The 72,089-nt window shown below is 36.9% G+C and overlaps 1 pseudogene; it reads right to left on the bottom strand.

The window, feature by feature from the left end:
* Positions 1-19,531: 19,531 nt before the first annotated feature.
* LOC132273890 (DNA mismatch repair protein MLH1-like) lies at positions 19,532-58,156 on the bottom strand (annotated as a pseudogene).
* Positions 58,157-72,089: the final 13,933 nt, after the last annotated feature.

Below are 72,089 nucleotides of genomic sequence, written 5' to 3'. Positions count from 1 at the left end.
TTAATCAATTAAATAAATTAAAAATGCAAATAAAATAATTAAATAAATGCTGAGACTATCCTTTTAAAATTAGGGGTATTACATTCTGCCTCCTAACAAAAGGAATTTCATCCTCGAAATTCGCCCTTACCTTCTTCCATTGTTTCTGGAAACTGTGAACGAATGATATCCATTCGTTCCTATGTAGACTCAGCCTCATTACGATGACTCCACTAGACACGTACTAATGGTATGACTTTATGGCGAAAAATTTGATCCCGACAATCTACAATCCGACACGGTGGCTCCGCATATGTTGCATCTGGCTTTAACTCAATCTTACCAACATTGATATGCTGATAACGATCCATATCTCGCAGAAATTTCCGTAACATGGAAACATGAAACACATTATGGACACGATCCAAATTGTCTGGAAGTGTTAAGCGATAAGTTACCACTCCAATTTGATCTGTAATCATAAAAGGACTGATAAAACATGGTGACAACTTCCCTTTCTTCCCAAAGCGCATTACTCCTTTCATAAGAGACACTTTAAGTAAAACCTGATCTCCCACCTAAAATTCCAAAGTACGAGTACGACGATCTGCATAACTCTTCTGCCTACTCTGGGTAGTGCGCATGCGATCCCTAATAAGAGCAATCTTTTCTGAGGTATCCTTAATGAATTCAGAACCCAAAAGTCTACTTTCTCCAACCTCCATCCAACAAATAGGAGATCTACACGGTTGGCCATATAATGCGTCAAATGGTGCCATACCAATAGTCTTCTGAAAATTATTGTTATATGCAAACTCCACAAGTGGCAAATAGTCCTCCCAATGACCCTTAAAGTTAAGGACACAAGAATGGAGCATATCTTCCACAAAATCCATAGAAATACTCTCCCATTTCCACTCCAATATAGGTAGTGGCTGTAGAGATCCTGGTGGCCTCTAATGATCAATCTTGACCATCTGACAAGTATTACACTGAGAGACAAAATAGCAATGTCTTTCTTCATACCTACCCACCAAAACTGCCATTTCATATCTTGATACATTTTGTCTCCTCCTAGATAAATAGAAAACTCAGAATAGTGAGTCTCAGTCATCACATCTTTCCTTAAATCGTCAGCAAAAGGTACTATTATACACCCTTTATACCTCAAACCTCCATCAGTCCCAATATAGTAAAATGGAACCTCCCTAGAAGCTATTTCTGCAACTTTGTCAATGCACTACTGATCCGTGAGTCGTGCCTTCAGGAACTTATGAATGATAATATGAATAATAAAAAGTGTAACTACCATGCAAACCATAAAAACATCAGACAACTCATCAACGCTCTTCAAAACATCCCACTCAGTGGCGAATAATGCAGAAAAACTAGCATAGAGTCGATGACTGAGTGCATCTGCCACCACATTCGCTTTCCCTTGATGGTGCTGTATAGAGAAATGATAGTCTTTCACAAACTCTAACCATCTGCGCTGTTTAATATTCAACTCCCGCTGAGTGAACAAATACTGAGACTCTTGTGATCACTAAATAATCTGAAGAACTCTGCCAACTGATAATGCCTCCAAATGCGTAAGGCAAAGACCACAGCTACCAACTTCAAATCATGTGTTAGATAATTAAGCTCATGAGGCTTAAGTTTATGAGATCCATACGAAATTGGTCGTTCTTCCTGCATCAAAACACACCCAAGACCTTGTAAAGAAGCATTTGTGTAGACCAGATATTCTATCCCGCTCTATGGAATAGACAGAGCCGGTGTAGAAGTCAACTTATTCTTTAGCTCATGAAAAGCTTTCTGACAGTGTTCATCCCATACGAACCGTACACCCTTTTTAGTCAAATGAGTGAGTGGTCCCGCTATTTTCGAAAACCCTTAAATGAACCTATGATAGTATCTTGCCAATCCGAGGAAATTCTAAATCTCTATAGGTGATGCAGGTTGTCCCCACTCTATCATTGCTGAAACCTTGGCTGGATCTACCGTTATCTCCCTTTCTGACACTATATGACCCAAAAACTTCACTTCTCGCTGCCAAAATTCACACTTCTCGAATTTGGCATATAACTGGTGTTCACGAAGCGTCTGTAATACTATGCAAAGATGTCTAGCATGATCGTCCTCTATTTTTGAATAGTTTAAAATATCATTAATGAAGACGATGACAAACTGATCTAAGTAAGTCCTGAAGACTCTATTCATTAAATCCATGAAGATTGCTGGTGCATTAGTTAATCCGAAAAGCATGACAAGAAACTCATAAGAACCATATCTAGTGAGAAACGCTATCTTAAGAACATCTTGCTCCCTAACCCAAAGTTAATGATATCCAGAACGTAAATCAATCTTAGAGAAATAAGTAGCTCCCTCCAACTGATCGAAAAGATCATCAATTCTAAGTAAAGGATACTTGTTACGAATATTAACCTTGTTCAACCCCCTGTAATCTATATACAAGCGAAGTGAACCATCCTTCTTTTTTATAAACAAAACCGGTGCTCCCCAAGGTGAAGTACTCTTACGAATAAAACCTTGACTGACCAATTGCTGAATCTGATCCCTCAGCTCTCGCATCTCTACTAGTGTCATCCTATATGGTGCCCTAGCAATAGGCGTAGTGCTTGGTGCTAAGTCAATAATAAAGTCTATCTTTCGACTCGGTGGTAACCCTAGAATCTCTTAAAAATTATCCAAGAATTCCTGTATAACTAGTATGCTATCTAGTGACACAGTAATCTCTTCCTCAGTCTCCTCCTCCACATAGAACAAATAGGTACTAGATACCCCGTTAGAACGTGGCATAGCGACGACGTACATATCTTGACTAGGTATCATAAAAACAATAAACCTATCATAACAATTAACTTGGGCATGGTAGGGAGATAACCAGTCCATCCCGAGTAACACATCATAAGAATGCATGTCCAAGATCAATAGATTGGCTAGAAATCTAAGTCTACCAATATCTAGTGTCACAGGCTCATCACTCTCATGAAAAATGGCAGTGTCGCCTATCAGTGTAGAAATATCATGTGGTCGATCACATACTTGTTTCACCAACTAAACTATAAAAACTATAATTTCTGAATACTTCGTGGAGCAAAACACGGATAGTATACAAAATACTTCGAAATTTACTCACATTTAGAATATTGCTCTTTCGTGGGAATTCTTCCTTTGAAATCAAACTTACAGTATTGATTTACATAAGTTCTTTTATATACTCATTGGTAATCGTCTCGTACCCACACAACGTAGTTATAAGCAAAAATTTGTTTACCTACCTAAATACCAATCACTCCACTGTGATATTCCTTTATTATCGCATCTTATACTTTCCAATATAGTTTAATAAAACCATTTATGTAAATATCACTAAAAATGCTATCATGAAACACAATAGAGATACCAAAACCACCAGTTCACTTTATTAAGAGCTTTATTAAACCATAAACTTCCAAAAGAATAATCGTCATATATTATTTAAAATAATACTAGTGTGCATGATTTAAACAGGACTACACTTCTAATAATACCTCCACTACTACTAGTAATAAAAATTACTCTTAAAAGAGCCTTCCTCCTTGTGATTCGGTACCCTCCTGCTTGGACGGCCCGATATGTCCTCGTTTAGGACACTGCTTGGACGTATGACCAAACTCTCCACAAGTATAGCAACTACCCTGGAAAGTACCAAATTTCCTCCTCTAATGGTTAGCCTGTGGCTGACCATGTCCTGCATGTAGTCCCCTATTCTGCTGTCTCTGAGCTAACCCAGGGCATTGTTTGGCTATATGCCCATAATCTCTACAGGTAAAACAATGACCTTTAAACATATTCTGCACCACTGGTACTGCTTACTAGTGTCTGCTGAATGTGTGGCTAATTCTAAAGTGCAGTTGCTACGCCTGCTGCTATAGCTTGAGCAATGATGTAAACTAACTGCAGAGAATACTCTGGATTCCTGCCCTGATTGTAGCCTCGATCCTGAGACTTATGAGTCTGCTAAACTTCCTCATGCTCTATATGCAACTGACCATATTCCTCTTGCTCCTCTTAAAACCTAGGCAGTTGTTGCTTTTCCACAACTTGCTGACGTTGTAGGAGATATTGCTACCTACGTGCCGCTTTCCTTTACCGCCTGTTTCCTTGCATGTTCTGTCATCTTCTAGTGTTAACTATTCTATTAACACAGAAAGATAGAAATCAATACGATCTAAGCGGACCGCAAAAGAATACAATGAATCCTAAACTTAGGCTCTAAACAAAAGAAGACGCTACTCGGAAGTCTTATAACGAAAGAATAGTAGAGACACTTGAATCTGGAGTGCTCTGATACCAACTATGATATCCCTCGATTCTAGAGCCACAGGTGATCAAGTTCGAGCACAGATCCGAGAGATACCAAACAATTAAGTATATAAACAAGCATTAGGTACGAAATTAAATAAGAATAAACAATAAGCGGAAAGAAATCTAAATAATAATCCTTGAAATACTAATTAAATAATCCTTGAAATACTAATTAAATAATCCTCCAATAAAAATTTCCAAAACCTCCAATAAAATTACAACTCGAGAATCTATCTAGTGGACCCCTAATAATATCCCAACTGGAAATAAATAACTGAACTGAAAGAAAATCCAAAACTAAAACATGAAGAAGACTCATACGTAGTCGAAAGAGTGAATGACTGTCTCTTTTCAGCACGAACAAGCTCTAAGACTATAACTGTCGAATACCTGAAAAATAATAGTGGGTCAGGCCCACGAACAAGTTTTGCTCTACTACAGTCCAAACAGAGACCCGATACACAAATACATCCTAGTCAACTCAACAATAGAGAAATAGTCCATATATATATATACACATACTATAGGACGCTCACTGGATTATAGGTCTGTCTCAACCTGAATAGAAGGCAACATACAAATTGCACATAAAGTGGGCATGAGTACCTAGACCTACCAGGGCACCCAGAGGTCTACTAAATCCAATTATCCATCCTAGGCAATATACGCACCCTAACCATGATCCTGAGACTCAAGCTCATATCATGGCTTATAACTATATATATATATATATATAATGCATCCTAATCCAGAACATAAAATAAACATCCATTATGTCATTCAACTGTTTCAGTTGACCTGACATGAATATATGTAGGAATTAACATTTTAGTTAATCCATTCCGTTATACATGAATAGGTAGGAATTAATATTTTTAGTTAATCCGTCCCTAATATGCCACCATCCTATATTGGAACATATAATGGATATGATCCATAAATGATGCAACAATTATAATATCAACATCAAATACATCCAGAAATAAGTATAATAAAAATCAGATATATACATGATCATATTATGCAGCCAATATATGATTAAAATCATATAACCTCCGTTTAAATTGCTAGAATAGTATTAAGCAATTAAAATTTCCATACAATCCAATAATTGATGAAATAAGCAAAATAAAACAGTAATTAAATCCAGAACCAAGCATAATAAAATCAGACAATAAACTGAATATATTATACTACTAATGCACGATAAAAATCATACAACATCCATTTAACTTGCTAAATTAACATTAAGCAATTAAATCATCTTTTTACAATATGCGAATTATTCAAATTTCATATTGTTCAAGACCATGGCATATTATTATAAATTATGCATCCTGAGTATTTAACATGTCCATCATAGTCATTTTCAACTCTTAAATTGACCTACACAGCCCTGAAATACCCCAAAACCAAATACAGTAGCCAAAACCCACGCACAGGTGATGTCTCAAGAGTAGAGTGACCTCTACTCCTGCTATCCTCCGTCTTCTTCGTCTTCTGCGATTTTCGGACATTCCGATCGCTCCGTTAAGGTCCCTAAAGGTCCCAACGAAGTCTCATGCAGTTCAAAATAATTATTTGAATATATTATGCATCTTAAACACCAATTAAAACAAGTTCTCATTTAATAAAATTCAAGATTTAGTAAGAACACAAAATAATACAAAACTCAGTTTTAATCTAATTCTAGCATTCATATAAGATCAATTTATTGTCTATTTAAATCCTAGAATTAACCTAGGCATGCATAAAAATACGAAGTCCAAGGGAAGGAGTAAGTGAAGAACTTGCCTATAAGGTTTTTGGTTCAAAACCTCAAAATTCTTCTTCTCTAATTTTCCAGTGATCTCTGATTGCCGTCAAGCCTCTTATTGGTCTGGTTTTAATCCACAAGCAGACCTCTTCCTTCCTCCTTGGTCCAGCCCTTTCTTGGCCGAAACTCTCTCTCTTCTCTCACACAGTTTCTCTCTATCTGTATCTCTTTATTCTCACGTCCCTCTCTTTGCTCCTATAAGGGTTTACAAACCCTATTGCAGACCATCTTATGTATATTTATAGGTTAAACATAATCCAACCCTAGTCCTAATTTCAATCCAAGTCTAACAACGAGGGAATGAAAATAAAATAAAATAAAATAAAAATAACACATAATACATATATATCTAATATACTATACGTGACTACATAAATATATATTTATAAAATATAATTTATACTTATATATATACATCTTACCATCCTAGTATAATAATAATTACTTATTATTAAATAAATTACTATATATATATATATAACTATTATATATATACATCCCTCCATGGGTCAATATCCGTACCCATTAAAAATCATATCCAAGTAGTCCATGCAACCCATTAGTGTGGTCTATTACTACTATCCACAGCCCAACTCCTTTATATAAAAATAAAATAGTTAAATCCTAACAATTAAGCTATACATAATGCACATCAGCAGATACAAATAATTAAATTAAAGCATTTAAATTCAAATAAGCTAACAAATTACATTTAACCACTTAATTAAATTAAACACATAAACAAATCATCAATTAATCAATTAAATAAATTAAAAATGCAAATAAAATAATTAAATAAATTCCGAGACTATCCTTTTAAAATTAGGGGTATTACAGTTTTGTTTATAACTAATCCAATTCTTTTTGGTTTAAAGGTAACAGATTTGATCTGATTGATTGGTTGTCACAAGCATAAAGTAAAATTAAACTAAAATTAAATTAAAGAGATTAGAAGGAGAAGGTTTTAGGTCTTGACTTCAGCATAAACCTTTGTACTATGGTTAACTATTCAACCTTGGGATTTTTAACAATTTATATATTCAATGAATTAACCTACTTCTAACTACTTGAACTAATTTTGCAGTATAATCCATTTTTCCTAAGCATAGACTATGAAAACATTCATTTATAAAAAACATTAAAACACCATTGCATGATCTCCATTCTTAAGTCTGAGAAGCTATTAGCCACCAATCTCGTACACTAAGAATGGGTTGAGAATAATTAATGAATACCTAAATCTAAGACAAGATATTAAATATTCAAAAACTATTTAAACAGCAAAATCCAATTTATGTGACTCAATTGCTCAGAATCATGCAATCCAAATATATAATTCATTAAAGTACCCAAAGTTGAAACAATCAAACCATAGTACTTACATTAGGTTACATCAGTGCCCTAATGGAGGAATTAGCTACTCATGACAACGCAGGATATCATCTGTGCTATTATGGTCTTCATCGTCACGGACGACACTTCTCTTCTCAAGATCTTCACCTTCTATGGTTATGAAAACCCTAAAAGCCGCCACTACAATATAAGATTTTTAAAATAATACGAGAGAAAAAGAACAATTTTTCTAAGGCCTTGTGCCTTCTTTTATAGAAGAATTAAGATTCTAATGGGCTTTTAGGTCTTCTAGCCCATCTTGGATGAAATAAGACTTAAAAAGGAAGCTTATAATTCCAACCTGTCATGGAGGGCTCGAGCTTTAGAAGTAGAGCTCGAGCTATTTGGCAAGAGCTCGAGCCTTGGAAGCAGAGCTTGAGCTTTCTTGAACATGGCTCGAGCTTCATTGAATAGTGCTCGATCTTCACTTTTGTACTTAGCCAAATTTCTTCAATTATTTTTCGAAGCGTCTTTTCCATCAACACTTAGAATATTTTTGGATTTTCTTCCTTTTAACAGTGCTCGATCTTCTCTTCAAGTTGCTCGAGCTTTAGGTGTAAAGCTCGAGCTTTTGGCTCAGGGCTCGAGCTCTGAGTGACAGTGCTCGATCCCTTAAGGTCTGGCACGAGGTCCTGGAAGCATGGCTTTCTCTGAAATCAACTCTTCAAATTCCGATGACTCAGGCTGAGCTTTTAGGCAAAGGCTCGAGCACCCTGAGGTAAGGCTCGAACACTCTGAGGTAAGGCTCGAACACTCTTAGGTAAAGCTCGAGCTCTAAGATGGTGGAAGGCGTCAGTAGTGTAAGTGATCATGGTGAAAGGCAGTGCTGTGGTGGCGGTGAAAAACGACAATGGTGTAGGTGGGGTGGTGGTGGTGGAACACAATAAAGGTGTCGGTGGTGAAAAGCAGTGTTGTAGGTGGAATATGGTGACAGTGGTAGTGGTACTAAAGGTGACAGTGGTGGTGGAAGGCAATGGAAACGGCAGCAAAGTGGTGGTGGTGGAAGGCAACGACAGTGGTGGTAATGGTAGCAATGGTGGCAACGACGGTGGTGGAAGGCAGTGGTCGGTGGTGGCAGTGGTGGAACTTGCGATTATCATTGCTCCAATAGGCTACGAGAGAGTACTTTCGAGATCATATAACAAATTTGAAGGACATGGTAGCAATGATAGGAAGATAGTGTGTGAGATATGCAAGGATGATATATCAGTTATGCTCTGTACGAGGGAAAGTGATTGTGTAAAAAATATAACTAGTAGAGTGAGGAGATAGATTCGTTCTTGCATAGGAGTTTCCCCTTCTCTTAGGTGATCTCTCTGCGTGTCAGAGTCGTTTGATCCGTGTCCGGAGGATCTCTTTGGTTTCTTGCCTTCCTTTATTTTTTTGTTCTTCCTCTTACTCTTTTGTAGGGTTAGGTCGGGGTTGTGAACAGTTGGTCCTTGCTGTCTGTTTTCTCTTGGTACTCTATAAATTTGTGTTCAGTTGTTCGCGATTTGGGTGTGACGGTTGGAGATTGAGATCACCTCTCTTCGATATGTCTTCCTTTGGGTGTTATTCTAGATTTTAGCTTGTTATTAGCAAAATTCTAGTTCTTTGGAAAATATGGTGGTGCTATATTTTGTTGTTTTGTCTTTTATCATCTGATCTGTTCCATCTCTTGGCTGGTCATAATGGTGGGTTGATTTAGGGTAGTTTCTTGCTTTTCTGGGTGTTGGTGGTGGTTTTAACTGAGATTTGGAGAGACTTTCGCTTGGAATGTGATCGACGATGGGTGTTGTTTTCTTTGGGTCAGATTCTTGGCATCTATGATCTCCATTGGAAATGGATCTAGATTGGGGACCCATTTGGGAGCTGTTATATCGTTGGCTTTGGTGTTGCAATTGGCGATGGCTTCGTCCATGTTTTCTTTGGTTTGTTTGTTGCAAACTGATCGTCGGTGGGATGACTGGTTTGACAGTCGCTTGGTCGGCTTGTCGGCTTTGTGGGTCGGTTCATCCTTAGTGGGCCGGGTTCCTAATGATGTCATGGCTGACGATGGTACAGTATCTTAGGCATGATTTATGCTACCTTGTGGTGGGCCAGAGGCGTGGGATCGTTTCAGCTTTCTGTTTGGCGGTCCTAAAGTACTTGGTTGGTACTTTTTCCTATAACGGCATATGTATTTTATTCAAATCTTGTGTGCTTAGGGTTAAGGAGCATACTCTTTATGCCTTTTCATCTGCTAACATTTATTGTTTATCTCTTTAGGGTTCATGTGACTGGCTCTTTCAACTGTGCTTGGCTAACTTTGGGGATCCTCTTATGATTACACTTACTTTTTTTATGCATACTTCACTGTATATATCTAGTGTGATCACCCAGTGATGTATGCGTGATATTTTGTTTTTATGGTATATTCTGATCCTGTGGTGCGCTTTTGTTTTCATTATCTTTCCTCCTCTGGTTCTGTCTAAGGTGGTGATGGAGTAAGGCATTATTGAGCAATTCTGGGGGATAATGTTAATTGCGGTGGAGAAGGAACCAATCATTTTATCTGAAGAGGATACAGTTCAGAGTGATCAACTGTGCCAAGCTAGTCTGTTTGCTATAATTAGAGAGTCAGTCTAATTCGGGTGTTCCGGTGTGTAATCCTTCGGCTTCTTCTAGAAGGTCAGGGGCACAAGTTGGGGAGTCAGTTACCTCGAATTCCTCTCAATCTCAATCTTTTGCAGCTCAGCTTGTGCTGTTGATGGGGATGGGTTGTCTAAAAACACACGAATGCCTTCGAATTTACTTTGTGATCAACCATAATCAATACAAAATAAATATAAGTAGCAATGATACAAATATTGAAAATATAACCCTCTAACTATAAATTACATAATTACCCAAAGTGCCGGTCTAAGGATTCCGAAGATTCCGCCGAACAAATCAAAGTAACTACTAATTAATAAAAGAGTCTATACTTCTCTCATGCTTAAGAGTCAAATCCATGACAGTGATAGGGAGCAATTGCATACGACGGCTCTCGCAATATATCTCAACCTAACGCAGATCCAGTTTAAGTCTTAATTAATTAAGAGTCCATCCATAATTACCGACTATGAATAATTTATTATTACTATTTATATTCATGTATTGATCGTCATCACATACATATATAAATATCTCTTGTAATCAAGTGGATACTATCAATTTCATAATGAATCGAAACTTAATACATTGAATTCACTAATTGTATAAAGTATAAATATTTCAGATACGTCAGGAACATATGTCACTTTAATCCAAATATGAATTCGCTATGCCAGGGCATATAAATCCCAACACTTTCAACAACAACAATAATAAATAACAAAATACGAAGGAAGATGACAATAGCTAAGTCAAAGATTGGCTCAATAACCTCAAACGAATGACAGAGACAATGCATACGGGTTTTCGCATAAGATTCATTATTAACAAGAGACTACTCAGTTTAGCATTTGCTACATGGAACGCTTGAACAGTGGTTTATAACGTTAGTCCAATTTTTATTTCTCACATTACTTCACTAAAAACAGACATTTATGTGGAGAGAGCTATTGCGACCCTCCTTCAGCAAATGAGTTAGGCACAGCTCATACACATCTATTTTTCTTTTCCTATAAGAAATTTGCATAAAGCTTGGAAAGATGGTGCATTAATTTTTTGCATCAGCACCCAGTTCAATTTTCTTTCTTTCTTTCTTTCTTTTTTCCCTTTATTTCTCCATAAAACACAAAACACTTTTGGAAAAGTAATGTTTGTAACACAACCCTCCAACACTCTAAAAAATGTGATGACATGGGAGTGAAGGGAGATGCTCACATGCATGTCTAAATTTTATATATTATTCTATATAAATTAGTCAAAAGTGTGACTATAACAAGTATACAATGATCAATGTAGCTAAGTGATTCCCTAATGCTCCATGAGGCCCAACCAGGTGACATTGAAATTGTGAAAATCCATACAACCATTACACATGGATATCCTCTCTTATGATACCCCTTATATCCATAACACCTTTGGGGAACCCTTCAAGAATCCTCATTTTTGGATCTCAACAAATTTTGACTTAGTTCATGTATTGGATTCTTAATTATCCCTTAAAATAGCCCACCATTACCTAGCTGTTAATAAGCTAGAGTCTCAACTGTTAGTTGGTGAGATTATTGGTCCTATTTGACTTTTATTTTTATTTTTATTTTTTTTCGCATTGGTAAGAAAGACACCACACCCACAACCCTCTTTTTTTTTTTTTTTAGTGTGATGATTTAAAGAACAGGAATGTCACTTAGGATAATTGAGACTCATTTTTCTACCATTCATGATCAAAAGGACGAGAAGAACCTAAATTCCTCTTCCATTTAAAAGGTGAACATAAATTAGTACGAGAAGTGTGTGTGGAGGACATGTAAGGTTGTGGGCATATACATTTAAAAGGTTTTCAAAGTATTTATTTTCATAAATTGCATTAACTGGTTGTGTATAAATGGAACAGGTTGCGCATTGAAATTTTTTTAATACGTTCTCTAACCATTACTTTCTGGCATAGCGAAACTGGTTGCGATTCTGTGGAGCAGGTTGCGCTATTTCTACCAAAATAGAAAGTTGAATCCTTTTTAGTTTTGGTTTCTCTTTTTGACGAGATTTTTAAAGAAATTACATGCACGAAATTGATTTGGTTTCCAAGTATTTGTATTTTTTTATTCAAAAAATCAATTTGATTTTTCCGATTTTATTTTTGAGAGCACACACATTAACACAAGAGTGATTTAGAGTGATGTTCTCTATTTGATCAGAATTAGAGTATAATTGAATATTCAACTATTCCGAGAAGCAAGATTTTGTTTGTCTTCGCATAAATTCATATTTGAAGAAAAAGGGTGTTTCGATCACACTTTGATGGGGTCAGAGCATTCATAGAGTGTTCATGATCTACTAGCAATCCTTCTACAAGGTTCAAGGGGTAAGTCTGAAGTCCTCTGTTGGATAGGAGGTCGTAAAGCCGACGGCGTTCAGCGAGTTGATTTTTGATAGAGTGGAGGGGTTTGTACTTGAGTCAAAGTGAGATGTACTTTACTTCATACATAGTGGATTGATTCAACTGAGATAGTTGAAAGTCCTCGAGGTTTTTCCAATTGGTTTTCCTCACTAAAAATTCTGATGTCATCTCTCAAACTTTACTTTACTTGGTTTATTTCATAGTATTTATTTTTGCGGTTGTTGATGTTTAATTGATCTTATTTTTAGGTGAATTAATCAATCACAAAAATTGAGCAAGTTGACTTATTCACCCTCCTCTAGGTCATTTAGAGAGTTAATCACAACTTAATCAACTTCCGCACCACGTAACTCACACTTATATGTATTTGTATATTTCAGATTCTAGCAAACTAAACAATTTGTCAATTGAAAGAAGAGGTGGAAACAAACAATTAACGCCGGAGCGTCCCTTGCCAAAGCCTAACAAACTCAAGGTTACTTAAACTATGATTTTCTCAAAATGCAGAATTGGTTTTTAGCCCAATTTTGAAGCCCAACCGAGAACACTCCAGAAAGAATTGGGTGAGGAGACACCTATGGATGGAAAGATCTAGAAGTCTAACATGAGTGACCAAAAATTGAATGTAATAAAAAAATTAATCAAAATTTAATTTTTGACTATTTATTACATGTAATCAAATATTAATTAGTTTACATGTAATCAACTATTAATCATAAAAATTGTGATTAACTATCTAAATGACCTAGAGGAGGGTGAATAGGTCAACTTGCTTTTACCTATAAAAAAAAAAAAACTATTAATCATAAAAATTAATTAATTTCCAGGACTTCCCACCAAAAGAATGTTCTAGAGATTCATCCATCAATTTGAATCGAATTGACTTAAGTATTTTGTATAGAAATGAGTTTGCGGTTAACTTCTTCTTGAATACCCTACGGTTTCGTTCTGCACAAATGTTGTAAACAAGAGATGTTAATGCCAAACGAGAAATGTGTGCTCTGTAGTTAGTTGCCTTGCCTTTCCAATGGTGAGCAGCCCGTGCCACCAAGTTGTTCCACGAGGAGGGTAGAATGTGGAAGGCACAACGTGCTTGAATAAATGTCAAAATGGGAGCATGGAAAAAGCATTGAAAAAAAAAAAATGGTAATGTGATTCATATTGCACAGCTGACAGAGGTTTGGAGCATTCAAAAATGATGTGATTGTTTAGTTTACTACATCCTTTCATATAGTTTTCCTTAATGGATCCAACCCATAAATTTACTGTCATATTTTGCATGAAACTATTGTGCACACTCGTAACATTTGTGCATGGTTGTTAGTTACTTGAGCCTCTGTTTGGTTAGCATATTTAGTGAGGGGAAGGAAAGGGTAAAAAAGAAAAAGGAAAATGATTTCTCATGTTAATTTCATGTTCAAATGAGAATAGAGGTTAGATTTTGTTAATGGTTTGTAATACAATAAAAAGGAGAAATATTATGCAAAATTGAAATATTAAGTGAAAAATGATATTTCATGGTCTTCTAATTCTCTTAGTAAATCCATGAACCAAATGGTCATCCCCGGACCGGAGGAATCAGCAGATGAAAATCATCCAGTATTGATGCTCTTTCCTATTATTGAATATTTTACCATTACTAGAGGAATCAGTGGAGAATAATCCTCTAGTAATTATATTATTTCCTATTCTCTATCTATTTCCATTATCATCGTTTATTCTCCTGTATAGAGAAGCCTCCACCATTGTATTGAGTATGAAAAAGAGAGTTTATAATAAAAGTGATGTAGCCCTTAGGGTTTGTGCGTCGTGGTTCAACCTTAGTAGCTGAACCACGTATATTCTTGCTTTGTGTTCTTCATTACTTTGTTTCTCTATTCATTTTTAACAGTAAGTGACATGATTATGCAGAATGTGTACACTACTATTTTGAACTATAGGTTTTGGAGTTAGGATCTCAAAGTAGCATTAGTTAATTACACTCTTTGACTGGAATTGCCCATTTCATTTTCTGAGAAATCATATGCTTCAGCACTTGAAGTGTTCAACATTGTTGCTTGAGAACTTAATTGAATTGCATGAGAAAATTTATTATTGTATTTCGATCAAATAGTTTAATCAATCCATACAGGCTTGAATTGGGGAACAAATGGAAAAATGAAATTACTGACTCATAATGGTTTAGTCTTTGGTTGTGTTATGTACCAAGAAATATGTGCCACCTTTTTACTTTGAACTATATGATGTGTTTGGCATGCAGAAATGAACTGGAATGCAAGTGGGAACGGAATGAGAATGAAATAATCATTCTCATTATTGTTTGGTTGCATATGTAAAATGTGTAAGAATGGAATAACAATAACCATTCTAGGGTTTGGTTAGACCAATTAAAAATTTTAAATAAAATGATTTTCAAATTGAATTCTCCAAAATATCCCTCTTAGTGAAAATTAAATTAAATAAAATTCTTCTATATATATTTTTAAAAGAAATGGTGGCGGTGGTGGATGATGCGTGGCGGTATTAGATGGTGGAGGTGGAAGGCGGTAGTGGTGTTGAAAGGCGACAGCGGCGGTAGTAGTGATGGAAGGCACCAGTTGTGTAAGTGATGATGGTGGAAGGCAATGGTGTGGTGGTGGTGGAAGGCGACAATGGTGTAGGTGGGGTGATAGGTGTCGGTGGTGAAAGGCGGTGCTGTAGGTGGAATGCGGTGATAGTGGTAGCGGTAAAGGTGACAGTGGTGGTGGAAGGCAATGAAAACGGCAACAAAGTGGTGGTGGTGGAAGGCGACGACAGTGGTGGTAGTGGTGGTAATGGTAGCAACGTCGGTGGTGGAAGGCAGTGGTCGGCGGTGGCACTGATGGACTTGCGATTATCATTGCTCCAATGGGCTACAAGAGAGTACTTTCGAGATCCTATAACAAATTTGAAGGACATGGTAGCAATGATAAAAAGAAAGTGTGTGAGATATGCAAGGATGATATGTCAGTTATGCTCGCTATGATACGAAAGTCACATGCTTATAATAATTTTAATTTTTTTTTAAGCTCTGTTTGTTTGGACGTAAAATATTTTTTTATTTTTTTGTATTTGGTTGTCGTAAAATATTTACAAAGAAAAAAAATATTAAAAGTTAACAAAAATAACTTATCCATCAATTTTCGACAAGTTATTTTACATGCCGTGCCCGATGGACTCGACCAAAATTAACCTCGACATAGACCTTTGCCAAACACCGTCAAACTAAAAATAAAAGAAAATTTTACCTGAAAAAGAATATTTTACGTCGAAACAAACGGAGCCTAAGGAAGGGGTTTCATATTTAAACTGTATTTGTATTGTTTTGAAGATTCATATATATATATATATATATCTGAGAGTGTAGGATGTGTAAGCCTTTGAAGCGTCCATAGAGTATTACGCACATGACACCTACCATACGACCAAACTTAATGCACGAGCCTCTGCTCATTGTGGCATTACTTTCACATATCATGAGAGGTTGTTTTCTCTTTTTAAACATGTAACCTTGATTTTCTTAGCTGAAAATCAGTTAACCAGACATGCGGTGGTGCATGTGAGATACGTGTTTTTGTATAGGATAATATCGATGTCAAAACAAGTCCAATAAAATCACATTTTTATTTTATTTTGAGTCTCGATATTAGATGAGATACCTCAATTAAATATGAGTATAGAATTTCGCTTAGAACATGTATGGGAGTGAGGACACAAGTTAAGTTGTTAGGACTTAAGAAAATATATATTGTAAATAAAATTTTAATTTTCAAAAATGTCAGACCGGTCCCACTTTTCTTAACCAGTTGCACTTCTTTTGTCTAGTTCCATCTAAAGACTAGAAAAGTCCGATTGGTACCTTTATTTGTGATCGACCGCACTTGTTAGAATTTTCATTTTTTGACCGCTGGAAAAATCCAACCGGTTCCATTCTTCCCGACCCATTGCAATTTTTTTCATTCGTGCGGAATTTCATTTTTGTGGTAACTTTTAGGTTTTCTTTTTTAACCAAATTTGTGGGAGATGGACCGTTTTTTTACCTAATTTTCAACCTATATAAATACTTCCTTTTTTTTTTTTTTTTCCTTCTTATCTCATAAAAAATATAGAGTTCCGAGAATATTATTTTTACAAATAAAAGAGCTTTTTGAGAGAAGATCATCTTTGATTGTTTTGTGTATTTTTTTTTTAGAGCACGTGTTATTACACATGATTAGAGCTTCTCTCTTTGGGCCTGCTTCTTTTTGTTGTTTTTACTGTTTTGGGAGTTAGATTAATCTTTCGTTTTTACCCTTCTCTTCTCTCTTTCAAATTAATGTGTGCGTACTTGCCTCTATATATTTTTTTATAACTAACATGTCACGATATAATTGGATGATTAATTAATTTTAGATCAAATTTGACCTTAGTGTAAGTAGATTAATCAATTTTTATTATTTTTTCTTTTTAATTTTTTCTTTGTAAAGGATACATGTCACTTTTCAATATAACCATATCAGCAATAAGAAAGAGTTTTCTCCTTTCATGTTTGAATGCAAGTATTCATTGCCACTATTTTTGTAAATGGCATGTAAAGCTCCAGAAAACTAACATAAGCCTGTATTTTAAATTTCTTCTTAATTAAGGGCCTAATTTAGAACCACAATTATTTTGTACTTTTGCTATGATAAAAAATATAAGTAATGTTTCAACTTTAGAGTGTGTTTAATACTATTCGGAAGCTTGTTTACTAACGTATATTTGTTGCACGATTTTTGGAAGCAAAAACATTAAAGTATGTTTGATAAAATATATATATATATATATATATTGCAAGTTTGAAAAATAAAATGGCTAATTAAAAAGGTCATTTTAAAATTTGTTTTTTTATTTTTTTTCAATGGTACTATCCATCGATACAGTATTTCTGCTACAATGCGGCTTGGTGTTCCGATTTTGGCTTCTTTTTCGAAAGTGATTTAGTACTATTCAAATTATAACAAACGTTACCGGATACGATTTTTTTTTATTTATTTTTTGCTAAACTATAGTACATTATACGAAGCAAAAAACACAAAATGTAAGCGGATGTCAAACAGAATAAGTGTTTATTTACAAGTGTTTGCTTTATTATAATTTTGAGGTTTAATCTACATACGATTGGGCCTAGACTATAAGATCGGGCCCTAGACTATTTAAATAGAGGTCGACATATATTGGATGGACAGGGAATGAGCTAGCATAGTCCTATATACTACTCTAAATGTGTTAGTCGGTCAAACCCAGCCCGTTTGGCCCATCATGGTCACCCCATTTGTTAATTGATTTTTTTGGTTGTTGTTTCTATTAGAAAATTATTATTCACAGGACTTGTACAGTCACAATATCTACTTTAACCTCCGACATCAATTACTTGCTCTTAGTAAAGTTTATTTAACCTCCAAATTAAGGGTAAAACAAATGGAATTATTATTATTATTTTTTTATTTTATTTTTTTTTATAACTTTCCAAATCCAAGTCGCACTCCTAACAGAGTTAGGATTCTTCAGAAGCCTTTAGTACATGCATGCTCTGTTTATTACCAAAGTGTTTCCTAATCCAAATCCAATGTTTATCCTATTCCTATTCCAATACTGTTCTTGTAATTTTGTATATATACAACACACTCTTCTGCCGCAAGTTTGAACCATCGCCGATTCACCATCTTTCTTTTTCTTAGTTTTCTAAGTAGGTAGTATCGATCATCATACACCACCTGTTCCTCTTTGTTATCCCCTAATGGCTGCAACAAAGCTGCAGGTTAAGAGCCGAGGTCTTATTAGCGGAAGTAATAATCAATTACTGCCTTCCATTCAACTCTCCCTAGATTTTAAGGTGGAAAAAAACTATCTCTCTTCAGATGGATCCTTCAAAACCAACACCAGACGAGACCTTATCGCACAAATCTCGAAACAACTTCCATGCGAAACCTTAACACCCGATATCATATCCGGAATGTTTTCTGGAATGAACGTACCATTCCCATTAGAGGGATTTGAATACAGACCATATTATGACCACGAAACAGTGTATGAGCTTGACAAGCTAGATGATTTAGTCAATACTGTCATGGCTGATGCTCGTTGGACCGTCGCTAAATTCTCAAACTGTGGCCGAAAAATACTGGTTTTGAACATCAACATTGAGAAAATAGTGATTTTGTCTAGTCAGGAGATCCAAGCAATGGACCGTGCAAAGGAGATGGAAAAACGTGTGCTCGAACTTCACCAATTCGTTTCCTGGATCGTAAGGGTGCGGCCTGGTATGGATTTTGATGGCATATGGAAAGAAATAGCAATGAGAGTGAGGAACACAGCACCAAAGAAAGCTCAGTTGGACGAAAGATATGAAAGAAACTTGCTCTTGTCATTGATGGATCGGACCATGAGAGAGTACTTGGGATATGATAGATTAGTGCCTGCAAGTACATCATCTATCGAGGGATTAGAGACAATCAAATTTGAAGAGAATAATGATAGAGGGAAAGTGTGTGCGATATGCAGGGATGATATGTTTATTGGGTCGGAAGTGAGTCGCATGCCATGTTCTCATACATACCATCAAGTTTGCATTTTGGAGTGGCTCAAAAGGAGTCACATGTGCCCCTTGTGTCGCTTCGAGTTGCCAAGCCAACCACATGGAGCAATTTAAATATTTTTTCCCTACCCTTTTTCTTGTTTTCTGTTATATATATGTAGACAAACTACTGAATTTTAATTTTGCATGATTATAGAATGTTTTCTGCAGTAGGATGTAATTGACTTGAAAGTCCAAATCTGGAAAATATGTTATAAAAAAGTAGTTGTTGATATTTTTGTAAGTACTGTCATAAGTAGAATTTATATATTTTCCCTGATGTGATTGATATATCTATAAAACTATACATGTCCAACAAAGACGAATACTTAGGCAACACTCCAAGAAATTTATCACAAGCCAACGGAAGCACCACTTTCAATTACCACCTATATTACCCAGCAAGAACAGTCAAACAGAGGCAGAATGTTAAACCACCCCAAAAGACAGCAAGAGAGAAAAAGAAACATTTACAAACACCCACTGTGTTGTTTACAGATGATGGATATATATTCCTAACTAAACCCCATGACCGGTAGGAATTACAGTAGTATTTCCCCGAAAGAGTCTTTTGGCACGTACACATGGCGGCAGCATATGGAAACAAGACATGTCAGCAACTTAATTTCTGTGTCAATACGTCTGACTGAACTGTTCTTGTTAGCATCTTTCGAAAGTCTTGTAAAGTTTCTCCAGTGAAGCTACCTACAGAAAATAAATAAATAAATAAAATTACTCTAATAATCAAAAAAGAGAAGATACAGTGCACAAGCGTAGAAGGAAAGTATAGAGAAAATAAAAGGAGATATTAAGTGCATTAATGGATGGAACTTGTCGAATGGAAACTTCCAAACTAGGGCATATAGCTATCTTATCGAAGTTCCCACAGGTATATCCAGAATGCAATAGATATGAGGCCTAGGATGCTCGAGAAATGAAACATTTCAATTGGAATATAAAGAATTACCTTGACAAATGTTCCGTTTGTTGCCATCGAATTTGGGGGCTTGAGAAAGAGTCTCATGGAGGGAAACAAGACATGCTGGATTGACCATTCCCGCTGGGCCCAAGCATTCTCTGCCTCCGACAGTAGTTCATGCTCAATTTCATCGCCCATTACATCATCCTCTGTATAACAACAGCATTCTTTCAACAAAAACAATAATAAATAACAAAATACGAGGGAAGATGACACTAGCGAAGTCAAAGATTGGCTCAATAACCTCAAACGAATAACAGACAATGCATACGGGTTTTCGCGTAAGATTCATTATTAACAAGAGACTGCTCAGTTTATCATGTGCTACATGGAACGCTTGAACAATGGTTTATAACGATAGTTCTAAAGCTCCCAGTTCACCATTTTTAATGATTTATAACGTTAGTTCTAAAGCTCCCAGTTCACCATTTTTAATGGTTTATAACGTTAGTTCTAAAGCTCCAAGTTCACCATTTTTTATTTCTCACATTACTTACTTCACTAAAAACAGACATTTATGTGGAGAGAGCTATTGCGACCCTCCTTCAGCAAATGAGTTAGGCACAGCTCATACACATCTATTTTTCTTTTCCTATAAGAAATTTGCATAAAGCTTGGAAAGATGGTGCATTAATTTTTTGCATCAGCACCCAGTTCAATTTTCTTTCTTTCTTTCTTTCTTTTTTCCCTTTATTTCTCCATAAAACACAAAACACTTTTGGAAAAGTAATGTTTGTAACACAACCCTCCAACACTCTAAAAAATGTGATGACATGGGAGTGAAGGGAGATGCTCACATGCATGTCTAAATTTTATATATTATTCTATATAAATTAGTCAAAAGTGTGACTATAACAAGTATACAATGATCAATGTAGCTAAGTGATTCCCTAATGCTCCATGAGGCCCAACCAGGTGACACTGAAATTGTGAAAATCCATACAACCATTACACATGGATATCCTCTCTTATGATACCCCTTATATCCATAAACACCTCTGGGGAACCCTTCAAGAATCCTCATTTTTGGATCTCAACAAATTTTGACTTAGTTCTGATAGATACACAGTTCGAGGGAAAGGACAAGGAGAGTAGAGTGTTGATATGAAACTCCATGGTGGGGACCCCAATCTAAGGCAAATCATAAACTACGAGGACCTTCTCTATATAGATAAGCCTCAATATCAGCACTAGGACCTCCTCTAAGCCTCCATAATGTAACCTCAGCTTCTATGGCTAATGTTAATGCACTGAAGGGCCCTCGAGAAACCCCTCTCTATAGAGAAGTTTCGAGGATGCTTAAGGGCCATCGAGGAACTCATCTCTCCAAATAAGTCTTGAGGAAGATTGTAAAACCCTTGAGAGACTACTTTTCTACACAAATCTCGAGGACAAATATAAGGCCTGTATAAGTCCCATATATGAATAACAGGCCGTAAAATTTTGAACCTCCTAAGCATAAGACTAATCCTGCAAATACTTTGTGTTATAGAAAAAGAATTCATATGAAAAAAAAAATGCACACATATAATATTAAAATATAATATAGCAAGTGTAATAATAGTATAATTTAAAATTTATGTAAAAGATGTCTGTTAAGCTTATGCATTCATTATTTGAGAAGAAAAATCAAAATTAAATATTACCCATTACAATTTACATACACATACAAGAGTTACTGCCATGTATTCTATGTATCTGACATGTGAGATTCAAATCTATGTTCCTGTTCAAGCTCAATTTACATAAACAGATATTCTACATTTCGAGATTATGTTCATGCTAAAATGTTTGCTTTTATTGCTTGGTGACAGCCGTCAACGCTGTTTAAGTGTCATTCCAAGAGGCCATTATGACCCCTATGCCATATAAGATATAATACTTCTAAGAAAATCTCTCTTATTTGCAACTTCAACCACAATGTCGCCTTCAAATTCCACAGGTTTCTTTTCAAGGTTGTTAGTTTTTCTCTAAATTCTCTTTTGCGGTTTAAAGATAGCAGGGATTTTTCTTACTAGAAGAGGACACGGCCAACCCAAGGTTTTGTCTAGAATAGACTAGAGAGGGCCCCATTCTTGGGCCCAAAAGAGAAATTCGGGAGAGAGACAAAACAATTTGTTGAAACCACAGAGTATTTGCAGATGCTTTATTGATTGACCCTGGGAAAAATAAAATAAAATATGAGAACCTAGCCATGATCAACCTGGATCTCTTCCTTTACATGTAGACCAATAAGATTATCTTTGTTCTTTATTGAGTTCAGAACAATTCCTTCTTGTATACTGGGATATGGGTTCAAGAAGGGAATTAGATTTTTTTTTTCCTAGTTCATACTCCCTCCCTCCACCACCCCACACCCACCCCCACCCCCCCACAACCCCCCCCCCCCCCCCCCCCCCCCCCCCAACAAAAGGAATTGTTTTCACCCAAGAGGATATTTTGCTTTCCTACAATGGTGATGAGATCAGGAAGCCACAAGTAAACTTTTGCACACTCCAGGGGCCAACTCTTACAAGAAGCTCTGGGAAGTTCTTTGATACGGAAAGAATTATTCTTACGGTGGGATTAGTAATTTATAATCCAGGATCAGCAAGGACACTTGAATCTAGATCTTTTTCTCAGCCCCTCGATTTGGCGTAAGAGTGAGGAATGTCTATCAAACAGGTCTCTAGGGTACCAAATGCTCAAGGATACTTAAAATTTATGCAGGCAAGTGGATCAATGCTGGAGGGGAGCTTCTGAGGTGCCCATGGTTCAAAATTCAACTGCAGGGGAAAGCAAGGTTCTCAGCTCGCAAATGTAAAGGAAGGAGCAGCAAAAGAGAGCAAGAAATGTAGATTGTTGACCTCGACATAGTTCTTATATGATTATGTACACCTTATTTTAACTTGGCTTTGACTATTTTAGGATTCAAGCTCAAGTCTGCAACCACAAACCCAACAAACACAAAGGCAAGTAGGACGGGAAGACCCTGCTGTTCGAAGTTCCCTAATACAATCTGGATGGCCAGGGCCCAGTTCTCAAAGACAAAAAAAAAAATGAGTAAAGGAAGATGTGATGCAGAAAGAGTGGGTAGTACAAATGAGCCCCCGATACCATAAGCTCTCTTCATGGGAAGGGGAAAGGTCCAATGGAGAGGCTGATCCCAGATGGTGAGGAAGCATCACTAGGATGCTCATCTATGGAGATTAGGCACAAGGAAATATCTCATACAAGGAGGCCGTCTTCGCGGCTGGTGCAGAGGCCCTTATTTGCTGACATAGAGGCGCCAAAAATTGAAGACTATTCCTCCTAAACCTCACAAAGGTCAGAGAGCGAGCACAAATTGTTTTCATTTACTATACATTATGTTACACCAACTCATTATACTTCTATATGAACAATGAGGAAGGATAACATTAAATATTTGGTCTAGTCCAATACCCTAAATTCTGGATTATGGACAGCTAGACACATCTGCACAAAAATCTGGTACTATAAAGCATTAACCTTAAAAGAGGAAAATATCATCCAAATTACTGAGCAACAATTGGAAGGATTCATAGTTTTTCAGCAGAACAGTCATACCTGTAGCTTTTGAGGAATCTCTTGTGTCCTCAAGACCACTGCAGGCTGTTCTTCTCTTGTAAAATTGCAAACCATCACCTGCTGGATTAGGCAACAAAGGAGGATGCATGGCATAGAAGTTTCCTAGAGCAGCGGCAATTGATTGAAAGCAATTTTTCTCATCATCCCAATCAACCTACAATAATGTGCTAAAATCATATTTCTTTTTCTTTTTTTGGTAGTTAAAGCAAACACACACACCCATACCCACAACATGCCCCCCACGTCAAACTCTCAACCTCCCCTTTGGGGAGGAGAGATCATACCATCCAGGCTAGAGGCCTGGTAGCAATGTGCGAAAATCATCATTTGCACAAAGTAAAGAACATATCCCAGCTTTGAATGAACAACACCAGATTCAGAATGCAGGCTTCTTGGTCATGTCTGAGGATTCTCCAGAAAAAACGCATGATGATGGTTTTAAGTGTTTATATTGTAAACATTAAACAAGCAAGAAAAAAGTTTCAATCAGAAGCACAAACAATACAGGAACATTCTTTATGTTTTGTCCATATTAACCAGTCCCAAACGAGTCAAACAGTTGAAGAATCAATGCTCTTCTAGAGCATAGCTTCATATTTTTCTTTATTTTTTTTTATTTTTTTTTGTAAGTAAGATTTTATAGAAGGCGCTCAAAAGGGGAGCGCTCCCAAAGAAGACAACAGCCATCCAAGATGACACTATAGCTTTAAGCTATCCACAAAATCCAAAAGACAATCCATTGAATTACAATCAATAATCAGGAATTTATATATAGTGGACAGAGTTACAAAAATAAAAAGAAAAAAGGACAGCGCACTTCGATCAACCAAGCGATCAATCAAAGGCCACTGAACTTGTGTCTATCGACGGATACTTGGCTCGATTGATCGAAATATGGTGAAATCAATTTCCTTTCGAAAACAAATCTCTTAAAACCCCCCAAGTGTTTTCCGAGACTAAATTCTATATACACCTCATGTTTAGATTTTTTTTTTTTTTTTTTTTTTTTTTTTTGATAAGTAAAAATTAAATAAAAAGGCATTCAAAGGGGGAACGCATCCAAATTACAAGATTGGAATCGACGCTAAGGCCTCAAAGAATCCAAGAAAGTAATTAAATCATCGGAAGAGGAGCAAGAACTCCTCTTGACATAATTAAAAAGAGAGCGAATAATAAAAAGTTTCAGCGTCGCCGAAGACGACTCCTTCCCTTCGAACATTCTGTTATTTCTCTCATTCCAGATGCACCACCACACACAATGTGGAACGACTCTCCAGTAATCACGTACATCTCTCTGCATACGACATCCTCTCCAAACATGAATCAACTCCTTAGAAGAACGAGGCATTACCCAACGCATGCCAAACAACCCAAGAATAAGAGTCCAACAGTCGTGCGCCACGGGACAATGCATGAGGATATGATCAATTGACTCACCATCTTGCTTGCATAGGCAGCACCAATTGACAAGACAATTTTCCCTTTTCCTCAAATTATCAATCGTCAAAATCTTACCCCAAACAACGATCCATACAAAAAATGCTACCCGAGTTGGAGCCGTAGAGCGCCAAATGGTTTTCCACGGAAAGTCAAGGCGATCAAAATTAGATAAGCATAGGAATAAAGATCGCACTTCAAAGCAACCATGGGAAGAGGGAATCCATATCAGATCGTCGCTTCCTCTACCTACTCCTTCCTACCAATACAACTGATTCAGGAAAACACAAACCTCATTCAACTCCCAATCCTGAAAGAAACGTCGAAAGTGCACATTCCACGTAATCCCACTGTTATCAAGTCGATAACAATCAGCTACGTAAGCATGCCTATCAACTGCAGTACTAAAAAGTCTAGGAAATGTACGAGATAATGGTTGATCACTACACCAAAGATCTTCCCAAAAACGAACGCATCTACCGTCACGGATTTTGAATCTAATATAAGAAAAGAAGACATCCCATCCCTTCCGAATGGATTTCCACATACCTACTCCACCTGCAAGGGTAACCGGTCTGGTAGACCAGCCACCAATCTCTTCCCCAAACCGAAAGGAAACTAACCTTCACCAAGGACAATGTCTTTCCCTCCCAAATCTCCACAACCATTTGCCCAAGAGAGCTTGTTTAAAAGGAACTAGTCTTCTAAAACCAAGACCCACTAACTTCATTGGCTTGCAAACTTGCTCCCATCTAACAAGGTGGTACTTAAACTCATCTCCTCTTCCGCCCCAAAGGAAGTCCCTTTGAATTTTCTCAATCCTATCAGCAACGGAGCATGGAATCTGGAACATTGATAAAAAATGTGGGTAGGCTCGATAAAGTGCTCTTTATAGGAGTAACTTTACCCCCTTTAGACAAATATTACTTCTTCCAACCTGCCAGTCTCTTTGCACACCTATCAATCACAGGTCCCAACTGCCTACTCTCCTGGAAAGAACCCCTAAAGGCAAGCCCAAATAAGTAATGGGAAAAGAGCTCACCCTACAACCAAGAACTGCAGCTAAAGAAGAAATATCCTTAACATTCCCTACCGGGACAAGCACGCTCTTAGCCACGCTAACCTTCATATTATACTCTAAGCATATGAGAAGTTAGTTGAGAGTGCGTTCCAGAAAATCTCTACTACAACTTTGTTTATTTGATATCGTCATTATACATAGCTTGGTGAGTATTGAATCAAGGTGTTGATCATCCATTGATACTGAACCTATAAAGTATTCGGCACCATTTAAAGAATTTTCACACCAGTAGACTCTACTTGGACAATTAGTTGAGGAAATCAAAGCCTAGGGTTGGTGCTTGCAACTATCAAATTAGATACTTAAACTCGAGTACTGTATAGATATTTAATTTTTTGATTCAAACTTCAAGTAACCTGTATTGGACTGAGTAATGTTTCATAGCACCTTTAGTCTGAATTTTCAGCATCCCATTTATTACATGATGGATAATTGGCCTGTTGTGCTCTGTAGTCCCCAATAGTTGATCTATTTCGCTGAAAGTGATTGAAGCCATGTGCAAACCATAGAGCACCTCCTTCATGGTAATTTCAGCAAAATAGGCTTGCTTGGTATAGCTCAGGATGTTGTAGGGCAAATAACAAGACGGCCCTTGGCTCTTTTGACCTGCATAGGGCGTCAAATAGCCCTATGCATGCCAACTGTTAATTATTAATTATTCCTTCATGTATTGGATTCTTAATTATTCCTTAAAATAGCCCACCATTACCTAGCTGTTAATAAGCAAGAACCTCAACTGTTAGTTAGTGAGATTATTGGTCCTATTTGACTTTTATTTTTATTTTTATTTTTTTCATTGGCAAGAAACACACTCACACCCACGACCTTTTTTTTTTTTTTTTTTTTTCAGTGTGATGATTTAAAGAACAGGATTGTCACTTAGGATGCTAATTGTGACTCATTTTTCTACCACTCATGATCAAAAGGACTTGAAGAACCTCCAAATGTAGAGCAAGACAGACAAACTGCCATGGTAAAAAACAGCCTGACGAACTTCCATGAACTAGAGTTTAGACCCAAACAATCTAAACTATTAAGTATTAACAAGATGCATTCAAAATACGTAACATAGAGATCAACAAGACTGTAATAAATTAGAACCACCCCCACCTACCCAAACAAAAGAGACTATAATCAGGTAGATCACACCCAAGGATATCAAAATCAACCTCTTTATGTTAACAAAAAGTGATAAGAAACCATCAGCTTCTCAGATCTTGGTACTAAGAATCAAAAGCCATTTTCGACACTACCAGAAAATGGATTAAGATCCTAGGGCTTCAACTAGAATTCAAACAGAACACCACCAAACGGAAAGACTCAAACTAGTGACCAACTAGATATTATATTAGAGAATCAAACTTTGACCCCATCTTAACCACTACGATACTATGCTGTTATTGTGTTCAGGTCATAGAAAAAATAAGAAAGGGTGAGAGAAAGAAAGTGTTACGACAAACGCATCGAACCAAGAATAAATCATGAATCAAGACAGAAAAGCAAACACGCCACACAAAGAACACAAAGATTTAGCGTGGTTCGACACAAGTTATGTCTACGTCCATGGTGGAGATCCAGGGAAAGATTTCACTATGCGAAAAATGGTAGATTATGAGTTTCAGCCCCCGAACCCTAGTTCTCGCTCTCACTCTCTTTCTTGGAAATTTTCAGTGTTCTCTTGTTAACACACTCCAAACCCTAAGTGCCATTATATATCGAGCTACATGAGAGTACTAAATAGGGTCCATGACCTGCAAGCAAAAACGGGTCAATTTTTTTCCTCAAACTGTCGAGGCCAGACAATGTGTGACCTTAGTCATCATATCCACAGGATTCTGTCCCAATCTTCCTTACTGCTATAGCACCATGTGCAATCACATCTCTGATGAAGTGCAACCTGACATCAATTTGCTTGGTCCTCTTATGGAATATCTGATTTTTAGTCAGATGTATGGCACTCTGGCTGCCACAAAACACATTCAAATCAGCCTGCTCTAAGCCCAGAATACCAACCAAGCCTCTCAACCATATAGCTTCCTTCACTGCCTGTGTAGCTGCGATGTAGTCAGCCTCAGTACTAGACAATACAACTGTGAATTGCAAAGTCGCCTTCCAACTGATCACACTCCTATAAAGAGTGGAGACATGCCCAGTCAAGGACCTCCTCCTATCATTGGAATGTCAGGTTGTTGCGACCCGAAACCAAATTCGGGCCACAACATCACAGAAAGGCTGCAACAAAATGAGAGGGCTGCAGGATTCTTCTATTACTAAGCTGTTATTGTAATCCATTTTATTAATCCAAAAATTCTGAAGGTACAAAAAGATTACCACACAAAGGGCACGGAGAAATTTAAGGAAGCATGACTCTAGTATGAATGAGCAATTTATAAAAAATAAAATAAAAAAGAAGAAGAATGAACAAAATTTGTCTCACTTTCTGTGTGTCTGTGTATCTATTTTTGAAGTAGAATCATCCTCAATGTATTTTGATAAGTAAAGTATATTAGAAAAGTACTCAAACAGATCCATCAAGAATAGGATTCAACATTTACCGAGAAAAAAAAAAAAAAAAAAAAAAAGAATAGAATTCAACCAATAGTAGCACATTATAGTAAAAAACAAAAAAGCATGAAAGGGGCGAAGGAAAATGATGACACGCTATAGACATAGAAACTTACATCATTGCCCAAACAAAGTACAAATTCTGGAACACGGTCCATGTCAGGTGTGTACTGGTCAAGTACAACAGGAAGCCTAGACAATTTACCATGAGAATCAACATGAATGCAGAAATACTCCCCCAGCAATTCAGCCTTTTTCTTGAGCAGTTCTGTATTCATCTGGATGAGCGAAAGAAAAAATAATATTAGTAGAACTTAAAATGACAATGGAAGACTGAACATTAAAGAAAACAAAAATGTATAATTGCATCATTAAAAAAAAAAATAATTAAAGAAAAAGAAAAGTTTTGTTAAGATCCATATAGATAAATAAGCCCGTCAGTGAGAAATTTCAAAAGTAAAAAACTCAAGGAAAATAAAATAAAACACTAATTATTATAGAGAACAAGATGAGTCTAAGTTCCTAATGCCTGGTTGATTTATTTCTCATGAAAATCAAATGAAGTTAATATTCTTCATATGAGACAAGAACAGTAGCTATAATCCTTTTAAGGCACAAGATGACTCTAAAATCAGGAAAGTGAATTGAATTGAATTCCTCAAAATTGGTTGTTCCAAATAAATCTTGATATGGAATTGAATTACAAATCCAGATCCACCAACTAATGAATTCAATTCCTAAGTAGGAGTAGAAATTCCAAATTCCAAATCTAGTTGGAATTCAAATACAACCACCAACGAACATGAATAATATGCATATATAAATATATTCACATATACACACATTATGACACATAGTAAACATAGATATACATATATACACACATATATTGTTAGCATATATGATACCACGATTTATGGAATGACTTACCATAATAGCAGAGATTTGACTGTACATACGTTAGCATATATGATAGCCACAATTTATGGAATGACTTACCATAATAGCAAAGATTTGACTATGCTATAGAATATGCTTTAGAATATGTTGTGATTTAATTTACTTTCCTTTCTTGTAATATGAGCATATTGTCACAGGCCTAGAGATTTGGCGCAGCGGCACGGCCCGTGCGGCACCAAGGCGTTGCTTCAACTCACGCAAGCACCCTGGTCAGCCATCACGACCTGCCCTCCAATGGATACATGCTGACTGGTTTCGGCCTGCCGTGGCCTCGTCAGGAGAACGGCTCCAGCTCCCGACCAGTTTGTGCAGGGATGGCCAACTCCCTTCTTCATAGTCAAGTCCACGACTAGCGACAAGCACCTCGAACTGAACCGAGTCGACCTGCCTGAACTCTGAAGAGGTACCATCCTGTGGTCCTGCACGCCCCTTCCCTGGAACCATTCCCAGTCAAACTCTGCTCTTTGCCAACCAGCATGCATGTCTTCTATCCTCCAAGCGTCTTAAGAATCACTTCGTGACATTCTCCCCCACCTAAATCCTGCGACGTCCTCGTCGCAGTGCGGCGCTTCACTACTGCGTCCACTCCCTTCCAAAGTCTGCCTCCATGCGGTATGCTGGCCTTCCCACCATGGCTTCCTTGTGCAACTCCCTGCACTGCACTCGCCCAATGATAGGCCTCGGACCAAGGGGACGTCCACTCCTCAAGGACGTGACTCTTCTCCGTCATACCGCCTCCGCGACATCCCAAGCAAGCAATGGCCTCCTGCCGACTTGATGCTCGCCCTTCACCATTGTTTGCATCACCCAAGGACTAAGCACAAACTTTGGTGCGCGCGGCCCTCCGGCCCTTCAATGCGCAACTTCAACGGACGCCTCTTCCTGGGGGGATGGAGGCTCTCCCCCCCCCCCCCCCCCCCCACTGCATTGATTCCTCCTCATCGACGCAACTTCAATGCACCGTCTTCATTCTCAAGACCCCCGGATCGCCAAGGGGGCACACCTCTGTGCTTTTCCCCAAGTCCCGCTCTGATACCATTTGTCACGGGCCTAGAGATTTGGCGCAGCGGCATGGCCCGTGCGGCACCAAGGCGTTGCTTCAGCTCGCGCAAGCACCCTGGTCAGCCACCACGACCTGCCCTCCCATGGATACATGCTGACTGGTTTCGGCCTGCCGTGGCCTCGTCAGGGGAACGGCTCCAGCTCCCGACCAGTTTGTGCAGGGATGGCCAACTCCCTTCTTCATAGTCAAGTCCACGACCAGTGACAAGCACCTCGAACTGAACCGAGTCGACCTGCCTGAACTCTGAAGAGGTACTATCCTGTGGTCCTGCACGCCCCTTCCCTGGAACCATTCCCAGTCAAACTCTGCTCTTTGCCAACCAGCATGCATGTCTTCTATCCTCCAAGCGTCTTAGGAATCACTTCGTGGCAATATGCTCTTTTTATCTATAAATACTAGAGCTGTAAATGAGTAATTCATCTCATTCAAGTCTTTACATAATTATCTCCTTTTTTCTTCTTTTTATATTTCTACTTGTTATCAGAGCCAACACCTTTCCACACCTTTCGGCAGCCTTGCTACTTGTGCGACAGCCACCTTAGGCTACTTGTGACATCGTGTGACGTTGCCTACACATGTTTTTCTGTGTAGCTGTTTTGTGATCGAAAACAGGTATTTTTAAGTTTTACAATTTCTTTTTTACTCTTCAAGGATTGGGTAAATTGGGATAGTTGGTCTCCAACACCTAGAAGGGTTTGGGTAAAAAAAAAAAATTAGTCTACAAAGAGGTTCCGGATATTAAGAAGGAGGCTATCTGGCTATATGTAAGCGGGCAACGCTCCTTAAAAAAGGTATGTATTTGGATTTTTCGGGAATGATCTGAGCAGACATTGTTATTGTTTATGGTTTGGGAAGACCCTTTGATTTATTAACAGAATTTGTGGTGTTTTTGGAGTTTTTTTATTGTCGGGTGGCAGATTATGGCAAATTCGGGGTCCTCGACTGTTAATTCTCTTGGCTTAAGTTCTGTGGGTGGTGGTGCCATTTTTCCCACCAACTCATCAGAAAATCCAGGACTTCAAATCACCACAGTGAAGTTAGATGGTTCCAACTATTTGATTTGGGCAGAGTCTGCCAAGATGTTCATTGGTGGCAAAGGCAAGATTAGCTATATTACTAGTTCTGAGAAAGAGTCAGTTGAGTCAGAGAACGCATATCCACAGTGGTTTGCAGATAACGTTATGGTTATGTCTTGGCTAGTCAATTCAATGCAACGAAACATAGTTGTTGGCTATATGTTTATGAGGACTGCTAAGCAAATTTGGGATTCAGTTCAACGCACTTATTCTCATAGGCAGAATAATGCACGAATTTTCCAGCTGAGGCAAGATATCACCAGGATTTCTCAGGGTGACTTGACAGTTTCAGGTTACATCGCCAAGCTTCGTGCTATTTGGGAGGAAATGTCATATTATGATTCCTTCCACTATTGGAAGGATCCAGATGATGCAGTTTTATATGCAGGGATTGTGGAGAAGAATCGAGTGTTTCAGTTTCTTGCCGGGTTGAACGACGAGTTTGAGTATGCTTGTGTTCATTTATTGGGCTTATCTTCATTCCCTACTCTTGAGGATGCATACTCCTATGTGTTGTCAGATGAGAGCCGTCAGACTCATCCATTAGGTGTTGCTTCTGTTGATCATTCTGCTATGGCAGTTCGGGTTCCCAACCTTTTAGGAACTGCACCATCCCAGTCAGTTCAGAGCTCTACCACCGGTCCTCCTCTGGGACGACAACACGGATGGTGCGACCATTGCAGAAAAATTGGTCACGTCAAATCTCGTTGTTATGCTCTACATGGACGCCCACCGCAGCAAAATAACATCCTCGATCCTCTGCACATTTTGTTACACAACCAGTCTCATTGTCAACTCCTGACAACTCTGCCTCTACATCTTCTGCCACAATTATCTTGACTCAAGCTGATTTGGACAAGTTCAAACAAATCTTCAACCAAATGAAGGCATCATCTCAGCCAACCTCCACTTATGCCCACTCAGGTACTATTGCGTCTACATATAGCGTATCTACATCTTCGACACCATGGATCATTGATTCTAATGCTTCAGACAATATGACTGGTATGTCCTCACTCTTCCAATCTTATAGTATCTGCTCTGGCCATCCCAAGGTACACCTAGCGGATGGCTTTCCATCTTCTATTGCTGGGAAAGGTCACATATCAGTTACTCCTTCATTAACTTTGTCAGATACATTTCATGTTCCACAATTGACTACAAATCTTATTTATGTTAGTAGTGTTACCAAACAATTAAATTGTAGTGTAACGTTCTTTTCCTCTCATTGTATTTTCAGGATCTGGTGTCGAAACGGATGATTGGTAGTGGGCGTGAAGTGGACGGTCTATACCTATTGGATGCTCCTTTGTCACCTCAAGCACATTCAGCTTCATTTTCTAATATTGTTCCATCTAATAAAGCCCAGCTTATGCGTTGGCACATGCGTTTAGGATATATTTCTTGCAGTTAAATAAAACATTTATTTCCTTCCTTATTTTGTAACGTAGCAGTGTCAGATTTATCCTGTGAGACATGTTATATGGCTAAACATGTTCGTTCCAATTATCCTGCTGGCAGTAATAAATCTGCTTTAACACCTTTTAATCTTGTTCATTCATATGTGTGGGGTCCTTGCCTAGTTACTTCTAGTCTTGAATTTCGATATTTCGTGTTATTCATTAATGATCATAGTCGTGTTACATGGGTTTATCTTATGAAAACCAAAAATGAGGTATACAACATTTTTAAAAATTTTATGACAATGGCTCAGACTCAATATGGTCGTACCATTAAAAAATTCAGATCTGACCAGGGTACGGAGTACACTTATGGGGAGGTACAGCGGTTATGTACAGAATTTGGGATTGAGCATCAGATGGCTAATGTTAAAACTCCTCAACAGAATGGTCGTTCTGAGAGAAAGAATCGCCTCATCCTTGACTTAGCCAGAGCAATCTGCATTGGCATGAATGTTCCTCAATCATTTTAGAGAGATGTAGTTCTTACAGTTGTTTACATCATTAATAGGACTCCTTCTAGGGTTCTTAACTTTGCAACCCCACTCACACTCTTACATCCCAATTCATCTCTTTTTTTTATTCCTCCTCAAGTCTTCGGGTGTGTGTGCTTTGTTCAGCAGTTGGGGCAGACTCGTACAAAGCTTGACCACAAGGCTTTGAAGTGTGTGTTTTTGGGCTAGTCTCATTCTTAAAAAGGTTATAGGTGTTACCATCCTCCCAGTCGTCAGCAGTTTATATCCACAGATGCTTCTTTCTTTGAGCATACACCATACTATAATGGTTCAATTGGTTCTCAAAGTGAATGGTTCCCATTGAATATAATGGATGATCACCTTCTTCCGTCTTCAACTCCTCTACCGTTACATGTTTTGTCTTCTATGATTCCTCCTCGTGATACCCCTCCAGCACGGGGAATTATTCCATTTTCACAGGTTTATAGTGGAAGACAATAGGTACAAGCTTCTCCTCCCACGATTGACTGCCCTGTTACTTCGGCACCAGCTCCGCCTTCTCAAGCTATTGTTTCGCTTGATGATCGCCCCATTGCTCTTCGAAAGGGTAATCGTTCTTGTACATACCCTATTTCTAATTTTGTTTCTGATTATGCTCTCTCACCCTCCTATCGGAGTTTTCTTGTTTCTATTGCCTCGGTTCCTCTTCCTTCTAGGGTTGCAGATGCACTAGCACAACCTCAATAGCGTGATGTTATGATAGAAGAACTACAAGCACTTGAGAAAAATCAGACTTGGGACATAGTTTCGCTTCCTATTGGACGAAAGGTTGTGGGTTGTCGTTGGGTGATTACAGTTAAGCATAATCCAGATGGGTCAGTTGCTCGTTACAACGCCCGGTTGGATGCCAAAGGTTATGCTCAGACTTATGGCATAGATTATCAGGAGACTTTTACCCCTGTTGCCAAGATGAATACCATTCGTGTATTATTTTCCGTTGCTACGATTCGATTTTGGCCTCTATTTCAGTTAGATTTCAAGAATGCCTTTCTTAGTGGTGATTTGCAGGAGGAGGTGTACATGGTTCCTCCTCCGGGCTTTCGTTCTCCTGCTCATTCTCGTATGGTATGTCGTCTTCGTTGTTCTCTGTATGGCCTCAACCAGTCTCCTTGAGCTTGGTCTGATCGCTTTGGCACTGCCATGCTCAAGTTTGGTTTCCATCAAAGTGCAGCTGATCATACCTTGTTTTTACGTCATTCAGGCTGTAAGACAATTGCTCTCATTGTGTATGTCGATGATATTGTTCTTACCAGCGATGATACTACCGGAATTGCTGAGGTTAAGAGCTATCTTGGCCGTCAGTTTGAGATTAAGGATCTTGGTCCCTTACGGTACTTCTTAGGCATTGAGGTGGCTCGCTCCAAGGCTGGCATTTTCATCTCTCAACACAAGTATGTTCTTGACTTGCTTTCTGCTTCTAGTCAGCTTAGCGCTCGTCCTACTGATACTCCGATTGAGCAGAATCATCGGTTGGCTGATTCTGAGGGGGAGTTGTCAGATGTTGGTCAGTATCAACGACTTGTGGGGAAGCTCATCTATTTATCCATGACTCAACCTGACATTGCTTATGCCATGAATGTTGTGAGTCAATTTATACACTCTCCTCGTGCCCCTCACCTTGATGCAGCTATTCGGATCCTTCGCTACTTAAAAGGATGTCTCGGTCGTGGTATTTTGTTTGCCAATCAAGGTCACTTACGTGTTGAGTCTTGGACAGATACTGATTATGCAGGATCAATTTCATATAAGAGGTCAACTTCGGGTTATTATACCACTATTGGTGGTAACTTGGTTACTTGGCGCAATAAGAAGCAGGATGTTGTCTCTCGATCTAGTGCAGAGGCAGAGTATAGGGCTATGGCTCTTGAGGTATGTGAGTTGCTATGGCTGAAAACCTTGATGACAGACTTGTGCCTTCCAGTGTCACTTCCATTCTCACTCTATTGTGACAACAAGTCTACCATTAGCATAGCAGCAAATTCCATTCAGCATGACAGGACTAAGCATATAGAAGTGGACCGTCACTTCATTCGAGAGAAGATCATCTCTAGTCAAATTTGAACTCCATTTGTCACAAGCTCTCAGCAGCTTGCAGACATTCTTACAAAGGACGTCAGCAAGATTGTGTTTGAGAATGCATTGTCCAAGTTGGGAGTTTCAGATATCCATGCACCAACTTGAGGGGGAGTGTTAGCATATATGATACCACGATTTATGGAATGACTTACCATAATAGCAGAGATTTGACTCTGCATATGTTAGCATATATGATAGCCACAAATTATGGAATGACTTACCATAATAGCAGAGATTTGAATATGCCATAGAATATGTTGTGATTTGATTTAAATTTGACTTAGTTTCCTTTCTTGTAATATGAGCATGTGCTCTTTTTATCTATAAAGACTAGAGCTATGAATGAGTGATTCATCTCGTTCAAGCCTTTACATAATTCTCTCCTTTTTCTTCTTTTTATATTTCTACTTATATAAATTTATGTTATCAAAGGCAAGTTCCCTAAAAGCTCATAAGGTAACCAGTAGGCAGTAACCACGTTTTGAGTTCCCTGCTTTGGAAATGGAAAGTGGAAATTTTGATTTATCAACTAGGTTTATTTTCTGATTGCCTTGCTCATTTAGGGCTTAGTCTGACTTTTGCATCATGAAATTGTGTAGTGTCATGTGCAAATCTCCAGCTAGTTTGGATTCAGACATGACCCCTCCTAGACTAGACTAGAGACTGCCTCTTACTGAGCCTTTCAAACTAGGTGGGTATGGTTTACATGTGCCATGTGCAGGTTATATACACACACATATACAACTACATACATATAAATAAATACTTATATACATAAACACACCTATACACAAATATACATACCTACAATCAAATATAAATTTATATACACATACATATATACAGCTATACATATACGCTTATATACCCATATACAACTAATACAAACATATACACCACAGGCCTGCCACCCAGTAGTTTATCTATTTCGCTAAAAGTGATCGAAGCCATGTGCATAATGTAGAGCACCTCCTTTGTGTTAATTTCAGCAAAATAGGCTTGCTTGGTATAGCTCAGGATATCGCACGGCATTTATCAAGACGTCCCGTAGCACTTTTGACATGCATAGGGAATCAAATACCAACAAACCAGTGGCCTAGCGGTACCAAGCCCCTACTTCCCAAAGGAAGGTCAGGGATTCAAGCCTCAGTGAAGACATGTGTGTGTGAGTTCCAAAATAAATAAATAAATAAAAGCATAGGGCATCAAATATATTGAACAGTAATGAAAGTTTCTTGAAATTTGAAAAGATATTTTAGGCATTGGAGGGTTTTTCTTTTGTTGAGAGGGATGGCATCCTCTTCACTCTCAATCGGCTTCTCTTTTCCTTTGTCTTTGGCTGCTGGGGGTTGACGTTCGGGTAGTGTCTTCCCTTTTCTGAGTTGCATCTATACACTCGTATATACCGCTATACACAGATAAACACATATAAATGATACTCCCTCCGTCCCTTTTTGGAAATCTCTTTTTAAGATGATGAATTTTAGTGTTATTTTTTGTATTGGTAGTGAATGAATTACCAATCTACTCATAGTGGGTCCACGGTGATGTGATGGTTTACTTTTTATAGTTTCAATGCAAGAAGGTTAAATTGGTGATGTTATAAAAAAATTAGTACATTGACTTTTCAATTGGGACAATCATTTTGGGACATCTAAAAATGGAAAGGTGGACACTTATTGTGGGACGGAGGGAGTATATACATATATACAGTTAATTACACACATATACACCAATACACACTCATAAGGACCTATATAAACATTGATAGACACCTATAGGTCTATTATATATACACACATATAGAGACTATGCACATATATTTACCTATATACAAATGCCAATATACACAAACATATAAGCACATATTCAACATATACACCTATACTCAAATATACACCGATGTACAAACACATATATACATCTGTTCTCAACTATACACATATACACACATACACACCTATAAACACACACATACACCGATGCACACCGATATAAAAGCACAAGAAGATGAATAAGAATAATATTAGAGAGAAGACTCAACTGATGCAGTATGCTTCTGATTAATATGTATTTAGCAGCAAAGCAAGTAACTTATAATGAAGAGGGAAAATTGATCAAAATAGTTAACAGGCGACAACAATACAATAATTGAGAATCAAAAGTCTAAACCAACTCAATATGAGAGGTGAAACAAAATGGTGGAAGCAAAATTCACATCAAGCTGAATGAAATATCGCAGGATAATTTTTTTTTTTTTTAAACTTATTTTTCTTGTTTGGGTTAAGATTAAGTTACTTCTGCGATCTTTTCTTTCAGGTCGTCATTCTCATTACATTCTGCATCTAAATCCTCCTCTCTAAGTGCTAGCATAATTAACTCTGGCAGGGGAGCTGGATCACTTAGTTGTATTGCATTAAAATGAGCAAACCGACGCAAAACTTGTTGATACATGAGCTCTTTGCTGTGAAGGAAAAAAAAAAAAAAAAGTAGAAGGAGGAGGAGGAAAACAAAAGAATCAAATAAGTTATAACTGGTTTTGTAAATCACAAAACCAAAATTAGCAATATCTAGTAGCCAGTGCTTCAAGGATAAACTTCAACCAGAAACATAAAAGAGAAGCATCAAAAGTTGTCAGGCTAAATGTCTATCAGAAATATCAAAAATAAAAAGTCAGTGAATGACTTCAGCAATTAATGGTTATCTAATTCACTCAACATATAGTGGCAATATCTAGAAGCCAACTTACCAACAAAAATAAATAAATAAAATTAAAAAATATCTACAGCCATTGCTTCCAAGCTCAACTTGAACAAGATAAACAAATAATACAAACTCAAATGGTTTTTAAAATGTATGTCTATCAAAAAGGTCAAAAATAAAAAATTATCAGAATCAATAATTTCAGTTATTCATCTTAAATTTATGGGAACATCATTTATCAATGACTGCAAAAGAGAAGGGAAGCAGGGGTGGGGGCTGGCATGGAGCCAGCATGGGCTTTGAGCCTGGCCCCTCATTTATTTATTTATTTTTTTTTTTTTTTTATTATTATTATTATTATTATTATTTCTTTTTTTTACTTCTATGCATATAATTTTGTGAAATTTTGCAAAACGCCTCCCTAAAATTCCACCATTCTAGAGATCTCTCTAAATCTTTTCTCTTTTACTCCTCTTCTTCTTTAAATTTATTTGGTTCTCTTCAATGGATTTTTTTTTAAAAAAATGTATTCCCCTTCTTTAATCAAACCCTCTTTTCTACCCTTCAAAGTTTTCTCATTTTTCTTTTCTCACTTTTTTTTTTTTTTTTCTCTTTGTTGAAATATCTGTATTATTATTTATTATTTTTTTTTATTAGCTGTTTTCAACCTTTTATTAGGTGTTTTATGTAAGATCCCTATTATCATGGGATCACATAGATAAGATCCCCATAATCATGGGATCACGTAGATTTTGGCATATTTCCTATTTTTTTTAATTTGGTTTCCTTTCTTTGAACCTTATTCTTGTATATAAATATAGCTCTTGGCTCTCGATTTGAGTAAGCCAAAACCCAAAACTTCTTTTTGGAATCAGAGCAAAACAAAAACCTTCGTCTCCCCATCTTCCTCCCCAACGCCACCACCTTCTCTCTCCCTCTCTACATTTTCCCTTACCTTCGGCGAACCTCCATCTCCTCTTAGGTTTTTTATGACCTAAGAGTCCTTCTGGTGTTTTTTTCTCTGTGAGTTGCCGGTGTTTGTTCGGCAGCATATTTGGAGGAAAGGGCCGATTTTTCCGGCCTTGTTTTTTTCTCTTTCCTCCTGTTTTGACATGTGGACCAGCCTTATTTTGGTACTATAACTGATTCTAGTAGCCAAAGGACCCTTTATCCTCGGTCCAGCAGACTTTATCTTCGGCACATCTTACTCCGACACAACGGGTTACTACTTACTAGTGTGCTCTTGAATGGGCACAATTTTGTATCTTGGTCCCGTTCTCTTCAACTCTATGTTAAGAGGGAAAGGGAAAACTGGTTGGCTGTTGGGTCTAGTCAAGGAACCAGAAAAGACGAATACTAAATATACTGCATGGGACATGGACAGGTGCACCATTCTGGGTTGGATCTTCAACTCAATGGAGGAGCGTATCTATAATATGTTCATGTTTCACATTTCCGTTTTTCATCTGTGGTAAGTAACAACATGTATGCCGATTCCCGCATATCTTTGAACTCTATCAGGAGATTGCTCATGCATCTTAGGAGACACTCAATCTGTCAGTATCAAAATATTTTGGGTACCTCCAGTCTAGGTGGGAAGAATTAGCACAGTATAAACCTCTCTGATTTCTCTAAAGAAGCTGCAACTCTTTTGGTCAAGAGACTTGACCGCCAACATACCTACTAGTTTTTGATGGGTTTACGATCTGAGTATGATGCTTTTAGAACTCAAATCATAAACACCTCTCCTATGCCTGATTTATATGATGCCTTCGCTACTGTTGACCATGAGGAGCATAGACGTCAGATCTCTCAGCCAGTAGCTTTACCAGAGATTCAAGTGGATCAGATGGCTGTTGCTGCTAATTCTAGACTTTCAGAGGGAAAATTTATTTGTCAACATTGTGGAGCCACAGGGTCATGTAAAGGATCGTTGCTAAAGCAGAAATTTTCTCGCAATCATCCTTCTGGCCGTGGCCGCAGTAGCCGGTACTACTGGTGGTATACTATTCCACAGATTGTTGTCCCTCCTACTTCAACTCCTCCCAGACCATCTTTTCAGGACTTCAATCAATTACAGTCCCAGATTGGTCAGCTTCATGAGCAGTTTGGAGCTTTATATACCAGGGTTGGCTCTTCTATTCCCATGGCTACTATAGCTACAGGTACTCCTTCTGCTTTTCATGTTAAAGCGGGAACCTATTTAGGTTCTGAATTCCGGAGCCAATGATCACATGACTTGTGAGTTGTCATTATTTTCTACTCCTGTTACCCCTGTTAATCAAGCTGTTAGTCTAGTCGATGGGTCAACCACCATTATTCGTAGTAAAAGAGATGTTCATCTATCCCCTGATATTATTTTGCCATCTGTTCTTCATATTCCTAACTTTGCATTTAATCTTCTATCTGTTAGCAAACTTGCCAAATCAGTAAATTGTGCTGTGATTTTCTTTCCTCATTATTGTGTTTTACAGGACTTGTGCTCGAAGAGGATTTTTAGCAGGGAATATAAGCATGATGGCCTCTACTGCTTTAGGGATCCTCCACCGACACCTCCTCCACTTGCTTCAAGCCTTCAAGCCTCTGTTCTTCCAGTTTCTAGATCTTATGATTTTTCTTTTCAGACTTTAAATCTATGGCATGCTCGCCTTGGGCATGTAAACTTTTAGTATTTATGTCTGTTTTTCCCTTCATTAATAACGGCTTGTAAGGATAATAAGTTTCAATGTGAGATTTGTGAACTTTCTAAACATACTAGAACCAATTATATTTCATATGCATCGTGCACCTAGTATGTTTGATCTCATACATTCTGATGTGTGGGGTCCTTCACCCATTATTGCTTTTTCGGGGAATCGATATTATGTCACATTCATTGATGATTATTCCCGCTGCACATGGGTATATTTACTTTAAAAGAAATCTAAAGTTTTTCCCTTGATCACTCTATTCCTCCAAATGATCAAAACTCAATATAAAACTGTTGTTAGGAATATTAGGTCTGACAATGGTCATGAATATGTTTCCAATGAGTTTCGGTCTCAACTTAACCGACAAGGTATTCTTCATTAACTTACTTGTCAGTTGTGGCAGAGCGTAAAAACCGTCAACTAATGTCAGTTGTTCGATGTCATTTAAGTGGAATGAAAGTGCCAAAGTCACACTGGCACATAGCGGTTCTTACAGTTACTTTTCTCATTAATCGCACCCCTAGTAGAGTATTAAATGGTAAGGCCCCTTTACAAGTGCTTCAGCCTGATATTACTCTTTTTTCCATCATGCCTCGGGTGTTTGGATATACATGTTTTGTTCAGAATCGTAGCCCTTCTCATACTAAACTTGATGACAAGGCCATTAAATGTATCTTTGTAGGATACTCTTCAATGTCAAAAGGTTACCGGTGTCATGATCCTGTACACAAACACATGTATCACTCTCTTGATGTCACATTTCATAAGCATACCCCTTTTATGGTTCTAACATTATCTTGCAAGAAACTTTTACTCCCAACCAAGAGGCTTCTCTTGCTCTTCCTCTTTCCTATTTTTCAAGAAGAGTCTTCCCTTGTGATTTCCTCAACCCCTTTTCAGGTCTATTCTCGCCGCCCTCGTGCTCCGCCTCCACTGCCTTCATCCTCCTCAGATATAGGTTCAGGTACATCTCCTCTCTTTCCTTTACATTTCCCTGACCCTGTTCCTGAGTCTCGGTATCCCACTCAGGACCGCAAACCCCCTGCTCGATTTGGATTTGCTTGTAGTACTGATCATCCTATTTCGCAATATATCTCTTATGATGGTCTTTCAGGGTCTTACTGAGCCTTTCTAGGCAAATTTGATTCCATTTCCATTCCCAGAAATGTCTCTGAGGCTCTCCTGAATCCCAATTGGATGTCTGCTATGATGGTAGAAATGGATGATTTGCAGCAAAATGAAACATAGGAGCTTGTATCTCTCCCTCCTGGTGAAAAGACTGTTAGTTGCAAATGGATATTCAGTATTAAATATTTGGTTGATGGCTCTATTAATTGGTATAAGGCCCGTTTAGTGGCCAAAGGGTTTACTCAAATTCCTGGTAAAGACATTAATGATACCTTCGCTCCAGTGGCTAAATTGACCTCAGTTCGTTTGCTTATCTCCCTGGCTACCTCTCACAGTTGGCCTCTTCATCAGCTTGATGTGAAGAATGCTTTCCTTAATGGTGATCTTCTTGAGACTATTTATATGGATCCTCCACCCAGTTTTCGGGCTGAGGGGGAGTATGCTGGAAAGGTATGTCGATTGCGGAAGTCTTTGTATAGGTTAAAACAATCTCCTAGATCTTGGTTCAACCGCTTCAGTGATGTAATTTTATCCATGGAGTTTGTTAGATGCCATTCTGACCATACATGTTTTATCCACCATTCCTCGACTGGTCTATGTATCATTCTTCTTGTCTATGTTAATGATATCATCATTACTGGCAATGACATCCCTGGGATTGCTCAACTAAAGCTTCAATTGGCTAAAGCTTTTGATGTGAAAAACCTTGGGCAGCTCAGATATTTCTTAGGAATTGAGGTTACTAGATCTAAGAAGGGTATCTCTTTATCGCAAAGGAAGTATGTCTTGGATCTTCTTCGAGACACGGGTATGCTTGGGTGTAAACCTGTTTCCACTCCTATAGATCCTAATATGAAGAACTCGATTGAGTCTGAAGATCTCCTTTCTGATCCCTCGCAATATCAGCGCTTGGTAGGAAGATTGATTTATCTTACCAACACCCGTCCTGATTTGGCTTTTGTTGTTAGTTTTGTGGGTCAGTTTATGCATGCTCCTCGTACAGCTCATATGGATGTGGTATCATATTCTTCGATATCTTAAGTCCTGTCCTGGACTTGGATTATCCTATTCTTCTAGCAGGTAGGTTAGATTATCCTGTTTCAGTGATGCAATCTATGCTGGGTCCAAAACTGACTGGCGTTCCACATCTGGCTTCTGTACTTTCTATGGAGATCATCTTATATCCTGGAAAAGTAAGAAGCAACCTGTAGTTTCGAGATCTTCAGCAAAGGCTGAGTATTGTGCCATAGCCCAGGGTACTTGTGAGATTCTCTTGCTTCGATCTTTCTTGGAGGAACTAGGGCTAAGTGAAAAACAGTCCTCAGACTTGTTTTATGATAATAAGTCAGCCATCATGCTTGCTTCAGATTCTGTTCTTCATGAGAGGATTAAACATATAGAGGTGGACATTCATTTTATCAGAGATAAGGTTCGTTCGGGAATTATCAAGCCGTGCTTTGTTCGGTTCTCTAATCAGTGAGCAGATGTGTTCACCAAATCCGTTTGTCCATCATTGCTTCATTCCTCGATTACCAAGCTGGGCTTGATTGATATCTTCACTCCGGCTTAAGGGGAAGTGTTGAAATATTTGTATTATTATTATTTTTTTTTTTTATTAGTTGTTTTCAGCCTTTTTTTAGGTGTTTTATGTAAGATCCCTATTATCATAGGATCACGTAGATAAGATCCCCATAATCATGGGATCACATAGATTTTGGCAAATTTTTAGTTTTTCTTTGATTTGGTTTCCTTTCTTTGAACCCCATTCTTGTATATAAATATAGCTCTTGGCTCTCGGTTTGAGTAAGCCAAAACCCAAATCTTCTTTTTGTCGCTTCTTAAAATTTATTCTTGGTGCACTCATCTTTTTTCTCTCTTGTTATTCTATTTTTCTCTTCTTCTTTAATTTTATTTCTTCAATTCTATGAACTTAGTGTCTGTATTTTTTATTTTTTTTACTGAAATTCTTTTGTGAACACTATCTGAATCTTTTTTTTGACAAGTAACATACTATATGAATCTTGATTACTGCATTGTAATTGCACATCTATTTTTCTATTTGTTGTTTTGTTGCACTGATAGCTGGGGGAAAAAATTTATCTTGGAAAAATTACTCGTTGTCACTGAGTAGTAAAAATTTAAAGAACAGAGCACAAACAGTAGGCACAAAATAGTGTCGGAAAATAGAATTGAGTGCACAACTTCATCAGTGGAAAGTAAAATTGAATGCATCTTTTAACTTCATCAGTTAAAAAGGTTTTGGAAACAAATATAATGAATGTGAATTTTGGCCAGAAAATTTTCCTCATACTTGGCTGTTCTATATTTGATTCCACATTATTTCAGGAAACATGTAAAACAGTATAATTACCTCAAGTTCACTACGTTTACAAGATATAGGTCAGTATTATACTGAAACAGCGCAAAAACATCATCCGCCATCCCAATATATGTGCAGTGTCTTACAATGTCCAGCAGACCTGTAAAGCTATATATTAGTAGGATGCACTAGTTAAAATTTGTTCAAATCTACGATATTGTTTCATTGTCAACAGAGATGAGTTTGGTTAACACCTACCAGAATGACAATTACAATCAATATCATCAATAAGCTCCTGAACACTAGTAAGATCTGCAGTTTCCTTTAGGTTCCTCCTCTGTCTGACAGAAGACCTGCACTCAAGTTCTTTGATATAAGTATACATACAGTAAAAACTTACTTGTGACTGGAAAAATACTATTAGGAAATTTGATCTTATATTCTGAAGAAATTATAGAAGTGGAAAGTTAAAAAAAGGAAGAAACAGATTGCAAAAAGACAGCCCAACATCAAAGCATGAAGGCTAACAAGGCATATACCCTTCCACGCACTAAGAGAGACTTCTTCAAAATGCATCACTAATTCTTGTGGCAACAAGAAAAGCGTAAGAATTATCACCACAAATCCATAAATTCTTCTCTTTTTACAGTTGCCCCAGTGGAAGCAAGGTCGTTTTGCACTACAGCAAAGTGCCCTCTAAAACCAGTCTCTGAGAACATTTCTCAAGGAGAAATAAATTCCAAAATAAACCAACGCCAGATATATGTGATAGAAAACGAATTGGCCGGATGACAATGGACAAGACTAATCATATCTCCTAGGAGGCAAAGTCTCTAATAAAGCTGGTCAAAAATAAATAAAGGTTCACCAAGTACATGTAAATTTAGAAGGATCGGGAGTGTGTCAGAATTTATGAACATGGAAGGAACGCTATATAATCTCTATTTTAGGTAGGGGGAAAAGAAAAAGAAAAAGAAGACTAAAGAAGAATGAACCTTCAGTCTATAACCAACCAAACGATCCTCCAGATATCCACCCAAAAACTTGATAGAACTTTTTGGAAGCTGGCTACATCTTCCAATTACTCAACTTCTAAAACTCAATTGCAGAGAATTTTAAGAAATAACTTGATTAGATAATAAAACATTATCTCCTTCATCTTCTGCTATAACAAAGAGGAATATATCATTATGATATCATGGGTTTTGCTCATTATATCTCTGTATAATGTCACTCTATTATGATCAACCAGTCTCAAGCCTGCACTATCTGGTGTATATTTCTGGTATTTGTGTGCAATCGAATTAATGATCACGACAACATCACTGAAGGAGGTTTCAATCATGAAAACATAATGTCAGAAGTAAAACAATTAAGGGTCAAAGAACCATAATGATCATGGATCATGGAGTCGCGGAGGATCATGGAGCTAGTGGACCTTGGGTGTCACGGCTGTCATCTGTGTTAAACTGGATTTGTGCATTCCTTTGTTGATACCTTGATTTGAGTAGGTCTAATCCCGAAATAAACATAATAACAAGTAAAAATAATAACTATCCTTATATATATTCCACATAGAGAAATACTGACTAAACAGTGACTCATTTTGCTCCACATGGTTTGCTATCAATGCTTATGCAATTTTCACATTCATCTGTAACAGCGTATAGAAGTGTCTGTCTGAGTAATTGAAGTTATATGGATGAACATATAGAACGTACCGCACAGAGGTCAAGCTACAGTTTCTTTCAAGTTGACCAGGAGCCTTAGCTTGCAAGTAGGCATGCAACCTTCCAGCAGGATCCAGTGAATCAGTCCGTACCATCTTATTCACTGGAACCTTTTGCAATTTTGAACCTGTAAAGGACGAGGCAACAATATGGAACAAACAAATATACTTATTAGACATGCCAAGAGTTGAGTCCAGCCAACAGAAATAAAATAGAAAAAATTCTGCATACCAGAAGGTGGACTAATGGTTGTAGGCACAAGACTGGATGGAGAGGGATCAAGGCTCTGCCTCATACATGAAACCAAAGATGTCCAAAATAAGTGAAACATTTTGGAAGTACGTATTTGTCCAAAATGCAGAGCAAAGCAGAAACAGCACCAGCACAGGAAGTACGAATTCTTAATTTAGAGAAGGATAAAGATAGATAGACAGATGTAGAGAAAGAGAGAGAGGAACTCAACAGATAATGCAGGTAAGAAGAAGTTGCAACTGTTTTCCATTTAAAAACAAAAACAAAAACTACTGTTTCCACACCTTATCTACGTTATAAGTGTCCCATGTTTGCAATTACATTGCTACTATTTAGATATAAAACTTCAAAGCTTAGCCTGTCTATTGAGATGGTATTAGGTTACTTTGCAATGTTGGGTTCAAATAATGACTTGCTATCTGCATTCCATGATCAAGTGAAGTTATGTAATGTTAGCCTATCGAGCGACATATGAGGGGTCATATTGGTTGGTAGGAATAAATCTAGTTTTCAGTAATTTACAGCGTAGGTAATTTTGGTGGTTTTGCACCATCATACAGCATTTTGTAATAAGATCATTGTAAACTAGATTATGGAACATTTAGGTACAAAAAGAAGATATAGAACGTAGCAACCGAAACTTGGAACACCAGAAAATCTAGCATGTCCTATGGAAGGAAACATGAATGACATGTGCCCTCTTTCAGTTATTATACCCTCCTACATAAAGCTCATTAAGGTAATACAAGGGGCAGTAATCAAACTATTTATTGAGTTTACAGAACCAAAAATTTTCTTATCAAATGCTGAAAAGTATCTACTTGAGCTCATACACCAAGTTTGCAATATACCTGTTCCTGAAATGTCCTTGCATCATTGGAGTTTCTCAATTTTGATTCAACGGCAGACTGTATCTTTTCAATAATAACTTCCTGATTCAAAAGACTTACCTGCATATCCGCATACAATGTTCTAATTCACACACGAACTTAAATAGATAAACAATTCCAGTACAAAACAATCAATAATAAAAAGAACAGCAGAGAATATTACTGGTTCTTTTTTCAAATACAGTTTGTTGGTTTTTCATTTCAAGGTATACTCGATGAAGTTAAGCAATCTAGGCGACCTCTACCAAGTAGTACCCCTCGGTAACACATTGTCTACACAAATGCATAAGCAATAAAATTATTCTTATTTTACATGCATAAAACCTTCACATGTTCACACAGATAATTTAAAATAATAAGCTTCAAGCACGTCAGTCAAGCCTTTGTAGCCTCAGCCCAAGCCCAAACCAAGTATATAAATATTAGTCCAAGCCCACAACAAACTCGAACTAGGCTCAAGTTATAGATAATTGGTCCTGTTCCACTTAGAACTAAAGTCTTCTTCCAAACATTCTTAGGCTTCAGCATTCCACTCTATCCAGCTCCAACGTTTCAGTTGCTCTGAACCACCATGTCCTTATCCTAGAAACACATTTATGGGAGGGACATTTCACTCTTGCTTCATAGTGCCCTCATTGGTTGCAATAATGCATGGCAAAACCATCTTGATTCTAGGCCAATTTGCTTTCACTTCACCATCAATTCGTTCTACTTCTAACTTTTTGTGAATGTATCCGAAACATTTGTTGTCTTGCTACACGTCCATCTCAACACCCACATTTCATTTACACCAATCTTATTAACATGTTCCCTTTTTGATAAGACAACTTATGAACATCTTCCAAATTCCTTAAAATTTTACACCCTAGGCATTACTAGTCTTGATGAAGAACGAGATGTGACCCACAGAGACGGAGCCAGGATTTCATTGCAGGAGGGGTCGGCAGTGTACTTGGTAAAAAGAAAATTAATAAATAAATAAAATAAATAACAGAGTGATTGAATATGTAATAAAAGGATGGTGTGGTAATTAAATATTCAGCACATTGGTTTAATTATGACCACATATCCTTTCATGAGAGTTATAGAGTTATATTTACATAACAAACAAAGAAAAACATATTAGCATAATTTACAAAGATAGAAAATAATGTACAAAAATAGAGAAGAGTTATGTAAAATCCCTAAATCACATTAACAAAAGAAGAAAAAAGCATTGTAATTCTATGTATGAGATCCAAGGACAAAGGTATAAATATAATTACAGAAATAATACGCATTTATCAGCCCACTCCACCACATGATTGAATTTGATATTTTTGGTTTATAGACAAACTAATAATATTAGAAACCACGGGCCAAACTTATAACATTACAAACTCGGGAGGGCATGTCATAGCTCAGTCCACCACATGGATGATATTGTCCACTTTGGGCCTGAGACTGCACGGTTTTGTTCTTGAGTTTTACCCCAAAAGGCCTCGTACCATTTGGAGATGACACTAGTACATATAAGCACTTTACCTTCACCTTAACCAGGCGATGGTAGCCTACCAATGCCTCACACCCATCCACAAGGTCGCCAAATCACCCCCCCCCCCCCCCCCAGGGGATGTTGGCCATAATTCCGGCTGGGCTCCAGCTCTGATACCATTTGTAACAGCCCACTCCACCACATGGTATGATATTATCCGCTTTCGACCTGAGCCCACACAGTTTTTCTCTTGGGTTTTACCCCAATATGTCTCATAACATTTGAAGACAGCAGTAGCACATATAAGCACTTCACCTTCACTTTACCCAGGCGATGTGGAATTGTGCAACCATAGCTTACCAATGCCTCACACTCGCCCATGCACACCTGCCCACAAAATCGCCACAATCTCCCCCCAAAGGGGCCCAACATCCTCATTTGCCACACTTCCGACTGGGCTCCAGCTTTGAGATCATTTGTAACAGCCCACTACATCACATGGTATGATGTTGTCCGCTATGGGCCCCAACCTACACAATTTTTCTCTTAGGTTTTATCCCAAAAGACTTCATACCATTTGGCGATAACACTAGCACATAAGCACTTCACCTTCACCTTACCCAGGCGATGTGGGATCGCACCTGTAGCCTGCCAGTGCCTTGCACCCGCCCCCGCACACCCGCCCACAAGGTCGGCACATGGCATTTTGTTTAACTTATCAAAAAATACACATATACATGTAAAAATAGATACTTTGATATTCTAAAACCTTACCAAGTTGATTTAGATTAGAAAAAAGAATGGGCTGAGAAAGAAGATGAGAATCATGAGATGAGGGGAAATGATGGAGGTGAGAAAACAGATTGAAAGCTAGGTAGGGTCGATTGAATGGTTGAAATGATAAAGAAAAAAGAAGATAGAGAGAATTCAAAAACCACGATAGTATTCAAATAATCAAAGCTGAATTGTCTATTATATACAGCCCTTTATCTAGGCACAATATGAATAAACCCTAAAACATCAAAATACCAAAAATACCCTAAAATTCAAACATTGCTAAGGTATATCTAATTACCTATTCTTGTATACGGGTAGCTCATGCATACGGGTCACATCTCGTTCTCCAAGCAGACATGGGTAGCTCATGCATACGGTCACATCTCGTTCTCCATCAAGTCTTGTTGAAATATATATATATTTGACATCCTTTCAATTTAATTGGTGTACTCCACTTCATTCATCCATCTTTAATGTGACACGTCCTCTCCACTCTCTTTCTAATTATGAATGAGCAAGGGTAGCAATTAAAAAGTTTTTGCTTCAGTATTTCTTGGCTAATCATCAGTCTTCCTCATTTCCCTTTCTATGTGTCTGAACAAAGTATTCCACTTGCAACACTAACGCATAATATTTTCCAAGTGTTTTCACAAAGTGTATGTTTAGTGTTTGTTTGCAATTATCCTACTCGTGTACATATACTGTAATTCTATAAACAAAATACTAGATAAGTTAAAAGTATTAAAAAAAAAAAAAAACAAAACAAAACATACGATAAAAGAACGGGATAGTGGATCATAGAATATTTGATACTTACTAACATATTACGCAGTTCATATTACTTAATACACAAACCAAATTGTGCATATCGATCAAATCAAAAGGCTCTTGGTTTTACAAAGTCTTCCAAGCAAATACCCATGTCTAGGGCCAGAAAATTGATGTTGTTACATTAGATGAAGAATCTAAGATTATTAGGTTTCATGTAAACAACATATATATCCATATATATATATATGGTTCAAGATATAAAGCAAGCAGTAAGACAATCTGGAAGAAAAAACATTCATCAATAGACAACCCCTATTATTAGCCAGAAATAATTATTAGTTTTTAAGAGTTAACCACAGGAAAAACTCATACCTCTTTCTTTGTAGGGTGTACATTCACATCAACATGCTCAGGTGGCAATAAGATTGACATATATATGAAGGGTTTTGATGCTTTAGGAAAGGTTGCAGCATAAACAATTTCAAGAGCCCTTTTTAAGGACTGCACTCAACTAATCTATCTGGAAAAGAAAATAAAGAAATCGAATGAATCCATAAAACAGGAACTATGATAATGGATTAACTAAAATAAATTTGTGCAAATATCAACAATAATTAAACAAATAGGAATTCAGGTGTTTATTAGTCAAAATCATGCCATAAATTGAAAGAGAGAGAAAAAACACACAGAGAGAGATAACAACTTCCTGAGCTTGTTTCCTAGACAATAATATTTGCAAAACTATTTGCAAATTTTAGATTTCTGTGTTGTGATGAAGCTTGTAAGGAAAACTAATATAAGCAGAACTAGAATCACTATAACATCAAACCAGAAAAAGAAGCATAAAAAAATATAATAAAATTGCATAACCAAGAGAAGACACAATCACTATCAACAAGTAATGATGGAATTTAAGTGACAACAGACAATATAATGGGATATCTTCTACAAAGTACATGGCATATGAAGAGATTTTGCATATAGATCAGTTCAAGGGGATCTCATGGTGCTTCACACTGGTCAATAATCAACTAGGCGAAGGTGGTTTTACAGCTTCATTATGCCTTACGTAAAAGCCAAGCTGTAAAGGCTGTGGTTCTGACTTTATTGACCAGCGATAGAAAAGCCAATAATGGAGATTGAACAAATATTCATGTTGAAGGATATGTCAAATTCTTAGTAGCTGGAATAAGACTATACCCCACACTTTTTTATATCACTTATCACAAGTATGACATAATTGATATTCCCAACGACTGATGTATTTCAAATACAGGGTTTATAGATCTACTAAAAAATGAGCAGATTTGAAGAGTAAAATGTTCGTTCAATCCCCCTTAATGGTTTGTTTTCTCTATTTGGTTTTGCATTTCTACGTCTCCAAATAAACCATGTCCTCTATGGTATTCCTTTTCAGTAATGAAATTTTGTTTCAATAGAAATATAATATAGAAGAAAGAGAAGAGAAATATGTAAAAGGTTTGAATGAGATAAATCACTCATTCATGGCTCTAGTATTTATAGATATAAAGTGCACATGCTCATATTACAAGAAATGAAACTAAACCAAATCACATCATATTCTATAGCATAATCAAATATCTGCTAATACGGTAAGTCATTCCATAAATTGTGGCTATTAGATCTGCTAACACTCCCCTCAAGTTGGTGCATGAATATTTGAGACGCCCAACTTGGACAATGCATCTTCAAACACGGTCTTGTCAGCACCCTTCTTCAAAATCTACAAGTTGAAGAGTGCAAATTTGACTAGCGATGATTTTCTCTCAAATGAAGTGCTGATCAACAAATCAAAAATGTCTCCTCAGACCATAAACAATTAACAATGTCTCCTCAGACAATAAACAACCAATCATGTCTCCTCAAACCGTAAACAACCAATTAATGTCTCCTCAGACCATTTCCCTTCGCATGTTTAAAACATGTAGATGGAAGAATTAACAATGTCTCCTCAGACCATTCCCCTTTATACATATGTTTAAACAATGTAAATGAAAGAATCAACAATGTCTCCTCAGACCATAAAAAAGAAATAACTATGTCTCCTCAGACCATTTCTGAATGGGTGGTGCCGAAGTTGCAACATCCTCATTGAAGTCGAACCACCCTACCTACCCGACACCTCCCAGATGAGCGTTGTCAGGTGGTGCCAAACTCGCAACTCCCTCATTGAAGTCGGACCACCCTGCCTACCCGACACCTCCCGGATGAGCGATGTCACCTTAGACCATTCCCGAATGGGTGGTGCCGAACTTGCCATGCCCTCATTGCAGTCGGACCACCCCGGCTCTGAAACCAAGTACATACTTTTTTTAAGGAGCATTGCCCGCTTACATATAGCCAAACAACCTCCTTAATATCCGGAACCTCTTTGTGGACTAAATTTTTTTTTACCCAAGCCCTTCTAGGTGTTAAAGACCAACTATCCCAATTTATCCAACCCTAGAAGAGTAAAAAAGAAATTGTAAAACTTAAAAATACATGTTTTCGATCACAGAACAGCAACACAGAAAAGACATGTGTAGGCAACGTCACACGATGTCACAAACAGCCTAAGGACGCTGTTGCACAAGTAACAAGGCTGTTGAAAGGTGTGGAAAGGTGTTGGCTCTGATACCAAGTAGAAATATAATATAGAAGAAAGAAAAGAGAAATATGTAAAAGGATTGAATGAGATAAATCACTCATTCGTGGCTCTAGTATTTATAGATATAAAGTGCACATGCTCATATTACAAGAAATGAAACTAAATCAAATCACATCATATTCTATAGCATAATCAAATCTCTGCTAATACGGTAAGTCATTCCATAAATTGTAGCTATCAGATCTGCTAACAGTTTCCTATTGTAGTTGAAGAAGAAAATTAAAAATAATAACAACAATTATTATACTAAGGGTGCATGCTTAGTGCTTTTGTGTAACTTATCTTTTGAGAGAAGTTAAATTTTTTGTGCTAGCTGATGTCACCAAAAAAGTAAATAAATAAAAAAAAAGGTCAATAGAAACCAAAAAAAGTAAGAAAAGAAAGGAGGCATGGTATCACAAAAAATCATTTCTCCATGCTTTCTCTCCCAGTTGCTTCTCTTATATACTGTCGTAAAATTTGAGGCTGCTGAACCCAAAAAATATTAAGGGCCAATAGAAACCAATATAATAAGAATTCAAAAGAAACATAGTTACAAAAATAAAAATCCATTTCTCCATGCTTCATCTCACATTTGCTTCTCCCCATGTTTTGTTATCATGGAAATTGAGAGAAGGCCAAACCCCAACACTTCCCATTCAGAACATAGCTTTTGGGGTTTATATGACCCACTGCCAAAACCCTCAAACAAAAACCCAGCATGCCAATTCGCCTATTTACATCTGGAGCTGATTAGAGAACATAGCCAACAAAGCATGGCTCCTTTCCAATCCATCAACTCCCCCCCCCCCCCCCCAAAAAAAAAAAAAAAAAAAAACATTTTCCAACCAAGGTTGTAAGTACAACGTTAATTGTTTTACATATATACTTATTTCAGAATACACAAGATTAATCCAGGATTGCAAGGTAATTTCAGGGAGAAGAATCTTGGTGATTATGATATCCATTTAGTCCCACCCAGGGAAAAAAGTGCGGAATTAACGGCAGAAGTGAGACCGGACGGTACTGCAGTAGATGATGGCACAAGAGACAGAAGGATTGTTATCTCCACTAATGAAAGTAATTAGGACCCAAAAGCTCAAACTTGATGATGAGAAAGTTGCTCCAGTCGAAGACACAACTATACTTTATCTAAGAAATTCTCATATTTCAAAAGGTTGCTTGTAAACTGGCTAGAACAGCAAGTGAGGAGAACCAATTTAATTATCACTTATTGCCAAATGCAAACAATAACATCAGAATTGACTGAGAAAGCCTTCCAGAATGAATATTATTTTAGATTATTAATCTTTCACCAGAAGTAATATAGCAACAATCCATCCTGGAAGATTAGCAAGCCACTTTATATTCAAAATAGAAATCATGCAACCCTTTTCCTCGATAAACATCACCTGTAGTTACAAGTATAAAAGCAATTATAGGTCCTACCAGCCAGCAATAAAAGAAAATAGTTGAAGATAAACATTTGTGTTCAGTAGTCACCAATAACTACCATATTCACATGATAGAGCATACTTTCAATTATAAACATTTTTAAACCATTTTTAATGATTTCTTAGGAGTTGAATCTTTGGTGTTTTCTATAGTTTTGGCGGCATGGCCGAGTGGTAAGGCGAACAAATGGGATTCAGGGATTCATATGAAAAAGACCAATTTATTCATTGACAAATATTTGTACCAAAATAACAGATGCCAAGAAGAACAAAAGACCTTGGACATGCATGTAAACCCAGGTACCCTACATATATGACATATAACCCTAAGATCCATAACAGTCCACAAAATTAAAAATCTTATCCCAATATTATATTGCTAATAATATCATAGATAAAAAGTACTGTTGTTATCTTAATTTCAACGTAATTAGAATTGGAAATTAAACCATCCATTTCAAATACTGAAGCAGATGGATCATCATCACAAACTTTTATTTTCATCAGCTGTTGCAACATATTGAATTTAGAGTGGGAAATGTTAACAGTTTCAGCATATAAAATGGCCCATGGTTTAGTAATGACTCTCTCTCTAGCTCTTTTGGATATAAGGTGTTGACTGTGTTGGGGCTGAGGAAAGATTCCCTACTCTCCTCTGTTATTCATGCAACTCTTGGATCAGACCAAATAATGGCAGTCCCTGATTCTCTTTGAATCCTATCTCTGCTGTTCATATTGCTCAAGGTGAGGATCCAATTCAGTGGAGATAAGGTAGATGTGCTTTCAGGTCTGTTTGGGACCGAATTAGAATTTGTTAATCTAAAGTTACATGGGCCTCTTTGGTATGGAATAAAGGTAGACCTGGAGCAGCTGTTACCACTGCTCTTGCTGTTCTTGATAAACTCACTTCTTGGTAAACTTGCAGAGGAGAGGTCTTTAAGTTGTGCCCATTTGTCATAACTGTTTTAAGAATAGTGACTCAGCAGATCATTTTTTTGGCAATGCATTTTTGCCCAAGTATGACAGTGTATCATGGCTTGTATTGGAGGGTCTATCCCTGCAGCTCCACCTTTGGTCAGTTGATTCAGTGGAGAGTCAATGCTTTTCAAAGATAAATCTCAGAAGAATCGTATTTTTAGAATGGTGTTCACTAGTGCAGTTTGGGGCAATTGGAAGGCTAGGAACTTGGCACTTCATCAGAGATCAATCTCTTTTGTTTCAGCTGTGGCAACAAAGGTAATTTGGGATGTTTTTTATATTGAAGGAATTTTGATTTCTGATTGGCATGGGATGTAATGCTTTTATTTTGATGTCTTCTCTTATTTTCTTGTTCTGTGTTTACTGGAAATGGAGTTTTGTAATGTGAGGGTATGCCCTCACTTCTCCTCCAGTACTTTTTTGTTTTCTTTTTAATACAATTCCATTTAGGGGGAAAAAACATATATGAAATAGAACCCTAACAGACCACAAAATTAAAAATATTATCCCAGTATAATATTGCTGATACATACCATTGATAAAAAGTACCATTGTTATCTTCTTCGCAGCATAATTAGAATTGGAGATGAAACCATCCATTTCAAATACTGAAGTAGATGGATCATCATCACAAACTTCTATTTTCATTACATTGCGAGCAACTGACACCCCATAAACAGATCCGATCGCACCAAGCCTTGAGGACGTGGCGACTGAGTGAACATCTGCTCTAGCAGCTCCATGCTGCATACAATGGAAGAGTAATATGAAGAAATATTTCTCATCAGGTTAAAGAAGTTAGGAGAGAAAGAAAAGTTTACAACATGATAAAGATGAGCACGAATGGTGAAAGACAAACCTTTCTACAGGAGAAGCTAGCATTTATGTGATGAATGGCAAACCTGCTAAGGATATCTACAATTTTAGGATAATCATCAGCAGAGTTCTGAAGTATTTTTCTCCGAGCAGTCATGTTATAAAACAAATTCTCAATCTGATAAAAAAACGACAACATCCAAGACAAATAGATTAGAGCAAAAATTTTTTGTAAATTATACTTGTCTCATAAAACTTACAGTGTATCCTACAATTCAAATAACACAATGACCAATGAATTTCCCAAAAATATTTATAATTCTCATATTTTTGGGGGAAGTCATGAACTACTCCAAATAATTCTACAATCATAACATATTAGTTTCCTTTCTCCGCAGCTTTGTTTTTCTCTTTCCTTATTGTTAAATTTATTGGGCGTCGTCGGTTTTCTCAGTCTCAAACTTCAGTACTTAATCCCCTACAATTGTTTTTCACATTTTCCTAACCCATCCACAATTATTCTAATGCAATGATTTTCTCATATTTGTTGAGAAAGGCAAAAGATCCAGTCCATACCATTATCTGAGTTCCCTTTACAGCAGCACATGCTTTTGGTTCATGCTCCATCACACCATCTCTGTATGATACCCTGAACAACACATTTCCACTTTCAGAAATATATAAATATGCATGCCAGAGACAATGCATGTGGCAAAATCATATGCAAAGAAAGGCCTAAAACAAAAAGCACACAAACAACAAAAAGAAAGAAAGAAAAATTACAATTTCCATAAAACAGAATTGAAGCCAAATGCAAGATAAATGACACAACAGATCCCTAAAAATATAGATACACAAAGTCACATCCAATATTTCTTTTTCCCCTTTCTTGGGAGAATTGTAACTTGTACGTAATATATGTAACCTTCATCCACAGTTATATTTGTATGTCACAACCAAAGTTATAAGAGTAAAAACAGCTTTATGTGAATCTTTAATCGAACAGGCGGGGCCCACAATTCATACCTATAACCATGCAATTGGCCTTTGGTAATGGTAGTGACGGTAACATGACCAACATAGGTCATGCTGGCCAACGCCTCTCCTCTGAACCCCATCGACTTAATCGACTGTAAATCTTCAAATGTAGACAACTTGGAAGTCGTATGCCTCTCGCAGAGTATCCGTTAATCCTCATACTAATCAAAACCAACAACAATAATCACTACGACAATAAATTCCAGAATCAATCTCTCTATATGTATATATGTATCTAGTGTAGTGAATTGGGAGAAGATGAGACAGTAAGGGGTTACTCGCATTCCGTGGCCGTCGTCGGAGACTTGGATGAGTTTGAGGCCACCGTCCTTGACGGTGACGTTGATGGAGGTGGAGTGGGCATCGAGGCTGTTCTCGACGAGCTCTTTGACGGCGGAGACGGGCCGCTGGATGACCTCACCGGCGGCGATTCGGTTGACGACGGACTCGTCAAGTCGGTGGATTTTCTTCGATTTCCATTTGAGAATTATTTTTTTATTTTTTTATAACTTTCCAAATCAGAGTCGCACTCCTAAAAGAGTTAGGATTCTTTCATAAGCCTTTAGTACTCGCATGCTGTTTAGTACCCAAGTGCTTCCAAATCCAAATCGAAATCCACTTTTATCCTATTCCTACTCAAATACTGTTCCTTCTATATATATATATATATGATCTATGACCTACGAACTAAATATCAGTCTTTCTTCTATAATTAGCTACTGTCATCACCCTCTCTCTCTCTCTCGATCCACTAAGTAGTAACTAGTATTATCACACACGACCTGTCTCTCTTAGTTATCCCCTAATGGATGCAACAAAGTTGCTGGTTAAGAGTCTCGGTCTTATTAGCGGAAGGAATGATCAATCACTGCCTTCTATTCAACTGTCTCTAGATTTTAAAGTGGAAAAAACATATATCTCTTCGGATGGATCCTTCAAAACTAACACCAGACGAGACCTCATCGCACAAATCTCAAAGCAATTTCCAAGCGAAACCCTAACCTCCGATATGATATCCGAAATTATTTCTGAAATGAACGTACCATTCCCATTAGAGGGATTTCAATACAGACCATATTATGACCGCGAAACAGTGCATGAGCTTGACAAGCTCGACGATCTTGTCAGTACAGTCATGGATGATGCTCGTTGGACGGTCACTAAATTCTCAAACTGTGGCCGAAAAATACTAGTTTTGAACATCAATATTGAGAAAATAGTGATTTTGCCTAGTCAGGAGATCCAAGCAATGGACCGCGCAAAGGAGATGGAAAAACGTGTGCTCGAACTTCACAAATTTGTTTCCTGGATCGTAAGGGTGTGGCCTGGTATGGAATTTGATGGCATATGGAAAGAAATAGCAATGAGAGTGAGGAACACTGCACCAAAGAAAGCTCGCTTGGACCAAAGATATGAAAGAAACTTGCTCTTGTCATTGATGGATCAGACTATGAGAGAGTACTTGGGATATGATAGATTAGTGCCTGCAAGTACATCATCTATCGAGGGATTGGAGACAATCAAATTTGAAGAGAATAGTGATAGAGGGAAAGTGTGTGTCATATGCAGAGATGATATGTTTATTGGGTCGGAAGTGACTCGCATGCCATGTTCTCATTCATACCATCCGGTCTGCATTTTGGAGTGGCTCAAAAGGAGTCACATGTGCCCCTTGTGTCGCTTCGAGTTGCCACATAGAGCAATTTAAATATTTTTTCCCTTCCCTTTTTCTTGTTTTATGTTATATAAATGTATGCAAACTACAAAATTTTAATTGTGCATTATTATAGAATGTTTCATGCAGTAGGATGTAATTGATTTGAAAGCCCAAATCTGGAAAATATATTATAAAAAAGTTGTTGATGTTTTTTTTTAAGTAACTCTCATAAGTAGAATTTATTTATTTTTGCTGATGTATATCTAAAACTATACATGTCCAACAAAGACGAATACTTAGGTAACACTCCAAGAAATTAATCACAAGCCAACGGAAGCACCACTGTCATTATCACTTATAATTCTACCCTTCCCTATTACCCAGCAAGAACAATCAAACAGAGGCAGAATGGTAAACCATTTTACAAAGATAACCAAACCATGACTAACACATTCCGGAGTACATATACATGATAGTTATTCTTAGATCCGATGAGACAGCCATTGAAGCGACTGGGTGAAGCAAACAGATATGGAAACGGAGAGCTTCACCATTTCATTCCTAGCCAGGTGGTCTTGGAGGGAAACGGAGGATGGACCAAGGTATGTCCCATCCGCATACAATGCGTGCGTCTGTTGATTGGGGAATCAAGTGGAGGTTCAGCCATCAATTTGAATCAAATTGACTCAAGTATTTTGTATAGAATTGAGTTTGCCGTTAACTTCTTCTTGAATACCCCACGGTTTCGTTCTGCCCAATGTTGTAAACAAGAGCTGTTAATGCCAAACGAGAAACTGCCACACAAACACATATATTAAATTGTGACTTGAAGACTAGCTGTGTGTGACAATTTCATAATTTCAAATTAGATGAAAAATATGGATTGCAATTTTTTTTTTTTTTGGATTTCTTTTTTGGTGTTTTTGGCATAATGCTTTTTTATTATTGTAGTAGCTAGTTAGACAAACTTTTTGTACTCCTTAGATAAGTAAACCAAAATCCATTCATTTTAAAGCATTCAAAATAGAGCCTTAAATACAATCTTAAAATAAAAAATAAAGAGAAAGTATTTCCTATTTCCTATTTCCTATTTCAAATACCAAAAATCTCATTAGTGGACTCTCCTTAAACACACACACACACACACTAACTTCTTCTTCATCAGATCTTCCCTTACAAATCCTTCTCAATACAGAATTTCTTATTGAATGGAGATGCCCTCCTACTTTCTTTTTCATGCATTCTGGACACACACACACATCACACAGACTCCTGTTTCTCTCTCTCTTATCTAGAATTTCCACGGCCCACGAGACTGGTAATAGTCCATGACATCAAAGGAACAAACTTTTCACTGTATATAAATCGAACATTAAACATTTAAGTTATAATTTTTATTCATGGAATCATATTAAATCAACAACTTAGAAAGATGAGGAAAAATAGCTTACCGAAAAATTGTTTCCATACATGTCTATATGTGTGTGTAAAAATTATTAAAGCGGAATCCTATTAATTCAACAAAAGAAAGGGGAGAAGAACGTAGCAAAACTAATCTCGGATTCACCAACTTGCACAACGCCATGTCTGCTGTTACTTTCTTGTTCTGTTCATCCTTGATCTTATTTTTGTTCTTCTGATTATTAACCAAGAAGAAGAAGAAACAAAAAGAAGAAAGAAAGATTGAACAATTAAGAAAAAAAGCAAAAAGGAGAAGAAAGATGGATAAAGAGAGCAGGGTTGGGTTGAGTGATAAATAGCATCATAAGGTTGAACCTTTTAGAAATAAGTGGATTTTACAAACAAATGCAACTTTGAAAGAGAAATGGTGGAAGAAATATTTTATTTCACTTAGATCTCCTTTTATTCTACTTTCTAAAATAATTCGAGTTCCCGATTATATATATATATATATATAGGTCTCACAAACATATGTGTAATTATTATATTTAAATGTCTAACTACGCTACTAACTCCCCCTAACATGACCATTACTAGTCTCGTAACTTTCATGTCTCTTGGTTTACATAACTTCCACAATCACACTAATTCCCACTTAAGACAATTACCTTATAACACCAATATGGTAAATGCATCGTGCATACCAAATACTTAAAAATACAAAATATTAAAATCAAGTTTATTTTTCAACAGAAACTTCTATTCTCAACCATCAACTAGGGGTGCAACTTGGGTTTGGTAACCCGAACCCAACCCGAGCCCAGCTCGATTTTTTATGGGCTTGGGCAATCATTTTTACAATTAGGGTTGGGCTTGGGTTGAAAAATCTCAATCCGAATTTAATTAGGATTGGACTTGGGTTGAAGTGCTAGCAACCCGAGTTAACCCGAACCCAAATTTTAATATTATTTTCATATATATATATATATATATATATATATATATATATATATTTACTTTTAAATACATTGTATATAATATTTAAAGTATGATTACTTTTTTTTCTTTTCAACTTCTTTTATTAAATCTTAACTTATTGTATGTTAACATTTAGGAAAATTAATTTTCAAAAAATTTGTTTGTAATTTATTAAAAATCTACAAAAAATTCTTTAAACTTTTTCTTGTTTAAGAGTAATTTAATCTAAAACTAATTCAAGATTATATTAAATTTTCGGTGTAAGGATTAGCCATATAAGTAACCCGTATTAATCTGAAATTGTTACCCAGAATCTAAGCCCGAGTTATAAGCTCGAATTTAAAAATAGAATGATGGATTGGGTTTGAGTTGAGTAGTTAAGATTGATGCTAGGGTTAGGGTTGAGCTTGGGTTAGGGTTGAGCTTGGGTTTAGCATTTCATATGGTGGGTTGGACTTATGTTATATTTTAAACTCGCCCAACCCGCTTGAATTGCAGCCCTACCATTAACGCCTCAAGAAACTCCAGCCGGATCATTCAGGAATGGGATCTACCTCCATCGATCATCCGCCCGCCGGTGAAACCCCCTGACCGTGGTGAATGATGGAGAGCTCCTCTTTGCTCCAATTGGATATGTAACGGTCATATGGTTGTTTGAGTACAATAGTGATTGTATTGTGGCATTGAGCCTATGGGCCTTTTCCTTACCTTAATTATCATTGGGCCTACTTTGGGCCCCTACCTATAATTATCCTTGTCTATAAATTTAAATTTACCTTTCAAAAAATAAAAAATAAAAAGTATACATATGAATAAATATTTAATTTTCAAAGTTATTGGCATGAAGTGGTTTGCTATATGATAATAATAATAAATAAATAAATAACCCTGTGTGTTGGTTTCCTAAAAAAAAAAAAAAAACCCTAGCTGGTATGTGGTAATTTTACGTAGTGTGATTAGTTTCCTAAGCTCCGATTGTTTGGATGTAAAATATATATATATTTTTCCTGATGTTTGATTATCGTAAAATATTTATGCTGGGGGTAGACTCAAGAGCTCACTTGCATCACGCTAGCCTTGCAGTGGCAATGGCTCACCCACATCTAGGTTTGCACATGAGCCAAGCCAAGCAAGCAGCCTGTTCGAACTCGACTCGATAATGCAACAAAGTGCTTGAGTTCCCACGTCAATGTTGGGAATATCCGCAAGCAAATCGAGCTTGGCTTGATACTCGCCTAGGGAGAGACATATATCACACATTATATATATCATTATATATATATATATATATATTACAATTTTATAAAGAAACATTTCACACAACAGTCATATATATATATACACACACATATTAAGTAGATGTATTCACGAAAACACAAATATATTACAAATTTACAAGATCTCACCCCAAAAAATTATATATATAAAATCACACATTCATACATTATAAAATCACACATTCATACATGGACGAAATAACTTCTGGATCTTCAAAGATTGAGAGCCCTACATAATTTTTTATAGAGATTCTCAAGGAGACCATCCATCAAATAATTCCCTATAAATGCGATAAAGCTTTAACGCACTTCACTTTTTGAAGTGAAATAATTACTCTCTTGGACCCAGGCTTAATAATTTTAACCACATCATCTTGTCAGTATTTAGTAGGAAAGGATTTTATTACAATAGAATTAAATATTTAGAGTATTTTTGTCATTAATCTTTTAAAAAAATCAAAACAAAAAAATGAGTATTTATTAAGAGTACTACGAATATCACTTGCCTAAATTTATTTCCAAATTAATTAGAGAAATTACCAAGTGTGATCGACTATATTGATGTCTTAGCAAGAAAAACTAACACTTGCACATGTTACTTCAGCCACATTTCTGGTATAATTTGTTTTCTTGGACAATTCTGTTTTGCCTATGACAGTCTTGTTATGCCTTGGGCTTGTCCTGCCCTTTTTGGGTAACTTGTAAAAACCTTTTATATTTAATTATTTATACAATGCTTACCTTTTCAACAAAAAAAAAAGTTATATAAATAATCTATTAGACATTTAAAATAAGAGAGTAAAATTTGTATGTTTAATATATTCAAGCATACACAAATCCATACCATCAAAAGAGACAATCTTACCAAACAAAACCCTAGAAATAGAATGATTGAGGACTGTGGCGGTAGGTTTTAGTTTATATCAGAGTCGTCAAAGTTGTCCTCGAAAAAGTTGAAGATCAGTCCGCGTCGGATAGCTTGTGGTCGACGGCAAATAGGACCCTCGCCGAAGATCTCAAGGGTGTCAACGTTGTTTGCGTCTCCATTGAATTAGGATGAACAGAACAATGGGAGGACTTTTTTTTTTACCTTGAAATAAAGGGTTAAATACTACGACACTCCATCAGGTTTGCCTTTATTACTCATAGATTAAACTAGTGAAAAAATAAGCCTAAACCTCCCCTCATGTTTTGTTAACTTTGCCCTAACACCCTCTTCTATTAGTTAATCGTTAGAAAAGTCAAAAATCAACTAATTAAAAAAATATATATTGCCAAAACTACCATTTCCCAATTTAAATCATCTTCCTTGTTTAATCATTTTGTGCTCCTTGCATGCCTGATGGATTTGTGGCCTTTTTATGTGGCCCTTGGGGTATATATATATATATTTTAATCCTGGCAAACATACAAAAAGAAGCAGCACAAAATCAACTTAGACAATCCTTAGCTGCTAAAAGACGAATATCAAGAAGAATGTGGACAAGAGTAACATCCTTTAAAAGATGACTTCTGAACTGTAATACCCCTAATTTTAAAAGGATAGTCTCATTTCTTTTATGATTTTATTGCAATTTTAAATTAATTAATTATTATTATTATTATTATTTGGCTATTTGTTTCATTGGTTAATTATTTAATTGATTTCTTTATTTCATTGGTTAATTGTTTAAATTGATTTATATGTTTAACTGAAGTCATGTACTTGTGTGAACTTACTTAATTTAAATGTTTTTATTTAAGGATGGGCTTGGATGGTATGGACTACTTGGATATGAGATTTAACGGGTACGGTGAATACTCATGGATGGTTATACATATATATATGGGTATATGTATATAGGGTTAATTTAATTGTTAATTATTATTAATGGTTAGAATTGTATCATTAGTCATTATATATATATAATATAGTTTTAGGGTTTTATATATATTTATGAAATCACGTAGTGGATAGCCGACTTAGTTATATTTATATTTATATTTATATTTTTCTTTTCCTTCTCTAAGTATGACTAGAATTAGGTTAAAGCTTATTTCCCTATAAATATACTTGTTTTTGTCTACTGAGGGTTTTAGAACCTTATTCACGAAACAGTGGAGGCAAAGAGGAAGAACAGAGAGTTGTGAGAAAACTGAGAGAGGGAGAATTAGGGTTTGGGTAGGAACCAAGACTGAACCAAGGAAAGGAAGAATGGGTGTTGTTCATGGGTTGAACCAAGGGCAACAGAGGAGTTGGAAACAGTTGAGGATTGCCGGGAAAATCTAGGAAGACAGCGGCGAGATTTTAATTCGAAATTTCAAAGGCAAGTTCTATTATGAACTCCTTTTCTTTAACTCGTGTTCTTTGCATGCCTAAAACAATTTCAGGAGTAAATAAACATCAAATTAATCTAGTATGTATGTTAGATTCGATTAATACAGTATGTATATTAACGAATTGGTAATTGTTTGATTTTAAGCTTTCTTGCATAAATACTTGTTTTAATTGGTGTTAATTAACGCATAATGAATTTAAATATTTTTGGAACACACTGGGATTTAGTACTGACCAGTAGGGACCTTGGTATGGAGGAGCGGAGTAACTGGACGTCGCCGAAGGTGAGGCAGAGAAGGAAAACAGGAGGAGAGCCGGCTCCCTTTTGAAGGGAGGTAGCTCCCCTCTCAAAGAGGCGGCTTCCCATGGTGGGGATGGCTCTACATCATTGGGAGGCGGCTCCCTTGAGGGGGGAGCTAGCTCCTTGTAGAAAAGAGGCGGCTCCCTCTTTAAGGGAGCCGGCTCCTTTGCTAAACACTTTTTTTTTTTTTTTTTTTTTTTTTAATGTTTTTGGATGGGTTTTGGCTACTATAGTTGGATAATGAGTCTCCAGATTTAGTTTGGGAGCTTCTATGGAGTGTTTAAATGATTTCTTAGGACAAGTTAGAATCCCAGAGTGCTTAATAAACTTTAAATGCTCGGAACTGGAACAATATGAAATATTAAATAAGTTTGCATATTGTTGATTGATATGGACTATTTAAATTGCTTCTCTGGATTTTAGCAATTTTCTGTGAATGATGATACAGTTTTAATCATGTATTAACAACATAATATGATCATGTTATTTTACATATTTTAATTATGCTTATTGTGGATTAATTGATGTTTAAATGTATTCTTATTTAATTCATCAATTTATTGGATTTGTGGATTGTATGCACGGGTATGGGACAGTGGCATACTAGGGATGGATTAGTTCAAAACGCTAAGTCCTACCTACTCTAAAATAAGGGAACGGATTAACAATAACAGTTAATCCTCCTTATATTTATGCCAGGTCAATAAATAGTTGGATGACATTACTTTGGTTTTGGATGGATTTTAAATATATAGTTATGTTACCACGATATGAGCTTGAGTCTCAGGATCGATGGTTAGGGAGCGTATATGTATCGGGATGCATAGCTGGCTATGATGGTTTGAGGTGTACCTGTTATGTCTAGGTACTCATGCCCACTTCAGCTGCGTTTTGCATGTTGCCTACTAATCAGGTTGAGACTGCCTTGTAGTTCAGTGAGAGTCCCTTAGTGTGAATATATACATATTTATGGACCTACATAGATATTGTTAAGTTGTTTAGGATGTATATGGGTATCGGGTCTCTGTTTGGATTGTAGTAGGATAGAACTTGTTCGTGGGCCTGACCCACTATCATTTTTCAGGTGTTCGACAGTTCCAGGCTTAAAGTTTGATCGTGCTGAGCAGAGATAGCCACTCACTCCTCCAACTACGTAAGACTTTTACTTATGCTTTAGTTTTGGCTTTCTTTTAGTCAGTAATTTATTTTTCCAGCTGGAGTATTATTAGGGGTCCATTAGATGGATTCCCGAGTTGTAATAATATTGAAGGTTTTGACAGTTTTACATTATATAACTTTTAAGGAATTTTGTTTTAGAATTCTTTCAGCTTATTTATTTATTCATTAAATTCTTTTTGTAGTCATGCTTGTTTAAATATTAATTATTTGGTATCCCTCGGATCTGTGCACAGACTTGATCACCCGTGACTCTAGAATCGAGGGGTATCACATGAACAGCGTTGCGAGAGCATTAACCACCTCATTGCCATGCCTCCGAACACGGCTAAGATATAATGAGGCGAAACTTTGAAGCGCCACATGCACATCAAAGGAAATAGCCTGAATATCAATTGGCATAGAGTCGACATTCAAAACAACGTTAACCACCGACAACGAATCAGATTTAAACCAAACCCGAGAGAAATGAGAAGATAACACCCAAAAGATAGCCTTACGAAGGCAAAAAGCCTCAGCCAAAGTCGCATTCGAAGCCGGAAACTGACTAAAAATCACTGCCTCCAAGATAGCCCCCGATGAGTCTCAAAAAATAGCTCCACCTCCCCCCATTTGGGAAAAATGAAAAAAAGAGGCATCTACATTATATTTAACAATACTTTAAGGCGGAGGCATCCAGCAAGAGGCAAATACGACTTTGATAAAAAAAAAAGAAGCCTCCTTGAACTCCCAGAAAAATGACCCCGATAACTTAACCACCCGATGAACATCCCAAAACTCCCCAGAAAAATGAGTTTGTTGCGAGCCTTCTAAATAAAGCAGTAACAACAAGCAACAAACCCCAGCACATCAGACCCCCCCTCCTTCGATCCCCATTAATGAGCCAAACTCAACCACCAATCTCTAAAGGAAGACGGGTGATCCTTTGTAAAATCAAACTGAAGTGGGGATAACTTCCAAACCTGAACTGAATGATAACACTGAAAAAATAAATGTTCAATAGTTTTCACCTGTGAACCACAACATGGACACTCAATGGCAACATCAGGCCCATGATCAATTAGATGCTCACGAACGGAGAACTGCAAGCTTACAACACTTCCACAAGAAATGTTGTAACTTAGGCGGCATTTTACATAACCAAATACTCTCCCATAGAAATTGGTAGGAAGAAGATGAATCAGTAGCACCGGAAGAGCTCAATCCACCAGTCAAAAGGCAGTACGCTAGGGTATAGGCTGACTTCACAGAAAATATACCATTGGACTCTAAGTCCTAAGCCAACCTATCCGCTTTGGAAAAAGAAAACTAAAACTGCATTTTGGAATAACATTCACAATGGTAGTCGGAAATAAATGGTGAAGTAAAGGCACATTCCAACCAGGAGAAGAATCGTCCAACAACCCAGCCACAAACTGAGGAACCACTGAAATTGTCAGGCTTGGAAGTGAAAATGAATGACCTGGAATCCAACGATCAAACCAAATATGAATAGATTGGCCATTTCCCACTATCCATCGTGAACTGGCAGCAATAAGAGATTGTGTGGACCAAATTCTTCTCCAGCCCAGGAAGGATTAGAACCCAAAACAGCTTCCAAGAAAGAACAATTAGGAAAATATTTAGCTTTGTAAAACTTAAAAGCCATCGCTTGGTGAAGAACCTGAAAGTTCTATTTGTGCTTAGCCAACAAAACTGAATTAAATACTTCGAAATTACGAAAGCCTAAGCCCCCGTTTGATGTGTGCTCAATGTTACCACTCGCAATAGTACGAATCTTTGTAGGATAGGACAATATAGAGGGTGTCAATCCCACAGGGAGATGAATGTTCTTTATTTTTGTGATACCCCTTGATTCTAGAGCCATGGGTGATTAAGTTTGAGCACAGATCCGAGGGATACCAAATAATTAAGTATATAAACAAGCATTGAGTACGAAAATAAATAAGAATAAATAATAAGCGGAAAGAAATCTAAATAATAATCCTTAAAATACTAATTAAATAATCCTTAAATACTAATTAAATAATCCTCCAATAAAAATTTCCAAAACCTCCAATAAAATTACAACTCGGGAATCCATCTAGTGGACCCCTAATAATATCCCAATTGGAAATAAATCACTAAACTGAAAAAAAATCCAAAATTAAAACATGAAGAAGAGTCATACGTAGTCGGAAGAGTGAGTGACTGTCTCTGTTCAGCACGAACAAGCTCTATGACTGGAACTGTCGAACACTTGAAAAATAATAGTGGGTCAGACCCACGAACAAGTTCTACTCTACTACAGTCCAAACAAAGACCTGATACACGTATACATCCTAGTCAATTCAACAATAGCTAAGTAATCCATACACACACACACACACACACACACACACACACACACACACACTATAGGACGCTCACTGGATTATAGGTCTGTCTCAACCTGAATAGAAGGCAACATACAAATCGCACATAAAGTGGGCATGAGTACCTAGACCTACCAGGGTACCCAGATGTCTACTATATCTAGTTATCCATCCAAGACAATATACTCACCCTAACCATGATCTTGAGACTCAAGTTCATATCATGGCTCATAACTATATATATATATATATATATATATATATATATGTAATCCATCCTAATCCAGAACATAAAATAAACATCCAATATATTATTCAACTGTTTCAGTTGACCTGACATGAATATATGTAGGATTTAACATTTTAGTTAATCTATTCCGTTATACATGAATAGGTAGGATTAAACGTTTTTAGTTAATCCGTCCCTAATATGCCACCATCCCATACTGGTGCATATAATGCATATGATCCATAAATGATGCAACAATTATAATATCAACATCAAATACATTCATAAATAAGCATAATAAAAATCAGATATATACATGATCATATTATGTAACCAATATATAATTAAAATCATATAACCTCCGTTTAAATTGTTAGAATAGTTTTAAGCAATTAAATTATCCACATAATCCAATAATTGATGAAATAAGCAAAATAAAACATCAATAAAATCCAGAACCAAGTATAATAAAATCAGACAATAAACTAAATATATTATACTACTAATGCATGATAAAAATCATACAACATCCATTTAACTTGCTAAATTAACATTAAGCAATTAAATCATCTATTTACAATATGCGAATTATTCAAATTTCGTATTGTTCAAGTCAATGGCATATTATTATAAATTATGCATCCTGAGTATTTAACATGTCCATCGTAGTCATTTTCAACTCTTAAATTGACCTACACAGCCCTGAAATACCCTAAAACCAATTACAGTAGCCAAAACCCACACACAGGTGAAGTCTCAGGAGTAGAGCCGCCTCTACTCCTGCTATCCCGTGTTCTTCATCTCCGGTGACTTTTAGACATTCCGATCGCCCCGTTAAGGTCCCTAAAAGTCACAACGAAGTCCCATACAGTTCTAAATAATTATTTAAATATATTATGCATCTTAAACACCAATTAAAACAAGTTCTCATGTAATAAAATTCAAGATTTAGCAAGAACACAAAATAATACAAAACTCAGTTTTAATCTAAGTCAAGCATGCATATAGGATCAATTTATTGTCTATTTAAACCCTAGAATTAACCTAGGCATACATAGAAATACGAAGTCTAAGGGAAGGAGTAAGAGAAGAACTTGCCTCTAAGGTTTTTGGTTCAAAACCTCAAACTCATTCTTCTCTAATTTTCCGGCAATCTTTAATGGCCGTCAAGCCTCCTACTGCTCTGGTTCTAATCTACAAGCAGACCATCTTCCTTCCACCTTGGACCAGCCCTTTATTGGCCGAAACTCTCTCTTTTCTCTCTCATAGTTTCTCTCTCTCTCTGTATCTCTCTATTCTCACGTCCCTCTCTCTGCTATTATAAGGGTTTACAAACCCTATTGCAGACCATCTTATATATATTTATAGGTTAAACATAATCCAACCCTAGTCCTAATTGCAATCCAAGTCTAACAACGAGGGAATGAAAATAAAATAAAAGGAAAATAACACATAATGCATATATATAATATACTGTATGTGACTACATAAATATATATTTATAAAATATAATTTATATTTATATATATGCATCTTACCATCCTAGTATAATTATAATTACTCATTATTAAATAAATTCATATATATATATATATATATATATATATATATATATATATATATATATATATACATCCCTCCATGGGTCAATGTCCGTACCAATTAGAAATCCTATCCAAGTACTCCATGCGACTCATTAGTGTGGTCCATTACTACTATCCACAGCCTAACTCCTTTATATAAAAAGAAAACAGTTAAATCTTAACAATTAAGCTATACATAATTGACATCAGCAGATACAAATAATTCAATTAAAGAATTTAAATTCAAATAAGCCAACAATTTAAATTTAACCACTTAATTAAATTAAACACATAAACAAATCATCAATTAATCAATTAAATAAATTAAAAATGCAAATAAAATAATTAAATAAATACCGAGACTATCCTTTTAAAATTGGAGGTATTACATTCTGCCCCCCTAACAAAAGGAATTCCAACCTCGAAATTCGCCCTTACCTTCTTCCATTATTTCTGGAAATTGTGAGCGAATGATATCCTCCCGTTCTTATGTAGACTCAGCCTCATTACGATGACTCCACTGGACACGTACTAATACTATGACTTTATGGCGAAGAATTTGATCCCGACGATCTTCAATCCGACACGGTGGCTCCGCATATGTTGCATCTGGCTTTAACTCAATCTTACCAACATTGATATGCTAATAACGATCCACATCTCGCAGAAATTTCCGTAACATGGAAACATGAAACACATTATGGACACGATCCAAATTGCCCGGAAGTGTTAAGCGATGAGTTACCGCTCCAATTCGATCTGTAATCATAAAAGGACCGATAAAACGTGGTGACAACTTCCCTTTCTTCCCAAAGTGCATTACTCCTTTCATAAGAGACACTTTAAGTAAAACCTAATCTCCCACCTAAAATTCCAAAGTACGAGTACGACGATCTGCATAACTCTTCTGCCTACTCTGGGCAGTGCGCATGCGATCCCTAACAAGAGCAATCTTTTCCGAGGTATCCTTAATGAATTCAGAACCCAAAAGTCTACTTTCTCCAACCTCCATCCAACAAATAGGAGATCTACATAGTCGGCCATATAATGTGTCAAACGGTGCCATACCAATAGTCTTCTGAAAACTATTGTTATATGCAAACTCCACAAGTGGCAAATAGTCCTCCCAATGACCCTTAAAGTTAAGGACACAAGAACGGAGCATA

This window comes from Cornus florida, unplaced genomic scaffold (genome assembly GCF_030987335.1).
Source record: "Cornus florida cultivar Cherokee Brave unplaced genomic scaffold, ASM3098733v1 CherokeeBrave_3.0.0_Hap2_Chr09, whole genome shotgun sequence".
Taxonomy (NCBI): domain Eukaryota; kingdom Viridiplantae; phylum Streptophyta; class Magnoliopsida; order Cornales; family Cornaceae; genus Cornus; species Cornus florida.
This window is presented reverse-complemented; position numbering and strand designations above follow the sequence as displayed.